The 66,423-nt window shown below is 41.7% G+C and overlaps 2 protein-coding genes across 2 annotated transcripts in view; both read left to right on the top strand.

The window, feature by feature from the left end:
- Positions 1 to 2,354, top strand: part of SYNPO2L (synaptopodin 2 like) — a 36,223-nt gene extending 33,869 nt beyond the window's left edge. The window contains exon 4 of the mRNA XM_086466944.1: positions 46 to 2,354. Within this exon, the coding sequence (XP_086323070.1) occupies positions 46 to 2,354 (2,309 nt within the window). The remainder of the gene's footprint in view (positions 1 to 45) is intronic.
- A 13,376-nt stretch (positions 2,355 to 15,730) lies between these two features.
- On the top strand, positions 15,731 to 30,004 carry MYOZ1 (myozenin 1). Its single transcript, XM_009955183.2, has 5 exons — positions 15,731 to 15,806; positions 17,448 to 17,629; positions 26,223 to 26,457; positions 28,774 to 28,933; positions 29,773 to 30,004. Exons 1-5 carry the CDS (start codon positions 15,731 to 15,733, stop codon positions 30,002 to 30,004), a joined length of 885 nt encoding a protein of 294 aa, XP_009953485.1.
- The last annotated feature ends 36,419 nt before the right edge of the window (positions 30,005 to 66,423 follow it).

The following is a 66,423-nucleotide window of genomic DNA, read 5'->3' as shown; positions in this document are numbered from 1 at the left end:
AGCCTTTTGCTGAGCTCTGAGCTTGCCTCTTTTTGTCTCTTGCAGAGCTCCACCGCCACGAGAGCATCCAAGAGAAGAATGTGAAAGAAGCCAAAACCAAGTGCAGAACCATTGCATCCCTACTGACAGATGCGCCCAACCCCCACTCCAAGGGGGTGCTGATGTTCAAGAAGCGCAGGCAGAGGGCTAAGAAGTATACATTGGTAAGTTTTGGGAGTGTCGACGAAGACCGCTCCTACGAGGAAGAAGACGGAGTTTTTCCAACTAGTGAGTCTGAATTTGATGAGGAAGGTTTCTCTGATGCCCGAAGCCTAACTAATCACTCAGACTGGGACAACACTTACCTGGACATTGAAAAATCCAAGTCTGACTCTGAGAGGAAGGAAGAGAAGCAAAAGGGTTTGAGTGAGGCCTCAGGTAAAGGAGCACGATTATTTGAGCAGCAGAGGGAACGGGCTGGGAAGTACACAGTTGAGAAAGTCACAGCACAGAAAAGCCCCCATCTTGCCCTAGCTGCCCAGCTGCAGCAGGACACAGTGAACGGAGGTATGCCTGTGCCACAGAAGGCAGACAGCATCCATCTGGAAGGTGTGCAAGTGCCCAGCAAGCAGCCAGCCACCCTCCCAGCTCAGCTCCTGGCTCCCCCTGGCCCCACTTCCTTCCTGCCTCCCCCAAGCACCCCCGACCCCTTCTCTGCAAGCTCAACGAGCATGTTCAACAGGTCTGCACGGCCTTTTACTCCCGGCTTTTCTGGTCAACGTCCAGCAACATCCTCTGTCATTTTCAGGCCATCTGCACCCAAAAAACCTAGTGAAAGTCTGGGTGGGCAAAGTACGGTGGTTCCCCCTTTCTCACCTCTGGCTGCAGGAACATCTGCCAATGCACCAGTGCCAACACACCGCGGTCCAGTCAGCTCCTCCACATCTCTGTATATTCCTGCACCAGGAAGGCCAACACCACCACTGGAGTCACAGCCAAGAGGGGGAGGAAGTACTCCAGAAACTAAGACTTCTGCCAGGACATCCACCACCTCTATCTTTCTGTCAACTCCTTCAAAGCCAGGAGGGGAGGTGGCCTCCACAGCATCCCAGCCACGAGTCCCTGGAACAGCCTCTTCTTCTTTGTATATTAGTCCAGGACCATCACAGCACACAATAAGCAGTTTCCCCATGCCAAAGCAGCCTTCTCCTGCTGCCTCACCAGCTATGCCACGACCTCCTTCTGAGCCGTTAACCTCCAGGGAGCAGAGGATTGCCGTGCCGGCTCCCCGCACAGGCATCCTGCAGGAGGCTCGCCGGCGGGGCAACAAGAAACCCATGTTCAGTAAGATTGAGGAGAAGAAGAAGAATTCACCCAATCCTGAGCTCCTGTCTCTGGTGCAGAACCTGGATGAGAAGCCAAAAGGTGACCACCCTGGGGCAGGCTTTGAGTCTGGGCCTGAGGAGGACTTCCTCAGCCTGGGTGCTGAGGCCTGCAACTTCATGCAGTCCTCTGGACGCAAGTTCAAGACCCCACCTCCAGTGGCTCCTAAGCCTCAGCAGCAAGATGCTGGACTGGTAAATGGGGCCCAGGACATGCCTCAGCTTAAAGGCAAGGGGGCAGAGCTCTTTGCCAAACGCCAGAGCCGCATGGACAAATTTGTGGTGGAGACAACACCGAAGCCAGAGTCCAAGCCCAGGACCCCCTCTCCTTCCCCTTCTCTACCCTCATCCTGGAAATATTCACCCAACATCCGGGCTCCCCCTCCAATAGCTTACAACCCAATGCATTCCCCTTTCTATCCCCTGGCAGCCAGCAAATCTCAGGCAAGCAAGGCAGAGAGCAAAGTGAAAAAGGCACCTGGCCAGAAATCAGGGATCAAGGTCATTGATTTAATGCGCCACCAGCCCTATCAATTAAAGTCAGCCATGTTCTGTTTTGGGGATCCCCCAAGCCCCAGCATTCAGGAGTCTCCTAGTCAGCAGGCTAGCTTGTCCTTCACAGCAGCCAAACAGGTACCTGTGAAAACAGCCAAGACCCAGGAGATTCGTCGCTTCTCCACTCCAGCTCCCATGCCATCCTCAAGCAGCCTGGCACCCACTGTGCTTGTGCCCCGCTCAGCCACCATGTTGGATGAGCCAGTGTGGAGAACAGAAATGGCCTCTTCTGCCCCTGCTACACCAGCACCCTTTCAGGTGGAGTTCAGCCAGTCCCCTAAGCCATACCAGAGCTCCCCAGAGCCTGGTCAGGCAGGCCAGGGGCCCTCCCCAAACCCAGCCTTGGCCTCTCGGTTTCAGGTGGCCAGGCCCAAATTTTCAGCAGCAAGAACGGGGATGCAAGCCAATGTGTGGAGACCAAGCTTTGGCCACCACTGAGGCAGGCCTCACTCCCACGCTGTCTGTGGCCCCGCAGAGATAGTGCTCGTTTTGTCTTTCATGTCAGCTCAGTACATTGGGATGAGTGACACAAAATGAAGAAAAGAGAAAAAAAAATTTACTCCCCTTCTGCACCACCCTCTCCCCCAGCCTCCCCTTGGTCTCAGATGGGCAGCTTTACGACAAGGCTTACTGGATGTGGCTACAGCAGGAGGAAGAATGTGGAGAGAGAGCACACGTGTGGTACACAGAGACTGGGAACTTGCGTGCAGCAGCAAAATCCACCTCTGGAGGAGGTGAATGGCAGGGGTGCCATGAAAGGACATGTAGGTGGTAGTGGTTTTCTTTTACTAAGGGCTTTGGAGTCACCCCTGAATGGAGGGAAATTGGAGGGCAAGAGCTTTCCAGGAAGAAAGAGTCAGGGGTGGGATTACAGCACAGAAGCCCTCGTTTCCTCATTAGACTGCTTTTCTCCAAGCCTGTCAGTCTGTACACATGCACCTGTGTGTGCACACACACATGCACACAGCAACACGCAGCAGGGAGTGAAAGTAGAGTGGGGTTTTGCCTTGGACACTTCTCCCAGACTCCCCTCCAGAGGAGCATGGGAAAGGGGGTGAGAGAGTAGAGTGAGCAGGGGTGTCTGCACACGCATGCGTGGGCAGTGTGCCCTGCACAGGAGGGTGGCCATGTGTGCCTGTTTCTCCAGTCACGAGGGCTGGTGGTAAAAGGGAGAGTCATCCTAGCTGGTGCTAAACATGGCTATCAGGTCTGGGAGCAGTTTGCCAAAGAGGAGCATTGAATGGACTTGGTGGGGCTATCACAAGCTGGAGGAACTGCAGAAGGAAGTATCCATTTTTAGGATACACAAAGTCAAAGGTAAGCTCAGGCTGTGGCCGATTGGTGCAAGGAAGGCCCTGCAGCAATAGTCCCACTGGAAGACAATACAGATGCTGTAAGTACAAAGGAGGACTGCGTGGAAGAAGGTACAGTTGTCTTTGAAAGGAGGCATGATGGGATATGCATTTGCACATCATCTTTTTGTTTAGTTTAGAACAGAAGTGTGGCTAGATTGGAAATGGGTCATGAAATAAAACTTGCTGAAAATTCTGTGATGAGCTGGAAAACAGAGCCCCTTTACAGATGCTCTCAGTATGGAAGTAGAGGACCGGGAAACAAAATCACAAACAGAATTTCATACTAAATGATTTAAGTATCCTTGGGGTCTATTTGGTAAAAATTGAAGTGCTCTGAGAGTCCCAGAGGATCTGCACTCACACACACATACAGAGCTTAGTTTGGTGGCAGTGATGGGGAAACAGGACTGGTTATTCCTCGAATGTCCCAGGCTAACCTCAGACTTTAATCCCTACACTAAAGGCATACAAAAGGAAAGCATTCCCTTAACAAGGAAGAATTCAGGATATTAGTAGAGACAGTGGATCTGAGTGTGCATGTCATCTGTGCTCTGGTTTGCGCACACCCCTACCATTTTCTTTCCACCTGTGCTCCCCCTTTTGCAGCAGCCAGATTTACAGTGTGATCCCACAAGTACACCAAGAAAGCATAGCTCCTGAAGCACTGGCTCCCAAACACAGCAGATGCTCCAGCTGCAAGGAAGGGTCTTGCCACCTCCTCCCGGGCAGCAGTTGCCCAGCCTTTTGCTAGACCCTCAGGAATGAGTACTGGAGGCAGGATGAGGGTTTTGTAGCCCTGCTTGAGACATGTGTCCATCTCATTAGACTTGCTTGTCTCTTTCAAGCAGAAGTTGTTCTTTGGACTGAGCACAAACTTTGGATGTACAAACTTGTAGGTTCTGGGGAGAAAAAAAGGAGTGCAAATGAGACTGATGCCAAGTCTGTAAGGAGTGCTGCTAATGTGGCTTCACACTAAGTCCAAGCCAACCTTCCTCCATGCAGCTGGATCTTAGAATGTGTAGCTCTTTTCACGAAAGCTGGGAGCTCTACTTTTTCTTGGATGCTCTAAAGTGCTTCTGTGTGAGCACCTAAAGATTTTGCATGTGTGCTCTCCCACAAAGAAAAAGAGGGCTGGAGAACCTAGCTAGTAGCTCTAGTCCCAGACAAGGTTGGGAGCGAAAGAATGAGAGAAAAGGAAAAGTAATATACAATCCTGCCTTTGAATCCTTTGTACTCTGGCTGGGCTTGTTCTGCAGGCCTGTGTTTGCAGTGCACATTCCTGGGGGCCCTGAAACATAGGATGAGCATACTGAGGAGGGAGGAGGACAGCACTATCAGCCATGGGAGAGGATGGAGAGAAGACCTTCGCAAATGCCTTCAGTTAATGAGCAAAGGGGTGGCTGAGCCAGAAGAGATGCTGCACCTGGTTGTATGACATAGAAGGAGCTGACCTGAACTGATGAGGTGATTGTATGTGTTCCTAGAAAGCCCCGGGGGACATGTCTTAGGGCAAGTTGTCACCACAGAGTTAATTCAGATCACCAGAACCTACTTAGCTCTGGTGAAGGTGTGCAGCCATGCTACAAAACCTAACTTGCACAATTGCCTTCTCACTCATCCTGTACCGCACTGCATTGCCAGCGTTTCTGGAAAAAAATCCTGTGTGTTGTAGCAAGCTGAGTCTCTGTGATTCTTCCAAAACATGGAAAGAGGAGTCTTCTGTTTTTCTAGGGAAGCTGTGGGAAGGAACTCAAGGACTAGCAGTCCTCCAAAAGCTTTGTCTCTAGTCTCATTGTGGAGTGCTGTTATTGGCTAGCGGTTTTAGCCACTAGCCTTAGACAGACAAGCTAGCCCAGGTTGAAAGCATTACTGAACTCATGTGTAGAGCATGGGTTGTGTGGACCAGAGAAAGGGTGCTCAAAATAATTCTGCAGTGAAGAAATAAACTCAGAAAATCTCAATCTTAATCAAGTGTCCCTTTCCATCAGGCCTCTAAAGGTAAGTGTTCTCAGGGCCTGAGTGTCTTGGCAAATTCATTTTGCCACTGGAAAAAGAGAGGTCTGGCCTTAGCATGTAAGGAAAATTGCATGTGATTAGCATTTCCGTGGTCCCACTCCAGATTTCTGGGAGACACTGATGCAAGCCAAGGAGTGATGGCCAAAAACTGTTGAATGTTAGATGTCAGGACCCAAGTGAGTGGAATAACTGCATCTGGCCCATCATTTTTGATAATGTAATGGGCAGGAGATGAAAACGATTAGGTCCGATTGGAGAATGAATATTAAACATAAGAGCAAGGAAAAGAACCAGAAGGCTGGGGATCCTGCATTTCACATCTAACATCCTTGGTTCAAAGCTATGTTTAAAAGCAAAGCCAAAGTAGTTTTATGGATCTCAGTCCCCCTTGATCTTTTCTGGATCCTATGCTGACATGGGACTTGATCTGCAGAACCAGAGGGTGTTGCAGATAAGGCCTACAGTGCTTGTGGCATATCGCAAATAAGGCCTGTGGCTGCAAGTAGGATGAGATGAGAAATAATACTAAGATACATCTGCTAAGATATAAGGAAGAAACCTGCCCTGCTGCTGGCTTCGAGCAGCTCTGCTAGTGTCTGCTCATGAAAATATTGTGGCTGGCCTGTTAGAAAGGTCACAGGTGAGGTTGTAAGGAATACTTTTGAACTGTATAAGCTTGTCTCGAGCCTCTCCAAATTTCTAATTCCTCAGGTGTTGAACAAGCACAAACATAAACAGTTTGACAACTTTTAGCTCTCACGTGCTAAGTTATAAGCTGCAGAGGTAGGCCAAACCCCAGTGTCCCCTTATTAAGCACTTGAAGATGTCTGCATGGGCTCTGATTTAAAACTGCCTATCATCCCTCCTCTCCAGCATGCTGCAGGTTACACATGGCAATTCTGGGGGGTTTATCTTTGCTTCAGAAGTATCAGTCCTTTCCCTCTGAATATAAGCGAACACTTGCCAGAGATAACCTCAAGGTCCTGCAGCAGCTGAGAGGAAGAATCTTGGAACAGACTGGTGTGATGAGGAGTCACTGCCCACCAGACATGAGCACAATGCAAGCCATGATTGTCCCTTGGAAAGAACATGCTCTGTTTCTGCTATAATATCCAGCGTCCTCTACCAGACCTTCTTCCTAGAAGAGACTCATCAATGCTCTGAAAATGTAAGCCCAGCAGCAGTGCTCTGTCTGGTGGAAGAAGTGACCCCAGAAGAAGAACAGAATTGGCATCTTTGTTTATGGAAATACTTTTTTTTCCTTTCCAGTTTTGCCTCTCCCCCCCCCCCCCCCCCCCCAATTTACAGTCACTTTCTATTTGTTTGTGCAGAAAAATAAACTTGTGATATGCACTTTAGATGTGGCATTTTGTCACCTTCTTTGCTTGGCGCCCAGGAGGAACTGCTATGTATACAGCACATGCAGTTAGCACTATCAACAAACTACTAAGGCCAAGAGAATATAAGGAGTCCAAAAAATGATGGGATGACTCAGCAATAAAAAAGTCCACCAAAGTTGGACTTAAAAACCCTATGATACATTAAAAAAGCCCCATGCAAGTAAAAACTTAAGTGAGATACAAAACTTTGGTACTACAGGCTATAAAACATTCACTTACTGACAGGGTGAAGAAATTCATGGGCCAGCTACAGCTGACCTGCCCCAGCCCTGCCCCTCAGCCTGCTCTATCCTAAACCCTACCCTCTGCTTGTAAATCCGGTATCCACAGAAGTTTGTCAGCCCTGGTAAATTCAAATATAAACTCACATTGAACAACTCAACTTATTTTGAATATTAACCAAGAGATCAGAAAAACAAATCAGTCAGGAAATCAAATATATCCCATTGTATCCTCAGGCTCCAAGCCTAATCCTAACTCTAAACCTAACCCAGTTCATGTTAAAGTCTACTCAATTTCTGGGTCCTAAGAGGTTCATTGTGCTCAGTTTAGGACAAGTTTAGCAGGTTGCCTTTCCCAGATACATGTCACTCACAGACAGCAATTCCTGAGCACTGTAGGAGATGCTGGGGTCAGCTGTAGGATTAGACTGCAGACTCTGGACACCTGTCCAAGTCTCATTTTTGAACATTTTTCAGATTAATTACAAGGGAGGATTCCTTATGCAGTGGTCTGGAGGTGGGTCTTGGGACTATCCAGCATCTTTCTGGTTGATTTGCGGACAGGAAACGCACAAAGGGGCAGTGATGTTTGCTGATGCCAAACCTGAGCTTCTGTCCAACCAGAAGCACAGCTCCCAAAGAAATAAGTCTACAGATTGCACAGGCTGTGGATTAGGACTGCATCTTGTTTTGCTTAATAAAGCTGACATAGTAGGATTATGAGCTACTCCAGATGGTTTGACACATTGCAGGACAGTTGTTGTGTCCAGGGCTCTGATTAAATTCCCTGTTAACCTCCACAACCTTCTCAAGTGAGAGTCATTACTTCTCACAGCAGATCATGTCAGAAGGAGCCAGACAAACAGACTTTCAAAGGTGGAACAGAAGCCAGCCCTGAGGTTACTGGCCCAAAGCAAAGCCGAAGGATTACTGAACAGCTATGCAGCAGGCTAGGGGTGAACTTGGACTTCAGCGTGCTACTCAGAGTAATTTAAAACCAGAAAATAGTAAGGCGCCTAGTGGGGATATCTACCCGCAATCAATCATACCCGATGGAAGGAGAAGTGTCCAGCAAAGAGCACAGCAGGACAAATAGGTAGCATTTAGGAAGAATAAGAGTATTCCCAGGCAGTATCGACCTATAGTTTCAATGGCCACTAGGTGTTGCCACTGCTCTTCTCTGAGTTACCTACGGTTTTGGCATTCGCCTCATGTGGTGTTAAGTCTGGAGGGTTTAAAATCTTAGGAAATCCTTTCTTCCTAATCTATCCTCTTTTGGCGTTCACATATGGTGTTGTTCAGTCCCACATACTGAGGAGATGTCTAGCCTCATACCAGGGAATTTTGGCAGTGAGAAGCTTGCTGCAGCTTGGAGTGGATTCCTGGATGGTTAACATGTGAGGCACGCAGGCAAACAGGCTGCCCAGCAAGTAACACACCATGGGCACACTAGCTATTTCAACACACACTCCAGCTCTGTGATCAAATCCCACGTATTTCTGTTCCAGTTCTACATCTCATCGTGCATGAAGCCCGCTTAGTGGCAGGAGGGAGCCTGGCATTAACTGTTTCTCCTATTGTAGTGCTACGAACTACTGACGAGTCTTCCTGACGTCTATGTAAAAGTGGAACAGATTAAGCATATATAAAATATTCTAAAATAGCAAATATTATGTATTTAAAAATAAAAATCAACCAGAAAAAAAAAAAGCGCCAAATCAGGAGTTTAGCAATTATTTTTCAGAACAGATCAAATCATGTTGAAATCTGCTGCTTCTGAATACCTTCAGCACAGATCAGTCCTAGGCTCCAGGGAAAAAGAGGAGTGGGGTCAGGTTTAATTCTCTGTCTTTGGAAAACTAAAATGGTGAAGGCTATTTGCCAGACTGACGCTGTTTGCCAGACTTCCAAAAGACCAAAATGTGCTCAGGAGACAGCTCTGCTGACAACACCTGTGTTAGGTACTGCTTATGTCCATCTAGCATGTGTAATAAGGCAGATCTCATCTACTGATCTTGAAATGATTTTACAGACATCAACAATTTGAAGCTAGGTGCACAAGAATGCAGTGCAAAAATAATTTAATATTGAAGATACAAGTCAGAGAAAGCAAACTTTCGTGCAGGCTGTTCCTAAGGCCACTCAAGCAAAGGGTATATTTGGAAAGAAAGAGGTGGTCACAGTGAGATACAGACAGTTCCTTGTATGATTAAAAACTCCTCCCTGAAGCACTGAAATGTCCTACAGGCAGCACATCTACTACCCAACTGACCTAAGTGGAAACTCCATGTACTCAAGCAAAGATTGAATTTAGCCACCAAACCCCACCACACTCCTGCCCCTAACCCAAAACTAAAACAGCTCATCAAGCAAGGCTTGTAATGATTTAAAACCTTAAGCACTGAGTAGTGGTGAGATAACAGTAAGAGCCCAGATTGGTACAGTATTCCCAGAAAAAAAAGCAACTGAGCTGCTGAACATGGCACCATGGCAGAGCACAAGTGAAATCTCTGCTAGACCCACCATTGACATTTCTAGATGAGTGAACTAGACATTTCTGTCTCTCAGGAGAAACTGTGCATAGAGAGGATAAAGGAGCAGGATTTAGTTCTCAGCCTGGTAACTGAAAATGGAGACATGTAATTTTATTTGGAGGAAGAGTAGGAGGTGAGAATCTCAGTCAAAGATGTGCTTTGATGCGTAAGTGTCAGACACAAGACTGCTTTATCCAAATCACCTTATAAATCCTGGTGTCATACTAATAGGATAAACACTCTCTTACATTCCTTCTTGGTTCAAGGCTGAGGCTCTGTGCAGTACACTCCAGCTGCACTCTTAGGTCCTCTGTCTCACACTGTATATGTATACATACACACGAGGATGAAAAAACCCTCTGGAGGATCAGGGTTGCAAGGACAGAACAGGACTTCATGTAGCACTGAATGAGGGCTACGGATCATCTTTCAAAATGGAGATGGCCAATGTCTCTTCAGAAATGGAGCCTGACGACAGCCACAGGCACAACAGCGCTGAAAAAACCTGGACAAGAGGCTGGTCTAAACCTTGTATTTTGCTACTGGAGTTTCTGGGGAGTCTGATGATTGGTCTAGGAACCTAAATACCCACCAGCATCTAGGGAATAAAGGAATCTCCCTATTTGATCATTTCAGCTTTCAGATACTATTTCTGAGCCCTGGATAAAGCAGGAAGAAATTCTTTACTTAGGAAGAAATTCTTTACTGTGAGTGTGGTAAGACACTGGAACAGGTTGCCCAGAGAAGCCATGGCTGCCCCTCCCTGGAAGTGTTCAAGTCAGGTTGGATGGGGCTTTGAGCAACCTGCTCTAGTGGAAGGTGTCCCTGCCCATGGCAGGGGGGTTGGAACTAGGTGATCTTTAAGGTCCCTTCCAACCCAAACCATTCTGTGATTCTATGATTCTATAATCCTTACTCCTAGGTTCCTTCATGCACCTGCTCAAGCTGTCTCATTTCCAGTTCCTCACCACCCTCCTACTTCTCACATGAGACCTTGACTTGGTGTACAAATGCTTTGTTTCTATCAGACCACAGTTCCCATCAGTCCTTGAAGCTGGACTTCAGGGTCCTTGGTCTTGCCCCTAACACTGCTTGCCTCCTGCCCTTTGGGCTGGGGATCTCCAGAGGAGTCTCGTCTCCTGGAGCTAGCTCACCCTGAATTGCTGTCAGTGCCTTGTTCCTGGTCTTAATTGCTGGCCAGTCATATCCTGATTGAGATCCTTGCACACCATGCTAGAAATGCCATCTCTTCATCTTCTTGCTATTGCTTTTCCCTAGTCTTTCTTGAGTTTTGTAAGAAGGCTCAAATCCCTTTCCTGCTCATCTCCAATTACCAGCTAGCCATAGGGCACTCTCCTCCCTTCCAGCCTGCTCAGCTTCTCTCTCCCTGCAGCTGCCTGCTGGAGCAGCTGTGAACCCCTGGGGTGGGAGAAGGCAGATGAGCAGCAGGTCATGCTCATGGCAGGGAAGAGCAACCACATACTTCCCTGCTACATCATCTTTTGGAGCTACACCATGCCTCAAAATCCAGCAGGTTTCCACATGGTATTCATCTGGCACAAACTGTTCCCCTAAGGTGTAATTTGTGCTCAGGAAGGCACAGGAGATGACTGGAGAAATAATACAGCAGCTATAAACTGGTCTGAAAACAGCTGCTGGAAGCAAGTAGAGAGAAGACAGAGTTTAGCATCACTAGCGACTGCAGGAAGGTGCCATATAGTGGTAGCTGCATTTCTCAGCTTCTCATCCCATAATAAAAATCACATTCATTTTTCAGATGATTATTAAAACAGAGCTAGAAATTTCTTAAAATTGAGAGGTAACTGTGCCTATGCCTTTGGGAAAGGAGAGGCAAAGAGCTGCTGATTTTAATCAATACAGCAGCACATTGTGTCTGTTCTCACTATGCCCCCCTGCTACATGCTGTCACCTTGTGGGCCATAGCTCCCTTGATAAATAGGTTTTAGAATGCAGGGAACTTGAATAGGAGAGCAGCAACTCAAAGAGCACAACTGTACTTCACTGCAGGCACTGAGCACTCTGAGAAAATACCCAGCTTGGTGCTAACCCAACCCAAGAGAAAGAAATGTAGTGTAAAAACACTCCTCTTTGTACAACCTGCAGTGAGCAGGGCTTGGCCAACACATACAGACCTGCTCCCCTGTGGCCACCTGCACTTATGCAGAGTGGGTGTGAAGTGTGGACAGATGGTCAGTTGTGAGAGTAGTATTTGACACCCTCCAGCTTTGTGCAGGCGTGAAGCTCTGTGATGGTGCCCAGAGCAGGCAGTGGGTGTTTACAGTTCAATTGTGTTATCCCCTACACCTGCTTTACACTGGCACAGCTCTGAGGAGTTACTCCCAGATCACCAGTATGGGAGTCCAGGGCCGTGCTCAGGGCTGTCCGCCCTCCGCCCCCTCAAATCATTCTGGTGATATCTGCTGGGCTCAGTGAAGGACACAGCACTCTTGCACAGTGGAAAGCTTAAAGCATGGTATTACAGTAGATATGAATGAGGGAGAGCAAGAGCTGTGCTATAGGCATAATGTGAGGAATGCATAGTGGTTATATTGATGCAAGCAAGAGGAAAATGGGAAACTTTAGGCCAGGAGATTGCCACACATGCCCTGACTCCAAGTGGGGTATAAATGTTGATGATTGCCCATAGGTATGTTACAGCACTCTTATACAGGATCTTCAAAACAGTACTGGGGGTTTACGCTTTGTAGTTTCAACTTGCTTATCACACTGGAAAGTTTTATATGCATTTGGTGCAGGCAAAAACAACTGCAAAATCTAGGAAAAAGAGAAAGTGACTGCCTCCTGATGTTCCTTTATATTGACTTTGCTTGCAATTCTCTATGAGGATGATTTTGCTACTACAATCAGAGCTGTGTTTTGTTTTGTTTTTTTTTTCTCCCACTAGACTCTAGGTTTATTCAGTGGAAAACTTGATTTTGATTCAATGTGAAATAGCAAGACAATGGTTTCTGTAGGATTTCTGCTTTACATAGAAGCTGAAAAGTATGTGCATATTTGATTAATCCAGTAAAATGAGATACATTCCCTCCATCCTAGAACAAGAACCCAAATGGGTACAGGCGAAAAACCAGGGAGAGTCACCTCATCATGAACCAGAGCTAAAGAAGGGGAGCCATGTGCATATACAAAGCTGCAGGCAATCAACCCTATTTCTGTCATGAATCAGGAAATTAGTTTTCTTGCTATTTGATTCTGCTGGATTTCCGATACACATTACATGGCTACTTATCACAGAATCATAGAATCATTCAGGTTGAAAAAGACCTTCCTAGAACTCTGTAAATAGCTTTCTAGACTTTGTGGTTTTCCTACTACTTCTTGCTTCATGCATAAAATTATTTCTCTTCTGTGCTTTCTGATATATTATTCGAACACCCGGCATTTTGCGAATTATGTATGAAAGCCTAGAGAACACTGGGCTGAATGATGGAGTAAGGAGGGGGCAGGAGGAGTGTAAGCAAGACTCAAGAGAGCTTTGGAGGCATTACTGACAAACAGAATAATGAAAAGGTTTTATGAATTGCATTAAAATGCAATAGGAGGAGAAAGGGGAATGGCATGTTTATTTGAACAGAGAGGAGGATGAAGTGAGACACCTATGGAGTGCCTGATCTTCCTGGGAACCGAGGTAGTGGCTGCAGAAGACCTGAGGAGCAACCTTTTCCTTTCCCCTCTCGTCGGTACTGGCAGTGGTGCTATCTGAGACTCTGCCCCCCAGGCCTTTGGCTATTAATAACCGCAGGATGCCTGTGCGAGCAGCCTTCAGGAGTCAAATTCACAGCACTTCGCATCAGCACTTTGCACAGGGCAGAGCTTGCCTGCACCCAGGCACCCTGGGTGAGCAGGGCTTCTGGACAAGCCTGCCCAGCAGCACCCAGAGACAGGCTGGGAGGAAGCAGCCCACTGCCCAGCTCTCAGGAAGGCACATGAACTGGTCCGAGCCTGGCACTGAAAGCCTGAGGTGAGTTGAATGGGCAGCAAAATAGTTTAAAGCAGGTGCTGGAGAGGGTAAAGACTAGTTTGGTTTGCAGCAAAACCAGGGAAATGACTGCTGCAAAGACCGATGCAGAAAAAGACAGAGGAATTGAACTAAGGGGTAGAGCTCAGGGGAAAAAAAGGATAATTGTGGCCCTGGCTTTATGTATGGGATAGGAGGGAGAATGGGGACTGAGGCTCCAGCAGCCTCACCACAGTGTGGTGGCTCAAAGAGCAGTAGTCCCAGTGTAGTGCTGGGTGCTGTGCATAGTGAAAGACTGCTGCTCCTTTCCTTATGCTAGACCAATTGCATGTAGCAGGTTTTCCACTCCCCAGTCCTGCTGGATTAGTAAAGGAGGACAGCAGAATGAGACAGACTTGCCCTCACTGCTCCTTGGGAATGGGTGTGCTAGAGGAGCATGGTTCCCCACCAGGGCCAGCCCTTTCTGCCTTGGCCCAGGGAGTCCAGGTTTGGGACATACAGATGATTTCTCTCTGTTTTGCCAGTTTTACAACCCATCAGACAGGCTATAACCTCCCATCCCCCCTGCCTCCTGGCAGCATTGCCCCTTTCCTGTCAAGAAGGGCCTGCTTCTTTTATATAGCCAAGCAGATGTCCGGCTGCTTGAGAAGAATGTGCAGCGCATGCTTTATGGCTGCACCTGCTCACGCTTGCTTTGGGAATACACCAGGATGGGCTCTTTTATGATGTGAACTATACAGGCAGCATCTCAGTAAAAAGAAAAGCTTGTAAATCTGAAAGAAAAACTAATCAAAGACAGTATCTGCCAATGTGATTGGAGCTGGTTTGCTGAGGCTGAGCTTCTTTTAGCAGCTATCATCACCTCATCACATGAAAATCACGTTGCAAAAGGAGCAATGGTAGAACAAAACTGCAAAATATATAGGAGATAAAAATGTCTTGATCACAACAAGGGCAGTGTACAAACTCCTAGAGATGACTGTTTGCTTGCTAGTTTTAAAATACAACTCATAGTTCAATGCCTTCAGTTCTGAAATTTTTATAGAATCATAGAATACTAAGTTGGAAGGGACCTCAAGGATCACCTAGTCCAACCTTTCAAGGTAAAAATATAGTTTAAATTATATGGCCCAGCACCCTGTCAAGCTGAGTCTTAAAACTGTCCAATGTGCAAAAAAGCACAAGGACAGAGATGGTTAGTTATTGCTACTGCTGAAGCCAATGGGTCTTTGCTCATTTTTCTTTGTATTGTATTAGGTGAGGATCTGTTGCCCTATATGCTGTTGTTCAGACATGGGCAGTGTTGAAGTGAAGGCAAGACATTTGCCTTACTTATGTGTGATAATCCCCAAGAAGGACTTTGAGAAGCTCCCTGAAGTGGAAATGCTGAGATTTCTCCTAATTTTCCCTGACTTTGTAGTACCAACCTCTCATGCTATCTGGGGACAGAGATGCGGAACACTGTACTAGAAGAAATCTCCCTCTTCCCCTCCTCCCCACTCCAAAATGATAAGATCAATACATAAGATACAGGTGCAAGTGACTTCAAATAAATTGGGTGAACAACTTTTCCTTTAACAAGTTTGTCTGTGCCTTCTTCCTCCAGCCCTTCTGTAACAAAACAGTAGCAGTCATAAACCACAGAATTACTTAGGGTTTATTTGGTTTTTTTTGTTTTGTTTTTTTTTTTTTTCCAGAACTAGTGGTTGTCTGAATACCTATTCTAATTCTAATAGGACTATTTATCCAAACCAAACTTGCACATTATTCAAAATGCTCACAAATAACTCACGGACAGACCTAAAATCTTTATACAAAAATATGTGTTACCATCTAATGATAAATGCATGGTATTATAATACAGTATGATAGAGCAAATTTTCAAATTGACATCCTGTTACTGCAGCACAAGATGATAACAGAGTACCACTGTGGCACACGTGGGTGCTGGGAGACTGCCATGTTGCAATTAAAATGCCTGGTTCGGATGACAATGCTATGTGGCACCTTGGCAATGCTTCTGCCGTGATCTGCTGCCATACCTTGTGTCATAATGCTAAGTCTTCAGAGAACACCACAATGGCCTGCTGATGAGATTCTGTGTGGGATTATACCATTCACTAGCTCCTTCATATGGAAGGGATAGAAAAGAAGCTGTGTGTGAAATGAAGGCTGTGTATCTCTTTAACTGTAGATGGCAACTAAAAGAGAGGCAAGAAATACCTTTCCACTGTTTCATTCTCCATTTCCCTGTGTGTTTAGAGCAAAGCAGAGAACCCTTTGTAGGAATGCCCCTTGCAGGGACTCCTGCTCCTGTGAAAAGGAAAAAGTCCACTAAACTCATTGGGAAGCTGACACACGAAGGTAAGCTATGCAAAACTGCACACATGAGAATTGTTTGGATTTCAATCTGAATTTCAGCCTTTAAAATTTCACACCCTGTCTGACTGAACTCCCAGAGCAAAATGTGCAGTGAACATACCAGGAGGCAAAGCCACAAATATTACTAAAGCTCAGCCTTCAACCACATTACATTTTCTAATTTACTGTTCAAAAGCATTGCACACATGCTTAGGTCAAATGTTGACCTGAATTACACTTTGCAAACCCATATTCTCCTGCAGCGTTAATTTGGATGTACATCAGTGTGAATGGAAAGAGAACATGACCTTTTAAGTGTATTGATATTGCAGTGCCTAGTTATATTCTATGTTGTTCTCTCTATTATAACTTTTGTTATAACTTGTTTTTCATCTAAGTGAGAGTATTACTTTGACTCCAGCACTCATTAGCTAAAAAAGTCAAAGTCTCTTAGAGGGGGTAATGCAGCAGGAAGAATCTAACTTGGGACACATTTCTTTCTACAGAATACCCGTGTATTGTGTAGGGTGACTTTTAATTAACTGTGATATCCTTATCTTTACTTCACTTTTGACAGCACGGGGAAGGTTTTTAGAAGTTTTGAAAAGAAACAATTCAGTGCTGCCCCTTTCTTCAGGCCCCAAAAAGAGCTGTAGAAACTTCATTGCTAGGGTGCAGTTATATATTTTTCTCTTTGTCCCTAATCCTTTAATCAAGTAAACAAGTAAGTAAAAATCCAATTTTCAGTTGAAGAGCATTTTCTGCTCTGCTATAAAATAGTGCTATATAAAATTGGCTTGATAAAATAAAACAATAATTTCTTCAGAGAATGTCTAATAAAATTAATGGGCATATACCAATTTTATATCAGTTTAAGTATGGAGATTCATTCTCTGTTGTAAATGAGATACAGAGGTGGATGAGTGGTCTTGCTCAATACAGAAAACAGAAAGCCTAGGAAAAGTTGCTTGTTTCTGAATTAAAAGCTTTAACTGCATTTCTGCAAGATTTTTACATATTGAAAATGTTTGAATCCATTGCTTTGATGGTGAATTGGTTGTACCAAATTAAATGGAAAAGGATTTATCAAGTAACCGGCATATTTAGACTTGAAGAGGACTTCAACTTCTTTTACCTTTAAAAATCCTCCTTAGAACAAACAAACAAAAAGATACAATAACATTGAATCTTGCCATGTTTTCAAGATAATGTTTAAAAACAAGTACATGAGAGTTGCCTTTATTATATGTCAGCCCAATCCGAAGAACTGACTGCCACTCACCTAATTCCAGAGGAGTGGAGGCAAGTGTAGGGCAGTAATCAGAGAAGGCAGTGGTGCATTTTGAGACAGTACTACAGAATCCTGCTGCAGTGACTGAGCTGCTTCAGATGTGGGAAACATGCATCTAGCTCCACCCTTATGCAACTCCTCTGTGCAGATTTGCCTTGATTGCAATCCAGAGTAAATTCCACCCATCTATATCCAAAGTGTCATCAATGTAAAATTTCCATGCATAGGTTATTTCCTACTACTTAATTTAGAAGTTAATTTGGCTGCTTTGAAGTCACTACTGATACTGGGAAGCAATGGACAAGAGACTTGGACCAGTGTACTTCTAAAATGTCCCATTTCATGTTTTGTAGTCATGCCACAAGAGGTGTCCAAGCTGAACTTGGGGAAGAAGATCAGCATCCCCAGAGATGTGATGCTAGAAGAGCTTTCCCTCCTCACTAACAAAGGATCCAAGATGTTCAAATTACGTCAGCTACGGGTGGAGAAGTTCATTTATGAGAATAACCCTGATGCCTTCACTGACAATTCTGTGGTAGGTTGGAGATTAAAACTAAAAAGCTGCTCCATACACTCAGGGGAAGCAGGAATGGAGTGTGCCCAAGCTCTCCTCTGTCTGTATGTGCATGGGCTGGGGCAGGGGGATATCTACTAGCAAAGAAATGCAGCAAAAAGCAAAAATTATATAAACTCACAAGTTTTATTTCCTTTTGGCAGCAGCATTAGTTTCCTTTGGCAAATACTTGGTATCACGCATGCAGAAGCACGAGAAAATTCAGTACTGAGTGATGAGGGAGGACTGAATGTTTGGCAGGTGTTCAGAGCTGCACAGGGCAGGACTAATTGGTTTTGTACTCATTTCATTTCTCCTTTGCAAGATGGAAATGATCCACCCAGGTCTGACTTCAGCTCCAGTAGGTGCGGTTCTATTTTTAGCCTAGGATACATTTTTATACTTCCTGCTGGGCAGAGTTCTCTGCTCATGTCTCCATACATGAAAATTCGGACAGAAACCTCTAACCTGACACTGCAGTATCTTCAGTTTATTTCCTAGACTCTATGTTTGTTTTCTTCTAAAATATTTTCCTATCAGATATGGTGCGTAAATTCAGATATCTTTTTTTTTTTCCCTTTCCCATGAGTTGGTGCTGTTATTTAATCTTTTGACTTCTCTCTACAGTTAGTTGATGATGTAAAGTCTTCTGAAGATACTTAAACTTTGACAAATGAAACTCTCCTTTCACATGATTGTCAGCAGTTCATAAAACAAACAGAAAATGTTTCAGGTTCCTATGCATTTGGATGTAGCATCTCATCTTCTGATGATCTTTAAAATTTATTTGGTGTCATTTTATTCCTTTATGGCATCTGTTTTCCAGCCCAAGGAAACTCAAGGAAAATAATAAAAGTCAAGCTAAAGAAAATGTTCTGCCGAACAAAAACACACTATTTTTTAGCCCTGTGATGTTTTCAAAAGCAGCAATAAGTAAGTCTTTGCAGTTCACTTCTAAAAATGACAATTTGGGAAGCAGGATGTGGTAAGTTGCAGGCAAAAAAAAAGTCATTAAAATTACTACAATAGGTCGGATCACAGGTTAGGGATGACAGACCAGAGGTACAGCACACAAATCCAGTGTTGTTAGACTTTGGGCAGTTTCCTCATCTTTTTTTGTGCTTTAGGTAGCTCATCTCTTCAGTGAGCTATCTCCTAGAAAGGATTTGAGAATGAATGGTGTGTTGAACTTTAGACTCTTCAGAAGAAAATCCTAGAGAAATGCAAGCTGGTTTTATAAATGCTCAGCAATCTCAGAGCTCCTAGAACATATGAGGGCCAAGTTCATGTCAGAATCTGCTGCAGTGAGGAGGAGTGAGAGAATAATAAGGTGAGAGAATAAAAAGGCTGAAGTCAAAACTTTCAGAAATTTGAGGGAGTCAAGGGTGTCCAGTCAGAGAAATACAAAGCAAATGAGTTGTGACAAACTGACCCAAAACTGGACATACACAGAGTCCCTTCAAGACTGACATTACAAAGGCTGATGACAATCGCCTCGTTTCTGTTAGCTGCTTTTCCTGCTTTGTTTATTCATCTGTGCCTGACTTTCACTGCATATCCTTCCTGTAGTGAATCTCTCCCTCTATTCTGTAAGAATACCCCTGCTCCCAAGCTCTTTTGAGCAAGACTGTAAGCTACTGTGCTGTGGACAAATGTATTTGGGGGTTAGACAAGACCCTAACAAGCCTAGGATTTTCTTTATGGCTTTGCTATATGAGAACAATGGCATAGTCTCCAAACAGCAGCTGGTACTCTGCTTTAAAATCCTCCATAAATCACTTTCAGGGCTATCTTTTCTCCACATCCACGATACAGGTAACAAATCTCCACTGGTCAGTGCAGGAAGACTTTGGTTTGCTCTAAAGCCCTCGCTCAGGGTCCGCTTAGCAGGATCACAAACATAATTGCTGCCATTTGCTGGCTGCCCTGTGCATTCTGTGTGCAAGGACTCTGCCAGGCTGCATCCACTGCCTCCGTGGATAACCATTCTCATCACCACCGCCAGCATGAGTTAACACCTTTGCTGGCAGTCAGAGCAGTGAGAAGAAAAGCTGAGCGATTGCAGCAACTGAGCCATCCTCTCGGAGAGCTGGTTGCTCTTGGGCAGGTAAAGGCAACAGATCTGTGGCCTCGCTGCTATCTTCCAAACCATCAGGACAACGCCTGACCTTAGCAGCAAAGAACTTTCATCAACAAGCCCTTTTGATTGCAGTGTTCGATTAGCTTTCTGTTCTTTTCCTTTCTTGCTCCTGGCTCTGCTCAAAGGCGGATGCAGGAAAGAAGGGTTAAACAAAAGGGAACTGTGGGAGGAAGATAATGTCAGAGTAAAGAATTCCTACTGCTATTTCCAGTTACTTCCCCTCCCAGTTAATTTTTATGTCCTTTGCTCCCCATTCCAAAGAAGTCGTCGTGCCTTTAAGGCTGTGGGACAGTGAAGGGACTTAAAGCTGGGGGTATGTTTTCCACTTTTATGTCATAGATTTCTTAACTGTCCTAGAATATTCTCACGGCACACTTAGCAAAGCAGGGCAAGAAAGGTCTGGAATGGAGTACAGATTGTTTCTTTCCCCTCCAAAAAATTTTAACAGTAAGGTAATGCAATATAAAAACACACAAAGAGAAAGGTTATTAAAAATAAATCCAAACCATATAAGGGGTCCCAGAATAGCCTGTGCTGTAGCCATAAACCTTCCACACAAGGGAGATCATCTCAGCAGTCACATGTCATCTATCTACCCTCCTGCTTCTCTCCTCCTCCATCTCCAGCCAACCAACCACACTGGACAATCAGATCAGTCTCCTTACTTTTAGCAGAGAAAACATACATACTGTGTGTGCATGAACATCAGACAGCTCCATGCAAAACTGAAAACCTGCCACTCTATCACTGCTGCGGCTCCACCCATCCAGTTAAAGGCAAAAAGTAGACAAACACACAGCAAAAAGTCTGACCATTCCCAACACGAGCAAAATGAAATTGACTACCCACTCTAGAGCTGTTTTCAATACTGTGACCCTCTTCTCTTGCAAATATACAGTAGTAGGGAGGGCTGAGTTTGATGCTTTTATCACACTGATATCCTGCCAAACAGGGAGAGTTCATGTGACATCTTCCTTGTTTGGTGCTGTGCTGGAGAAGCTGGACTCTGCTGAGCCCTGTCTAGTAAATCAGAAGAAGGATTTCTTCTCCTCACCCCGGGCTGTGCCACCCTGGAACTATGGTTCTCTCCATATCTCAGAGGATATTATCAACCTCACTGTAGAGCTGCAAGATGCAATTTACTACTGACTAAAGACCATGAGGAAATCCTGTTTTGCTATGTGCTCTATTACTGTAGCATCTGACCAACTATAGCATGAAGGAAATTACTACATTTATTTTTTGTGGTGAAACTGAACCATGGGGTAGATTAACATATAACCCAAAATCATGGAAAGGGACTCAGTCTTATCTCTGGGTCTCATAAACCTCACTTCACTGTTCAGCAATTAATAGATCAGCAGTTCACAGACCTTTTCTCCACTTCGTGATGCTAAATTTGTTTGGCCTCACTCACATCAAGATCATGTGAAACTATGTTTCTTAGCCTTACAGCCCCACTCATTATTGCCCTAATTCCTCTCAAGGTCCCACCTCCACTTCGGGAACCTCTGTGTAAGACCTTCTTGCTATCATCAAGTGGGCTCTGAAAAAAAACCCCATAATTATGCTTTTTGGGTGTTGCTGTATGCTGTTTTCGTTCCAGTGAGGATCCTTAAAAACAGGCTTTCTGCTAGTCAAATCCTGTGGCCTGATTTGGGTTATGTGCAGGAGACAGTTTATAGAAAGACTTGATTTGCCTCTTTTTTTTCCCCCTTCTTTCTGCTTCACCTACCAGATCTTAAATTAAAACCGTTAGGAAGGTGGAATAACTAATATCTGAGTAGACCATTATCACCAGCAGGATATCAAAAAAACCCAGACCCACAAAAAAACCCACACCTTGATACTTTTCTCATACTTGCCCACAAGGTAAAATAAATGCAGTTTCCATACCTTGGCAATGCCTGTATGAAAACAAGGTGAACCTGTGTTAGCAAGTGATTTCTGCTGGACTTCAGGTCAAGAGGTCTCTTCAGATAAGCCAAGACATAAATTGTTAAACAAAACATAGCAAGTGAAAAAAGGTTAAAGAATTGGATTACTGATCTTCTGGATAATGGCAAGCTGAACAAGAACTCGGAGGAGTAAACAGAGGTGTCAAGAAGAAAATGGGAGCAGTTATGGTACAACACCAAACGTGGTGCTTCACAGCAGACACAAGCACACAACCAACCTGCCTCAGAGACCTTACATGTTAAATAGCCAGCCATGATGCAGTGTGTGAAGGAAAGCATAAGGACAGAGGAACAGAGATGTTACCACGCTTGGTTTAATGCACAAGTGTGCACTGATGGCTCTGTTTGCCCCTTCATGTACTTAGAAGAATGCCAATCAGGATCACTGGAGGTAGGGTTAAAGGGAAAATGTTAGGAAAAGCATTCTTTCTAGCAAGTCACTGTTCTGCAGGGAGTATTAAACCTCTTGAACAAACATGAAAGTATAACCGCAAGCTGAGATATGAGACTCTCAGGTTATGACTTAAGTGGAGCAAGCCAGCTGAGATGTAACTTTTCAAACAAAATGAGCCTTGCTGTGCTGGAGTTGGATTGGTGGACCTAGAGGTCCCAAATAGATCCAAAGCTGTATAAGAGTGAACATGAAGTCTGATGCCTTCTTACTCAAGAAGTGACTCGTGTGGAAACAGCAAAATGACAGAGAGGAAGAGACTTTTATTTTCCACAGCAGTTCATTGGAGCACTGTGAGAAAACTTTGCACTGGACTTCTGAAACTCAATTTCTTTTATCCACAAAGAAAATGTGGCAAGGATGATATAAAATATACAAATAAGATATAAATAATTTTGGGAAGTATTAGATAAAAATTCCCATTATTTAGATGGGTAAATTCAGGCATAGAGGTGAAAAATAATTTGCCTAAGATTAAACAGCAAGTCAGAAGTAGACCTGGAAACAGAAAACCAGGAGCTCAACCTGCCATGCCTCTTGGGGGAGCATGTGTTAAAAAAAATAGCTTAAGATACTTTAACAGCTGAGGTTACTTTTTATTTTCATCCTTTTTTTTTTAAAGTGAATCATAGGTTTAAGGCTATGCCACTCCAAATTAAGGACCGAGGCACACACTTTGATAAAAACAGCAGGCAGTCTATGAGACTCTCGAAGTGTCTGAATTTTAAATCTCCCATCTCACCATTAAGGAGTAGGACACAGTCCTGTGAGAGGACACAGTCACAGTAACTTCAGAAGTGTTAGTAACCACATAGGCATCAAACCTTTGGGAAGCTCTTTATCAGTGAGGTGGAAATAGAAACACATTTGGTGGCCTCAATCATTTTCTTTAGGGCACAGCAAGGAGCTGACTGGGAGCACACAGTGTCTCCTCCTGGGGACTGCCTGCAGTGATGTCAGGCCCTTGAGATACTTAGAGATCTCAGCTCCATTAGCTGGATCATCTTTCATTATCTATTTTTCATAAGCCACATGCAGTAGCTCTAGAGAACTCACAATTCATCCATCTAGGCACTCAGCCTGCAGGAGCAGTCTCTTGCCAGCCACTGAGGACTTCAAAGACATAAGCACAATTTGTTTAGCCAACCCAGGGGACTATACATCATATGAACTTGCCACAATTGTTCTCTTGTTAGAGTGAATTTAGGGACACCCCGGGACTGCTAACATCCACTACCTTCAGCAATGCATAGACAGGGCAGACCCTGCCACAGAGGAACTGTGTGATCTGGCCCCAGAGCCAACATGAGAAGGTTACCAGCCTTCTCAGTTGACACTCCTGGGCTTCTCTCCTGGGACTTCCCCCGCAAGGTCAATCAACCCTAACTGAGAAGCTGATTTTGTGATGTGAATATGCATATATGTAAAAGTTCCACATGCTGTTAGCAATGGCCCAAGACATGCATTCCTCTCAAGTGTAAGCTGTATTTCACTCCAAACAACCTCACCAGAGTACTGGAGACAAAGCTGTCTGGAGCTACCCAGCTTTGACTATGTCAAGACTCCTGCTTGAGGCTGCCGTTCCTGAGCTCCACTCTCTAGGAATGAGCTCATTGCAATCCACTGAGATTCAACATTTCAAAAAGATGAATTTGCCTTTGCCTTCTGTTAATTTGAGCTAAGACAATCTATCGTGCTGGCCAAAACTAAACAAAATTATATTTTTATTCTATCAGGTGAATAGACTGGGGTATTGCATGGAAAATGGATCTTTCCTATCTGAATGGAGATGTCTGCTGAACATAGAATGTTTTCCCAGTGGGTCCATGAAGAATCATGAACTAGCCTAAGACCAATCAAAATAATTTCATTTACAGCTAAATAAGATTTAGGTATGGCTTTCCTGAGGCAGGCCTTGTGTTTCAAAGAAACTTTGCTCCTGCTTAGTGATAATACTGCAATTTAAAATAACACCAGATGACAATGATGCCCCTTCCTGGTCACATCAAATACTGCTGTGCACAAAATCAAACCAGCTGTTTTTACTGTAGCTCATGTTATGCTGATGTTTTGTGACTTTTTTTTTTTTTTCTTTTTTTTTTTTTCAGGAGGGTGTAAGTAACTAGAAGAAAAGAGAAATAAGCATTTAATTCTCAGGAAGGGCACACAGCATGGGTGAAACCTGAAGGAAAACAGATGCAAATCCTGTTTTGAAATTACTGAGCAAATAAGTAGAAGCATTAACCTTGCATACATGTTAACATTTTGAGAATAACCTCATTCTGACCCTTAAGCCCTCAAAATACCCTTTTTTCAGTTTGCCTTTTTACAGCTACATAGCTCCCACGCATAACTGAACAGATTGCCCTGCTAGCTCCTGCGTACAGATTAATGCTCACAGTCCTCTCCCCTCTCAGTGCTTCCTGACATTCAGGGGAGCATTATATCCTCTGTTCCTAAAAAGGGAATTCCCTACAGCTAGGAGAAAGACAGACAGTCCCTAAAGGCCCTGGGGGCACCAGCTCTGCCACTTCAGCCTGCAGCTGGCTGCCTGCCTGGGTTGCAGCCTGGTGACCTGCTGTGAAACCCTGGACACTGTTGCTGGAGACACAGGGAGCGGAGGGTTAGAGAATTCTGCCTTGAGCCTTGTGGGGTTTTCACTTCTCATCTATTTTTAGCTGACCGAACAGCTGGCCTTGGAAGCCTGTTTACAGCCTGGAAAGCTTCTTTTTGCTAAACTGTATTTGGTGTAAGAGCTCTGAGAAAGCCTTAACCATTTGAGAGTCAGCCCTGAGGTTGGCACTCTTGTCTGCCATTGACTGCCTGAGATGGATTCATATAAGCAGAATTGCACCATGAGGAACCACAGGTTCATCCACTTCAGCTGTATTTGTTAGATCTTTGTGCATCTATAGCCAATCCCCTAGTCCAACAAGAAAGACCATATGTGATATATAACCCAGGTTACTTGGATTATACAGCTGTGTGGGCTGTAATACACAAGAGATACTTTTTTATATCTGATAGAAGTCAATTGGTCAATTGGTCAATTATGACCAATACACAGAACATTTTTCAGAACATATTATATTAGTTTCTGTTTCACACAAGTATTCATCAAAATTGCTGTGTGCAAATATAGGACCTTGTGCTGGCATCACAGGCTGTATAAACCCTGCACAGACTGTTTCTTTCCCTATGTTCCGCAGGGATTGTACCTTCTAGCCTGGACTGGGGAGAATGGATGGCCTGGAAAATAAGACCAGCTTGGTTTTACTGATGGATACAGCTTGCTTTCTTGCCTTGTTGAGGGTTAGATCTGGTTTGTTAATGCACATATTGCTGTAAAAAAAAACTTCTCCTTTTTGTCATCTTCCTTTTGTGGTCTCCAGGAAGTTTTTAATCTTTTCCCAGTCTGCTATCTCTTCAGTCTTTCTCAACGTGTAAATACCCCTCCCCATGCAGACCTTCACAAATATGGGAAACAGGCAGTCACCTTCCAGGCTTTTATGTTGTCACAGGTACGCTGTTCTGGTGCCCTATAACACTTAGCTCCCACACTGCAATTAAGCTGACTTTGCTGGGCTATCTTGTCATGAGAACACTTCTTCGACATGAAAACACTATTTCTTGTCCATCTTGCTTTCTCACAGGTTAGCCATGTATCTCTGTCTGGACCTTTAACTGCTCTGGCAAAAGCTGTATTTCTTTTCTTCCTGTATTTCATACTGATCACTGTTAGGGACAATACACAGATCCCACTCTTCTCTCCCTGATCTTGTAAAATGACTATGAGATGTCCATTAAAAGGTGTGTTTCCATTGCCCTTGCTAGTGTTCTACAACTGCACCTATACTGAATATAGAAAATTACTCACACAAAGTTCTGCCACCAGTTTTGTAACTGAGACACAAAACTAGTCAGATCATGGAGACTCTGGAGTTCGCATTCTGGGACCCAAGCCTGCAAATGCGAATGGACCATGTCCTGTAACAGGGACTCCTACTCTCTTTTCTCCTGCCCTAGGATCACTTTCAGAAGTTCATCCCACCAGGAGGGCATTACGGAGAAGATGCTCATGGCTATGCCCACGGGCGGATGGTAGGAGGAGTGACAGCTGGGCAGCATGGCTCCAGTAAGCAGCAGTATCCCACTGGTCCTCCTAGGCCTGGAAGCAAAGGAGACCCCAGGGACAGCAAAGGGGAGCGTGCGGGGGAATCAGCTGGAAGTGGTGGAGAAGGAGGCGATGGTACTGAGAAAGGCAAGTATCTCTGAAAGAACAAGAAACAGCTAAAGGTATCAGAGCTCATGCCAACCTTACTCTTATGGACAAGTAAATTAATTTGACTAAATCCTGAATTCTTCCAAATTAAGTTCCATTGCAAAGTCTAGAAAAGTTGAACTGCCTTTAGCTCGATAGTTTTGTTTGCATGCTTCTGTGTTGCTCAGTCATAGGAAAGAAGCAGAAATACCTTCCTTGGCTGGACCAAAGAAATGATGGGAAACAACTACTGAGCTCCTAACGTTGATACAGCAGTATGCCAGTATGGCATACCCTTTCCTTTCAAGGGTTTCACACTGACCACTATTGGAGACAGTAGTATCAGCTCTTTAGCTCAGAAGTCTGACCTGACACATCAGTCTCAAGTGTATCAGCCCTGATTTCAAGTCAAAGCTTTCACCTAAACAATAGCATTTTTGGATGATCTTCAGAAAAGAACAGTAATATTTCCAAAAGTTATCTGGTAATCACTACTGGTCTACTCAAGCAGTATCTTTATAAGTAAAAGTGTTTTTCATTTAATTTAGTCTTTGCTTAATTTTATCCTCTAAACTCAAGTTTGGCCAGAAACCTCTAGAACCAAAACCCTTATATGAGAATCAGCAGGTGAAATTGTTATTTTAACAATCCCTATGGGATTTTACAACAAAAAGCAAATTTGCTTGGGAACCAGGAACCGCTGTTTTAAGTGACCAAATGAGTGACTTGTAAAATCCAAGGTTTTTCATTTACATTCTGGAAGAATGTGCATCTTATATGAAAATCAGCTTTTACATTTCTGGGTATCCCTGTGATGAAGGAATCTGTGTAGACTCTGTCTTCTTATAGGAGATTTTTCTCCATTGTTACCCTATTTCTCTGTGCAGGGAGAAGGAGGATTAATATCATCCCATAGCTTTTACTGCAGAGCTGGATCCCAACTGCTTTTATTTTTCAATCCTAGCAATCAATTTACTTCTAAATTACTTAGTTTAAGTCCTCCACACAGAAAGAATGGGGTAGTTTGTTTTATTTTTTTTAATGAAAATAAGACTCTTGCACATGTCTGCAATTCTCTGAAACCAGGAAAGCCCAGGATTTGGCAAGGTTTGAAGAAAATAAGTAAGATGAGAAAATAAGCAAGACTAATAAGGAAGGTGTACTAAAGAAGAAAGTTTCAGATAAGAGTAATAGTGTTCATTCTTTGCCACTTATTCCATAAGGATTTGTGTTTTCTACACAAACTGTAGCACCATGAAAGCACCGGAATGTTTAACTCTATTAACCTATTATTCCTGTCTGCCCTAATCAAGCTAAGTACAAGTAATTGCTCAGGAGTTTTAAGGTTTATGAAGGATGAGAATCTTAAAAGTGTGCTACACATCAATTTGTAACCAATGCTCTCAATAGCAAGGTGGTATTATACACAACTGGAAGAAAAAAGAAAAAAAAGAGGCAAACAGAATGCAAACCCTTGTCTAAGTTCATCTCCTTAATGGAGCAGCCAGAAGCTAACCTAAAATTTCTGGCAATCAAGTATCTGACTTAACAGCAAAGTGCAGCTCTACCATTGACAGGATTTTAACTTCCAGAAAGATACCTCATCATATTTTCAAACTGCTTTTAGTGATCCTGAGGTGTTTGAGCCAGCCTCTAACATCCTGGTTCAGTAGAGGGAAAATATTAATGTCTGTTCATGTAACCACAAAGAAAATGCCAACTTATAAAAATACTGAGACAAGGAAGACATTAATAAAGATGGCTGTGGATTGCTAAGACCCTGAAATATGACAGTTAGAGGTTTTTGGTCAGTTAGAGCCAAATTCAAAGTTTGAGACAAGTCCTGGAGTTTACAGTCAGGGCTTTGTTTGTTGCAGCTGATGGTGAGGTTTATGTGGAGGGGTTATGTCTGCTATAAGTAGACAGAGAAGCGAGAAGTTACGAAATTAGATAGCATTTTGATTGTATAAAGCTTCCCCCGCGGTAATGAAAGAGATGATGGGGTAAGGACATTGGTTCTTGGGTTCTTGGGGTAAGAGGTTTCTATTTGAGAAGAATGAAAATATATGCTCTAGTGCAAATTCCTGGATGAGTGGCTCTTAAGACTGTGGTACACCTGCTTTTGTGGATAAGGACTGAAGTGGCATATGACAGTCTGTTTTAAGAGATATCTAACCATAAAATCTTGGACTTGATCTAGGAGTTACAGAATCTGGAAACAAAGCTGGTGTCTCAACTTCAATAGCAGAATAGAGAAAGGCAATGTATTTAGAGTGTCATCTAACTAGAGCGTTTTTTACCTTTCTCTATTTACAGATGGAAAGTCAGGAGGCAAAAAAATCACTATATTTAAAACTTACATCTCTCCCTGGGAACGAGCAATGGGTATCAGCCCCGAGGACAAAAGCCATTTCACCATTGACTTACTGTCACATAGTCCCAAAGCTGATTTCCCCCATTACAAGTCTTTTAACCGGTAAGTCTTCTTGGATATTCAATTCAGTTTATTTAGCATGAGAAAACACAGTAACCCTGGCCATAGCCCTCCTGTCTTGTGCAACATAAATAAGTTTTAATTGCATGTCATTTTGCTTAGCATAGTCTCCTGTGGATGAAACGTTTGGAGGCCTACAAAGAGAAGATACATTAAGAGCTAGAGATTTTAATTCACCTTACAGGCAGAAAACCTATGCAGCTGGATAAGAAGAATTTAATCCTATTTCCCTTTCTTTCTCACCCCATTTGACCAGGGAGATTTAGCTTGCCACTGTTTATTACCACAGCCATTTAAAGTTCAAGAGTTCAGGAAAAATATTTAGAATCAGAAGCCATATACTTCACAGTACTTCAGATAAGAACCAGGATCTTCCTGCTGTTTCTGATAAGAACTGAAAATTTTACAAATATTTCTATGGCGGCAACAATTTTCTGTTAACCTCTCCATATAACTTTGCCACCCACTTCCATAGCCTCAGGACATCAGTACCCAGTACAAATCCAAATTCCACTCATTTCTGCAATCACAGCCTCTGCCTCCTACATGTACAGGGTACCAACAGGTGTCAAAGGTGTATGGTTTGATGGAGATTGATGTGACAGGGGTGAAGGAAGTGCACAGGAGTGTGTGTGTGCGGGTGTTTTTAAATCTTTTTGAGTTCACAGGCAAAGGATACATATATGTTCTTGGGAAGGATTTTTTGGCCAGTCAACTGCAACAGTGGTTAAATTTACAATCTCTGTAACTTTGATTATTTATTTTCTAAGTCCTGTTTACCTATGCTCTGTTCGCTAACTCCATGTATTCCCCTATGCCAGGACTGCCATGCCTTATGGGGGTTATGAGAAAGCAGCCAAACGGATGACCTTCAAAGTGCCTCAGTTTGATATTTGCCCTTTGCTTCCAGAATCTCTCCTGATATATAATCAAAATTTCAGCAACAGACCCTCCTTCAACAGAACCCCAATACCTTGGATGCCTTCAGGAGACTCCTCTGAGTACCATACTGAAGTCAATGTGCCAAGGAGTGGTGAAACAGAAGAGCTGTAAATCCCCACTGCCAAGGCCTTCCTTTTTTCTCAGCCCTTTCTATTTGCAAGTTGATAGTAAGGACCTGAAAATTGCAACTCTAGTTCTGTCAGCCCTTCCTTTCTCTTGCCCTTAGCCCAGACAAGTTCCTCGCAGGTACTAAACTTATCTTCACTGTGGTGTTAATCCATACCAGAAATAGTTTGAAGCAAAGGAGCTTTTTATTCACCAGGGCATAAAAGAGCAAATCTAGGAAGCGTTTTTCTGTTTAGCAATGCTAAATGCTGCCTGTCTGCTCCATAATTGTTTTGTCATATATTAACAAGTAATAAAACACCAAGAGGAAAAAAATCCTTTGTGTTTTCTCTTTAAAAAATACTGCTGAATTCATTTAGGGATTAGCAATAACAAAAGTTTCAATCTCACAACTAGACCGTTAGCATGGGAAGAAAGATCAGGAAGTGATGGGGATGGTCATAAAATAGGTATACATCAAGGTGTCTTGGATAAATACACTGCAAAACTGATGGTGAAGAATGACGACTTCGAGAGGAAATGAAACAGGTAATCACAACAGCATCAGAGATAAAACAGCAAGCCAGCCTTTATGTTAAATAAATAAAGTGTAACAGTCTGTGTAACGGACAGACAGAAGTATTTCACTGTCACCTAAGATTCCCCAATTCTCCAGAGTATAAAATAGGTAATAGCTTAAGCAGTGGGTTTTTTTCACACAGAGAGACCAAGAAGGCAATAAGTCAGAAAGGAATAGATGACTTGCCCATAGTTACAGAGTAAGAAAGAAAAAGCTTTAATTACGACAGAAATAATTTGACACCCACCACAGTGCATTACTTATCCAAATACACAGCATCAAAGTCTATTCCATTTCTTGTAACAATTTTATTGATGTCATACATATAGGAAGAAAGGCAGATAATGTTGAAAACTAATGAAGAACTTTATTTTTCTACATGAAATAACTCCTGTTTCATGAACATTTGCACTCTGACACATAACATACAAGACTCCTGTTTCACTATGATACCCTACCTCAGCCTGCATGGAGACTGGTTTGGAATTCTCTGTCCTGGTGCCTTCTTTAGATCAACATTTCCTGTTACGAACAGGGCTAAAACAGCTTATTTACAGGGGCACTTTCCACGGAAGCACTTTTAATTTAGGAAGTTTCACACCTTGTCTAGAAATCCCTGCAACCATAGATTTTATTTTTATTCTGTTTTCATAGTTATGAGGTTGGCTTTATTACACACCTTTAAAAGGGTACTGCCAGGGCTACCCTGCAATCTCTTAAAAATTGTGCTAATAATAAGCTGCAGAAGTAGTGATTGAGTAGTTTCCTAACCTTTCTGCTGAAATGACTAAAGAACATACAATAAATGTCCTATTAAATGATTAAGGAGTATCCATACATAACTCAGTTCTGTGACTAAACTCGAAAACATTAAGGTGGTACTTTGATCTTCCGAAGAACATTTTAACAAAAATGGAAAAGGTTGTCTTTTTTGACATGTTGCCACAAAGTTTTTGAAGTTTGAGTTGAAAACAAATCCTCAGAAAAATGGTTTTGGTTTTTTTTGGATAAAATGGATCCATGAATCAGTTGAAAAGACATTTCCTGCATTGATTTCCTTTTTTAATGCCTACATAAATACATGCAAATTTCACTGGTGAAAGACATTTAAATGGGAAATTCTCACATTCTGCTAAACTGTTAGTTTATTCTGTATTTGATCTCTGTCTGGAGATAAGGTTGCTGTGGGTTTTCCAACATTTTTAATCAATGTAGCTTTTTCAATTGCACTGTAATTAAGGGGGAGGGATTTCTTTCCCAGTTCAAAAAGTATTCTAACTATATTGCAAGAATCCAGGCTACAAAGACAATGCCAGAAGTTCAGAAACACAGAGGAAATTTCAGAGAAAACTACATGACACCAAGCAAAGCATTTTCCCTCCAAATATGCCATTTATTGCCTCCTCTTTTCCAACATGGATTTTAGACTCTTGCAATACAGAATTACATGATTTTTTTAAAGTGATGATGCTTTCATGGTAAATATGTCCAAAGCAGCAGAAACAAGACAGGGTACCTGGATGTCACGGTCTGTTTTCAGTAGCAAGTGTTCCAGATCATGGGCCAGTTCAACAGGCCAAGGTGCAAAGAGGGCTGGCTGCTCTGAGGAGGTGCAAGCCCCAGGCAAGCCCAGCACAGGCAGTGCCCTCATCAAACAGCACACAAGCCCATCAGATGTGAGCACGGCAGGCAGAGCCAAGTGCTGGTGACAGGGTCCATCAATCATCCCAGACATGGTGAGGGGATGAATCAGGCACATGGGACATCCAGGGAGTCTGGTCAGGAGCAAAAGTAGACAGGGCTGGACACAAGCTACACTTGTCCCAAAAATCAGGGTTCTTTTACCCGGTGTGCAAAGAGACAAAACCCACACACAATCGAGATATTTGTTTAATTCCAATTCTGTGCAGAAAAGGGTGCTAGGTGGCAACTCCACAAAGCTAGCACGCCTTTTGAGAAACAAGCCCGGTCTTTTATACAAAAGGACAACAAAAGAAGAAACTTGAGCAAAGCAAACCATGCCACTCCCAATTTTACATATGAAAATAGACTTTTAACATTCTTTTATCTTGATATTCTTATTGTCTTTGAGATTAGCCTGGTGCCACCAACCTTTGATGCTCCCATCCCTCCATTCAAGCCCACCTAGTTGTGAAACCTGAAACCTGGAATGTTTGTGACTGTTAACGCTTTTTCTCTTGACAACACACTGTGGATCCAACGTCAATCTAGGAGACAGGCTAGCTCCAGCGCAAGTCTCAGGTCCACCCGGGAGACAAGAGTACAGGCCAGCACCCCTACAACATAGCTCAGACAAGGACCCCAGGCCCAGGACTGAGCTTAAATTGGGTTTCTCGGCCATAAAGTGGGGTAAAGGTCCCAGGTGAGCCCGGTGAGGGCAAATAAGGGCTGTTGGTGCACACAGGGCAACGATACCAAAATGTCTGGGAATTCCAGTATAATCACAACAATCATTTCAGTTCTACTGGAGCATAGAAAAAATGACTAAATAAAATAGTCCTTAAACATGCAGGGAAAGGTAAGAAATACTGTGCAGAAATAGCACAGTGCTCTCTGGTGGTGTACTTTCAAGTTCTGATGTACAAGGAAGGCAGCATCATCCAGCAAGTAGGTCAAAGGACTGGGTATACACCCAAAGCTCTCCCTGGTTCATAATATACTGTTGGACAAGAGTTTTCATCTCTGTGCTCCATTATCCCAAACCCTAAATGGGGATAAAAAGTTGCAATGTGCTTGGCATTAGTATTGTGTCACTGAACATTATTAATAATATTGCTATAATTCATACTTGTAAGCTAAGAGGATCCTTCAGTTTTGGTAAATTTGCTTAATGAGGCATATAGCTCTTCTTTTGCCAGTACACTTTCAATTTCAAATCCTGTAAAGCAGGATTTATGTGCTTTTGTTTGTAGTACAAAATGAGAAATACAACACTACATGTTGTAGAACAATTCAGACAGCTATTGTCTTGCTGTTTACACAGCTTAAGGTACATGCTAGTTTAGTCATTATTCAAAGTAACATTAAAAGTGAGAAAAATCAGTAATCCAAATTCTGTCTCAAAAATAATTAATTTCAACGAGGCTTGCAGCTACTGTAATCAGGGCAGAAGTTTGTCCAAAATGATCAAATGTTTAAGAGGAAGTAAGTAACTGCTCCTGCTCTTTGTTTTCCTTGGGCTATGATGTAGACTCAGGGGAATTGCCTATGTCAGAGAATTATTTATATTGAGAATAAGAGGATTTTATAAGATTTAATTACAGTGGATTTCCCCCACATACTAAGAACTACAGAATGGAAACACAGTCATCTGCTTTTAAGCAGGATCATCGTAGTTAGAGACAAAAAAGAATTAACAAATTATTGAGCCTAACCTCTTGTAAAGGCAGGCTACAGTCTCCTCACAGAGGATGCACTGGATAGTAAGCTTATACTCCATGGAACAGCAGCCAAAAATCCATTTCATAGAGAGGGGCTGGCCCATGACAAACAGATTGGATAGAATTTTGTGACATTCACAACAAAAAGGTTTTATGTTTCTAGTTTTTTACAGTGTTATTTTTAGGAATATTATTTTACAGTTTCCAAGTGTTGTTTCTTCCGCGTAAGGCAACTTGTATGAGAAGGAATCCAAGCCACATAGAAAATGCACGGAAAATAGAGCCCACATTTTAACAGAAACGAAAGGTGTTTATCAAAATCTCAGCAATACTATCCATAAATATGGACTTCTATGTTTTAAAATCTTGCCAGAAGTTATAGCTGATGGCATAAATATTTGGCAGCTAGTAGCACAGTTGGTATGTTTGTTTGTGTTGCGCAGAAAATCTTCCATTTGACTGCAATGCATTCCCTAATCAAAGGGTTTGCATCTCATAACTGTCTCTTTCATGTGAGCAGCTTGCCATTAGTGATGATGATGATATAATTCATACAACTAACATCTGGGAATTACATTTGATGTTGTTATTGACAGAACATTTAGAGGAGATGGCTTTGTCATTAGGCTTAGTGACTCTCTGAAATAAAATCTGGAACAGTTTCAGGCTGTTCGGAGAACATGGGCTTTGTCTTGTTTGGCTTTTTAAAAATCACATTGAATACATACTAGGAAATCCATAATATGTATTTATAAAATGTATTAATAATTCATATTCATAAAATGAAATCCATAGTATGTATTCATAAAATGTATTCACTTATACAAGATACAGACAGCCAAGAGCCTGAACACAATCATTCTGTTATGTAGCAAAGAGGTCTGTGTGTGGCCATCCCTCCATGGGAAGCGCTGGCTTGTGGCATAAGGCTTGAACGTTCAATACACCAAGGTTTTTCTTCCGGCTAGCTTGTCTGCAAGTATATGTTCTCGTCTACAGAAGACTGCCACAGGTGCGATCATCTGGCAAATGCTTTCCTTCCAAAGGAATGCCCCTTAGCACAACAAGCTGCTGTTAGCACTTCCGTGGCAATTTATGGGGTCCACCACTGCCCATCTGCAGTGTGTATGCTAATTTTTCCCAAATGAGTATTAGAAAAGTTTGCAAGCCAGCCTGCTGGCTCACAGCACATTAATACATTTATATGCAATCTCATCTATGCCCAAATCCTCAAATTGCAGGTTACAAACTAGTTTAGACAAGCTGCCAATTCTGTCTTGGAGTTGTGCCTGACCAGGACCACAGATAATCAAGCAGAATTTGCAGACACATGCAGAAGCAAGATTGCACACCTTTTGTGGAGCCCTACAACTTTTGTGAACTGCTGATATGTGTCACTTGAGACACTATTAATTATATTCACAGCATCATGTATCTACTAGTAAAAGACTCTTCAGCTAATGTAATCAATTAGCAGTGCCTTTATGCTGTACCTCTTGCTCTCTATGTATTTTAACACACAATAAGTGTCACCTTCTCTCTGATGATAAACTTCTGCTTGCAGTACAGCTTACACGACGCTTTAATGAGTGCAAATACTTGCTCAGAAATACATTGTGTTAGTTAACACATGCAGTGAAAGGAAGAGAACTACATAAACCACTGTGAAGCAATGCTCTTAAACGCAGCCTAAATTCCAGACAGCTTAATAAACAAAATCTCAAATATAAACTCTTCCTTTATTTTGCAACTATACTTTTTAGAAGCCTTTATATAAAAACTTTTAATGCACATTTTCCAACTTTTTTTGAAGAAAACCTACAGGCTTTTTTTTTTTTTAACCTTTTGATTAACAATAAAAAAAACCCAAAATGTTTGTGCAAAGAGGTTTAATTTTAAAAGTCTGTTTTTCATGTAAAGAAAATTCCATCTGATGTGTCAGTTGTCCCCGAAAGTACAAATAAATCTGCAGGCACGGACCACCACCCTTTAAAAAGTAGGAAGAAGTTATAAGTATAGCTCTAGCCAGAGTTACAATGAACATTTGTCTTTCAAAAATCCACAGTGAACAAATAAATGCATAAATAAGGTGAGATTAATTTATGGTTATAAGTTCTTCTTCTAATGCCAAACCAAAATAACTATTCTTCTTTGTTCTTCTAACAAGGCTTACCGGGGACACTTATTTTTGGGAAAATTGGACAAGGAAGGCACAACCATACTGCAAAAGGCTGACAACGGTCTCAACACTTCCCAGGCTCACACATGAGCCAAGGGCAGCACTGCTGTTTTTCTCCAGGTCCCTGCATTTGTAGCTGTGGAGAAAAAAAACATACAAAGAGGGCACTAACAGCAGTGAAAAAGGCTACCCACTAAGCAACGCTTTACTTGTGCTCCAAAACATCCCTCTACACGACAGAGTAAATAAGGACTCTGCAAATTTCCCCTTCTTACTGGGGAAGTTCCTGCCTTAAGCAACAATCTCATTATACATCGTTCACTGCAGGGAAAACAAAGCGGCTCCCGGAAGGAGGAACAAACAAACAAGAAACTTTCTGCTTGCCAGCCTAAGGACAACCTATGGGCCTTATGACACAGGACCTCCTCTGCTCACAGATGCTAAACAAATTCAATTACACTGAAGAGTGCTTCAGTCGAACTCCACAGTGCGTGGCCCAGATGAGTAATTACTTCCATATTCTATTATAAAAACAGCCATATTTTAATGGGCCTGAAGCTAGCATGGATTCAGAGCTTCATTATATTTACTATCTCTAAATGTTTGTCTTAATTATATTTGGTCCCTAAGAGAGGCTGGAGGCCTTCCTCCTTTGCTCGCTCTCCCAGTATGACTAGCCTATTTCCCAAAGTAAAAAACTGAAATGGGATGGGAAGTCACAAGTAAACTAGCATTCTTCCAAATGTACAAACTTTTCTCTTTTTTGGTATTATTTTAGTGGTGTTAGAAATGCCATTATTAATAGCAGTGCCACAAACAGTATTGCAGACATCCGAATACACAAACAGTATGCTTTAAGTGTTTGCTCTGCGCAGAACAAAAGGTAGTCCTGGTCCTCCCAGCATACTCTATGCATCTAGTATGCAACTGATAGTATACCTGAATTATCAGAATTATAGTAGTCCTGGCATACAGAAATACATCTTTTAGATACAGAACATTATGCTTCAACTCATTCACTTCTTATATATAAAAATGGGCCTCAACAACTGGATTAAAATAACTTTCTCCAGAACTTACAGAGCTGGTGGCACTCCTCTAAGGATTGTTAAAGACTTATCTCTCAGATGTTTGGAACATTAAAATACAAGGGCAGAAAAGAAAGTGTATTAGCCCTCATGTCTTCATGTTTCACTTTGAGTAATTAATTACAGTTTATCCAGGGTGCTAGCACTGAGATACCAACTGCTCATGGAAATGGCAGTCACCCCAGTCATCTTCAGACTCTATATGCACGATCCTGAACTCATAGGAAAAGACCCATTTTATTTTAGTGAGCTTGAAATGTGTTTCTCGGATATCACCAAAAATACTACTATGCCAGAGTTAATATTATTACCAGCACTCTGCACTAGTGATAGGAAAATCACATACTGCAATGTGCAGCCAATGCAGTTCAGGGAATGTGAGCTTAATTTTATGCATTGCCTAGTATTCAGAAAGTGAGCTTAATTTTATGCATTGTCTATTCAGAAAGTATTCAGAAAGTAAAAATACTAATTTCTAAAAGATCTTATTCAAATTTTCCCAGATGCTGAGATGGTCTAATACATCCCTGAAGTACTAGAACGGATGATGTTGAACATATGATGGTTCAGCTCTAACCCGTGGGAATACCCAGCTCTCACACGGAACTGCAAGTACACTTTTTTACACATGAATGTGTTGGGCTGTTGTTCCCTTTGTCTCCAGTCACATCCCACGCTATCACAGCCCATACTTTGCAATTGTTAGAAATTACACACACACTCTGCAAGCACACCTATTTCTTTTCTGGTAATAGAAAGGTATTTCTAGCCAGACAGCTCTATCGAGCAAGTTCTGCTGCAACGGCTTAAGGCGCTGAACCTGCGGCAAGCTGCTCCGAGCGAAACGAGCCTCGGCCCTGCGAGCAGCGAGCGCCCTCCGAGGCCGGGCCCGCCCCGGCAACTCCCGACTCCTCGGCACCGCCACCTCCGCAGAGTAAGGCGTTTTACTAGGATTCAGTCACGCCCCCCGCACCTGAAATTATTCCTAGCTATGCCTTGGCGTCGGGCCGGCCCCGGCGACAGCTCTAGGGGCTGCCTCCCAACGAGGTGGGTGTTAGTGAAACACACGGGAGACCTCTCGCTCCTTCTGGGACGAGATACCAGGTGAAGCCGCCTGCCCCCCGAAGCGCCCCGACCCGCGGGAGGGCTACCCTGGACTGAGGGAATGAGACATGGCGGCTGCCAAACTGGACCAAACCGAACTTCACCGGACCAGAGCGGTCCGGACTCCCTCAGACCTCTCGCGAGAGGAGGCGCACCCCGCCGCCGGCGCGGCCCACGGCTCTCGCGGGACGATGGCGCCTCTCGCGAGAGGCGGCTGCCGCGGCTCCCCGTAGCTATAGCAGCGGGGGATAAGGGCGGCTGGGGGGAGGGGCTGCTGCGCGCCGCGGCCGGACCTGACGCCGGCAGGTAGGGACTCACCGCACCGTCGCCCTGGGGAGGGGCTGGGGCCCGCCGCCACCTGTCCCTGCTGCGGGGGCCCGCCGCGACTGTCCAGAGCCGTCCTGATCCTTGCGGCGCCGGGCGGCAGCCGCGCTGTGGCTCAGGCGGCGGGACGGGAGGGATCGCTCCCCTCAGCGGCACGGGCAGGCTGGGTCAGTGGCCGGGACAGCTTGTACCGCGGTGCCGGCAGCGGCCGGGTCCCTGCGATGTGCGGCGGGAACCCCGGATCCACCGCTCCCGGGAGACTTGGGGTTTCTTTCATCCTGTCCCGTCCCGTCCCGTCCCCTCAGGGAAGAAACCCAGCCCCCCAGCCGTTAGCTGGTTGCTTGTTCCGTGTATGTGGAGACCCGCCGGTGACTCTCCGGGCTTTGTAAAGAGCTGCAGCCCCGTGTGCCCGCACGGCCTGGCCTCTGGTGGTGGCAGGGCAGGCAGCCCACCCACCCGTGGGTGGGCGGCGGTCAGCGGGGCTTCTGTGGCGAGGCCCGGCGGTGCCCCCAGGGCCTGCCCGCCGGCCTGGCTGTGCGGGAGGGGCCCCCTCTGCCTGCAGCGGCCGGTCAGCTGGCGGCGAGGGAAGGAGTGGCGGGTACGGGGGAAAGAGGGTACCGGCGGGTAAAAAGGTCTTTTATCAGCAGGGATCTTTGCAATTAATACGACTGGCATTGCATTATGTTGGTTAATAACTTAGACGTGATCAACTGCCATTAAAAGTTAAACTTGCATAGTAGCTGTTGGTTAGAAGAAGCTGCTCAGTTACAGCATTATGTTTACTATGTTGGTCCAAGGTAGGCAAAAGCATGTGCTTTCTTTTTTTCATTTAAAAATAAGCAGAAGCTGTTTGCGTTTCCAGGGTCTGATTTCGCTTGAAATCTTTCCTTCAGTAGGAGGATTGTGAGTGAGGATTCGTGAGGATTATAGCCATAAATAGAAACCATAACAATATGCACCTTCTGCTTTCAAAAAGTTTCAGACGCAATGGCTTTCTGGTCTTTCAGCTGAGTGAAGTTGTTGTGGGTATTGTTGTGGGTATTGTAGTGGCTGCTTATGCATGTGAAAAGAATTGAAGGAGCTTTTCAGATTTCAGAACAAATTCTGACTGTTATAATCCTGGAAAAATATGCATGCAAAATGGGACGAAAAATAGTTGTGTAATTTCTCATGCAGTTTGAAAGAAAGAAATATGTACTGAAAACAAACCTCTCTAAGCTTGTCCTACTCTTCAGACTTGAAAATCTGACTGAAATGTTTTGTGCTGCAAAATACTTGACATTGAATAGCAGTTTTGGAAAACAGTAGCAACAATAGGAATTGCAACAATAGCAACATAGTCTTGTGTTCGTTTCCAGAGGGAAAGTAAGTACTGCTGTGCTGAGAGCTAAATTGGTGAGGTAATACATAACTTGAACATGACAGCTTTTAGAAATAACTACCAAAAATGTATTATGGGCTAAAAAAACCCTGAATGAGCCTGTCGAAATCTGTTCTCATTTAGAAAGTGATAGAAATAATGATAATTTCACTAGACAGGATAATCTTTAAATTCTATTCCAGCACCTAATCAAGAGCCTATCTAATCAAGTGTGCTGCATATCATACAGACTGAGTTAAATAGGAGCCTTTTTTTTTTTTTTTCTCACCTGGGGCATGCCAGCCAGGAAGCCTTTTGCCACTGTTCTTGGGGTGGGGTAAAGGGTAAGGAAGTGCTTGATTTGTCCAGTACAGACAAACTTATTTACAGTTACCCCAGAAAATTTAGAAATTTTGCTTTGTTTATGCTAGTGACAACTGTAAAAGCATTCAATTTCATTTTTTTCGATCATTGCAGGTAAAAATTATGTCAGTTCTCTCTGTTCTGGGTTAACAGTCTATTTTGAGGCTGTAGTCACGAGTTCATTAAAAAGGATAATGGGAATTTAAATCCTTCTTTATCCAGTCCTGGTGATGTTATTGGGCATTAAGCTGCCTTATGCGAATTTTCATGAAGAGTACATAGAAGTGAAAGTGTGTTTATTTCCCAGTTTGTGGAACTTCAAAAATCTTGTTACCTAGAGCGGAAAGAATAGCATCAGAGCTCTTGGGTATCACATTATTGTAGTTATAGTAGGTTCTATCCACACTAATCAGAATTTAGCCTCCATTGTGTTTGAGTGGTCTATAAACATACCTATATAAAGAACAGTTGCGGCTGTCCTGAGTAACTTTTGGTGCAACTATGCAAAATGCAGATACAAAAAGGAAACTGAGGTAGGAGGATGAAAGAAAAATAAAAAGTCACAGCTATTCTTTTTTAAAAATCTGCTTACTTTACTGTTCAGAACCAATCGAAGTGTAAGTCTTGCAATAAATGTGCCTATTGGCACCTGTAAAACTTACTAGTCTTCTCATTTTTCTCACACAACCTTCTGAAATTTAAATCCCGTGCACATCCTTCATTTTCCTAACATATTATCCACCCACATTTACTCAGTCTATTTTAATTTGTTCTCTGAAATACTCGACTTCTTGCCTTTGTCTAAACTTTGCCTTCTAATTTCTGTCTTTTCTATCAATAGTGGCTGCAGTCACCATTCCAAAGTTGTTGTGTACTTCTGTCACTGAAGGTCATTCCCTGGCATAGATATGCAGTGTTTGATGGCAGAGAGGAGCGGCAAGAAATCTTGTTATAGACTGTCAGGGAATTTTTATTGTCTTGAACAGATCTCTCTATTGTTCCTGTTAACTGCAAGTCAAGTAATAGGCAGGTTTTAGTCTTTAAGATTTTGCTTTCATCTGTAGGCAGCCCCTTGGCTAGGCTTGCACCCTGTGCGTGAGACTGCTAGGAGGAACCATCTCCTACCTGTAGCTTGGACACTTTTTAAGACAAGTGACACAATATATGGGTCTGTTATCATGTCTCTTGACATGCAAGTGTAGCATGCAGTTTATTCCTCCTTTTCTCTCTATTATGTCACTTGATGCGTGGGGTTTCCTGTTCTGTAACCTCAAAGTGAAAAGGTTTGGGTGGATCTCACCAGCCATTGTCTATGGACACGGGACTAGTTTTTGGCCAAATTAGAGTATCACTTTCTACCTACTCGGATCTTATAGCAATAGACTACATGCCAGCTCAGTCATTCAGCTTGCTGAACTGGCGTGCAGTCATTCAGTTGGGAAGTTAACCTGTTGTGACTTTCCTAAAATGTTCTTTCTCTGGAGTTGTTGATATAGGAAGGGAAAACTTCAGTATGTTGTCAAGACCTTATTAAAAACCAAGGAACCTGCAAGGAAGGCAGGAGGCTCGTAAGTTATTTTTTCCACACTTTCCAAGGCTTGTGATCTGTTATGTATTCTGGTGTAGTCTTAAATGTTAGAAATAACGTTTCATGTTCATAGAGTGTAAAACTTCTGGTAGATTTTGTTGTCTAGTGCCCTAAATATGTGAAGTAAAGGTGATCTTAAAGGTGCTTTATTAAAACTTGGTGTCTCTATTCACTTCTGTAGCAGTTATGGTTTGGTAAAATGCAGAACTGTGGTACCTGCACAGCCTTTGCTGTGATTGTTGCCAAACTACTAAGAGGCAAAGGAAGAGGCTAGACTTACGGTTTTGAGGCTTAAAACCATTTTTGATCAAATCGTGAAAGCATGTGGAAAGTTATGTGTTGTTGTGGACTAATCCGTATGTTTTCTATCCAACATATTTATGAAGAATATTGTAAAAACATGACTTCTCCAGTATCATTCGTAGTAACTTGTAAATAAATCCGTTTCTGAATTAAACCCACCTGCAGGAAATACAATGCCACAAGTATTGTTTAAACACTTTTGGCTACAAATACATCATAACAAAATGGATATTAGATTTTATATTCTTTTTATAGAGCACTGTGACTATTTTCTTCAAAACCTTCAGCCTTATGAAATGCATCTTTGAACAAGATATCCAAAGAAGTCTTTAAGCAGCACTGTCAAATTTCAGTTTTAAAACCTGCATATTGGTGTCTCTTCTTTCTTTAGTAATAAAATCCTGAAAGCTTTGTACTGCTACAGAGGTAACTATAATTGGCTATCTGAGAGGCGGAAGTAATCTTTATCCACAGAATGATGTGCTACGTTACTAGTGGTGTAATTTTTCACTGTTCTCTGGCACTCTGCCAAGGTCCTGGTCTGGAGATGGTGCCCAAGGAGGAAGACATTACTTCTGTCTCTGTTCAATTTTTTGTTACTTTGCTGGGGTGAAATTGTTTTCAGGAATGCAAATTGTAATAGTGACTTTTGAGTTTGATGGGAACTGGACTAGACTGAGCCTGACAAATCAATTTGCAAAGGCCAGAGCTGTCAGATGATAATAGCTTGCCTTCATTACTGACCGGTTTAGATTTGAACCAATGACCTAGAGGTGAAAAGCTCAGTATTGTATTGCCAATCCTCTGATCTATCCATATGTTCTCTTGTTTAAAGTCCCTGTAGTCCTCTTAAACAGAACATGCAGTAAATATTGAGCATCGTTTGCACTTGTAAATACTAGAACAGTGTCCATTCCAATTGTCTCCTGTGCGTGCGAGGACACTGAAGTTAAATATAGCAACAATTTCTTACACTCTCTGGCTTTTCATGAGAAACACTCATACAAATCCAACCATATGGCAAAACCCAGCATTATCTTAAAACCATTAACAAAGAACCTATTGCTACTATTAACAGGAAAATGAATCCACAGCTCTAAGTAGCACACTGGGAGTTATTAATAACCTCAGGCTGCTGTTAAGAAAATGAACTTAAATGAAATATCATTAGGAGCTGAGTCATCCCACCAACACTTCTGCATGTTGTATCCAGGTTTGTATTTATCTATGGAAGCCTTTTCAGAGTATATTATGGTTATTACACGTCTACTTTATTCTTCATTGAGTATCTTCATTGTGCTCAATGCTGATAGGAGCAAATAATCCATTTTCCCATTCATTCTGAAGTAAGGTGTTTCTAGGCAACCCACTTAACAGGAGGAGGTTAAGAAATGTAGATACTTGTCCAAGTTACTCTCAGTTTGTAAGGCTATTAAAACAAGTTACTATCTGCAGGTCATAGTTTCTGTGAGCTGCAGAAATAAAAAAAAATTACATTTGTAAGTATTTGGATTGTCTTTTTGTCTCCTTATCCCTTCTCCTGCAGTCCTTAATCCCATTCTCCTCCATAACAATGGACAGTGCTGTGAATAGTCTGTACTGATTGACCTGCTGCCAAATCAAATATTTAAGAGGTGAATTTTCCTACTTGCCCCTAACTAAAAGTGCAAATTGGGTCTCTTTCCTCTGCCTGACCATCAATTTTCATGTAATCTGTAGGAACATAATTATTTTTGAGACCTCTGTTTCTTTATTTCAAAATGTTGGGAATTGGCCAACTGATTGTAAAGGTGTTGGAAGAAAACTGATTTTGGTCAGATGCTTCTGCAGGCAATAAAAATAATTTACTGCCTAGTTACTAATGAAATGAGGCTTATGATCATGCTGTCTGAGGTATCCTTGATCCCATTTGTTTTCTCCCACTTTTTCAGTTAGAGCATCCCACTTAGAGCAGTATCTTCCTTTTTTTTGCATAGTATTTCTAGTATACAGGATGTGATCTTTATCTCTTTTGTCATTTTTTTTCCAGCTCCTTTGATTGCACTGCACTCATTTCCCAGGGCTTCTGTCTGAATCCTTGGCGTTTTTTTAAGAATTGGAGAAATCAGGTTTTCAAAACTTGTAGATATAAGTTGCGAATGTTTCCTTCTTTTGAACATCTCTCCAAGCCTGAAACAATGCCATTATATTTGCAGATAAGACTTTATTGAATTGTGGTTGGCTGTAAAAGTGTGACAGGACATGAACCCTGGTGATCTTTTGCTTAATTATTTTGCAGTAAACCCTGGCTTGTTACATTCCACCATCATTGATTAATTGGTTAATAATGCTAAAGGCAGAAGCAGGTAGGATGAACTGTAATAAATAATAATCTCATATTAGTGTCTTGTCTAGAATTCTTTTTATGGTACAGTTTGGTTCACCAAAACTTATATGGAAGTACATGCTGTATCGGGGGGCTGACACACACACACGACAGACGATGATGGACACGATGCAGTTTGCGTATGAGAAGCCTGCAGGGAATCAAAGGGAAATTAGCTTCCCCCCCGCCATCTGCATGAAACTTGTTTTAGCATTTTACACTCTTGAGTAAAGACCAGCTAGCTTGTTCATTTCTAACACTTGGTAAAATGTAAATCAATGTTTGTACTAGATAATGTTTGGTGCATGTAATTCTTACGTTTTTATTTGAAAAAATGGCATGCCATTTATTATATTTTGACTTTTGAAAATAATGAATGGACTAAAAATATGTAAGAGTGATTCAGACATGGGAGACTGTTTGAAGAGGAGGAATCTTCTGTAAGTACTTCCACAAAATGTTAAAATGGATATATTCAGGCAAATAGTTAATCAGTAAATGTGTCAAAAAGCAGAGGATAGCAAAAGACTTTCTGATCCTCCAGCTGGTATTCCCAGTAAAATGAACTTATAAATGGATCAATAAACAACAGCTAATGCATCTCAGCACATCGTTACATGAGCTGTACTGTGACATGGAAACAGGTTAATGTCCTCACTAGGTCTGCATGTTATTCAAGAAAATAGGTCATGGTGGGGGAAAGGGAGGGAATTTTTTTTTTTTTTTTAAAAAAAAGAAGAAAAAAAAAGTGTTGATTATATACTCTACCTGTTCCCTAAAACTTTTCAATTATACTGTACCTAAGGCATGCTAATAGACAGCAAAGCTTCGTAAAACTTGTGAGTAGTAAACTTCAGTGTTCTCTGTGATATCTTTTATGAGCATTGTTACGCACAACAAATCTATGTATTCCTTGTATTGTAATAGATGGTATCTGAGGAGTTTATGTAAATATGTTTGAAGTATGTTAAAAAAAAGCGTTGCCAACAAAAACTTTAGGATCTTTTGGTTATGGTTACTTCATAGATTTAAAATATAGATTTATTTCTTTTTCTCGAAGAGAACCAGGAAAGAATGCTACAGTGTGAGCTTGGTAGTGCTGCAGAATGAAAAACAGTTTTCATTGAAAGTGCTGTTTCTAAGGTGCACCTAATTTGTTTAAATTCTCAAAGCTAGACAACTTCCGCAAATTTTTCAGGGAAGCTTTATAAAACATTGTTTTAGACATTTCTCTTAAAATGCATTGTTTCAGGAGAGGATGGGCAAGGAGAAAATGTAACTTTCCTGTAGCAAAAAGTTATTTATATTATCTTTTCCTTTTAGATAGCAGGGTTTAAGACTGTAGGTTTGATATGGAAATAGCCATCTTTTGAGAAGAAATACCTTCTGTTGTGCAAATGTATTTTCTTAAAGGGCTCTTCATTTTTGAGAGAGATAGAAAGGTAGTTTAATTAACTTATTAATGTATTTCATCGATCAGTCCATTTACTGTTCTTAGTAATTATAGCAGTCATATTCAACTTATAATTATCACATAAATGAAGCTATTTGCCACTGCTCCGTTGTGTTTTTCTCTGCTCAGTTTTTGCTTGTGATACGTTCTCCTCTGCCTCTTTGTCTGGTATCACAGCTGCAGCCTGGAGAGGTACCAGGGCAATTCCACTGTATTTGATTCTTGCTCTGGTAGGAACTGGCAGTGTTCACAGACAGAAGATGATAGAGTCTGATCATCTCTACTACAACAGAGAGCTGCTCAGGCTTAAGGATAGAGTGTGACATTTTCAAGACGAAGTAGCTTTTTCTGACTGTGTAGCTCTGGGAACGTTTCTAGGCAAAGCAGCATTACTAGCAAGATCTTATTTTTCAGGATTATTCTGCAAAGCTATTGGGAGAGAAAAAGTGGAAAACGTATGACTGTTGCAGTGTCATGCCCAACTGAATTGCTTAATTCTGCTGTGAAAAATACTACTTCAAGTATCAATTACAAAATTATATTGCTTTTTTCGTCTGATAAGGAGTGTATGTACTGTTTGTACAGGAGTCAGGATTGATATGTAATTTATTGATAAACTTTAACCTTTGAGATATTTTATCTCATGTATGGATAGTAAATATAAAAATTATAAAATTGTTTGGACAAGAATCCAAAGTCTCAAATAAGATTTCTAATTAATCCTAAACTCTTTAAATATCCTTGGATTTTTTTTTAATTTGGATTTTTGTTTTTAATGTCAGAAAACATTAAACACTAATTTGGTTTAGTATTTTTTACTTCAAATCTAGCTTTCTCTGGTAGATCTGAAAATGGTTACACTAGCTGTAGTGCTTCTTTTGTTATGTCTCTACCCTCCCACCCGCTTTGTTTTGATGGTATCAATAAAAAAAGTGCAACAATATTCCAGGTTGTTCCTAGGCTCTGGTTCCTCTTCTTATTCCAGCTTCTCTGGAATTCATTTGACATGAATGCTAAATGCTGGGGCCCGTATTGTTATCCAAAGATGTGAATGAATTATGATACTCATCTTGTTTGTAATTGTGAATGGCCTTGAGTATTAATAACACTGAAATTTTGATAATTACTTCGATAAAACAATGGAAATGCTGTTCTTGAGATGAACTCTTAGAATTTTCAGTGGCAATTCCTTGTTTTCTACATAGTAAAATTTCACTGCTTCTGTGGGATGCTGGCCTATTGAGCTGATATGGGAGTGCCAGTAGGTGTCTGTTTTATATAGGGCATAATAATGTCCTCATTTGGTTTGTGAAAATCACTCATAAATAAACAGTAGGAACTTCCCTCAGGAAGCATGTGAAGTGTGTTATGGATTTATAGACATAAACCAAGAAAGGTTCCAACTGGTTGTAAGGAAGTGTTTTGTTTTCAGCATGAGACTGAAGAATTAGAGGCACCAGCTCAGGAAGAAAAGGAGTATAGAGGAATTGCTGTCCAACTGTCCTTAGAAGTGGCTGAGACCATGGACAGATTAACTCCTGCCTTGAAGAATATTTCTGTGAATATTTAGGACAGATCAAGCCATTTTCCTAGGAGGACTTAAACTATGAAATTGTGTTATAAATTTTAATAAATTATGGAGGAACTTGACTAAGCAAATATTTTTTTTTTGTACAAGAAACAGAGGATTCTGACACATATTTCAAAATAATCAGAACAAATTCTGGCTGTTGGTAGGATATAGCATAACTTAGATATAATGCATACATGAAGAATTAGAGCAAGGAAGCCAGCACACTCTTTCTCCTAATAAAACTGAGGCAAAACTTCAGACCTCCCAGATGAGTTTAGCATGGCTTTTTAGCAGGAAGTCACCAAGGCACTGTATAATGTGCCTGTTGCTGAGCTTGTTGCTTCAACTGAACTTCCGGGTTTTCTTTTTTTTTTTTTTTTTTTTTTTTTTTTTTTGTTGTTGCTGATATAAACAAAGACAGAAAAAGGCCAATAATAAATTTTAATTGCAAGCAGCTTTTAAGCAGACTGAACTGCATAAGTATTTTTAAAAGAATAGCATTATCAGTTACTTTTCAGCCATTTAGAAGAAAGAAAAGATACATTTAGATTGAAAAAAAACCTCAAGAATTTTTTTGAGACTGTATAAAAAATAATTTTGTCTTCAGACTCAGAGTTACGTCATGAGAAAGGAAAAATTATAGAAACTATCATGATTTATACCTCTAGTATAATCAGTGTGGTTTTATGAAGCGGTTAATACCTGTTTAAAGTGACAGTGGGGAGGAAGAAATCTTATTTCTCTATCTAGTAATAATATTTTCTTGATGAAACTGGTCCTAGACTTAACTGAAGTCGGATTTGGTTTAAATACCCATTTTACATTTCAGTGTTATCTGCTGGGGTTAGAGGAACACCAAATAGTTGATTTTCACTTACATATTTTTAAGGAGAGCTCCAGGTTCAGGGTCTGAATGCTGCAGCAGAGCAGCTGGTGCTGCGTAGTGGTGTTCTGCATGGCCGCTCCAGCCTGCCAAATTACTTTGGTATGAGGTAGGTGCTGGTGATGCTTTCTAGTGTGAATGCTGAGGTGAGATCCAGCTGCTTGTTTTGGACTGCGCACAGTAACAACTGAAAAGCAGTTCAAGAAATTGCTTGCCCCTCACTTTCCACCACAATGATCATATATCTATCCTCCCTCATGATCACTGTAGGCAACAAATAGAATTTTAGCAGATTAAATTAATGTTTGAATTTTGCTTCCTCTGCCCATTCCCATTATTTAGGTGTGTAATCATGCAGTTTTAATTCTGCCAACGTTCTTTGTTCTTAAAAAAAAAAAAAAAACAGCAAAAAACCCAACAGCTACTGCATACAGAGGAAAGTGGTGTCAAATGAAATGGTCTTCCATTCCTCCATTTTTTATGAGTATTAGCCTGTTCAGTTAGTGTAGGTTTTTGAGTTTGTTTTTCTTTGTCAGAGTGGGGAGAAGTTGCCTTAGCTGCTTACCAAAGGAATTTCTGTTGACTAATAATATTACCACATTAATGAGAAGTGATGGCGATTTTGAGTCTGTTAAGGACTGGAGAAGGCCAACTCTGGACTGCTGTAAAGAGGTTGTGGAAAAACTCTTGATTTTCAGGAGAGTGATAAACCCTTAGTCCCTTTTAATGAGAGCCAGGATTTTTACCTTATCATCCATAGGTGCCCTAGCTCAAGACAGCATGAAGGCTTTTGGTTACTAGTTCTGTCTTTAATAGTGTTGTCCTTAACCTTTCGTCTCACCAGCAGTTTACCTCTTCAGAAGGAAAAATAGTAGCACAATGTACTCCTTGAACAAAAAGTATGTTTGCAACAGCAGCCCGTATGTAGGGCTTTCCATTCTCTACAGAGGATCTATCTTCTGTCCATGCACTTTGGCCCAACCATTCTTTGTGGTTTTCTAGTCAACTTTCACAGAGGATTTTATTACTGATCTTGTAAAAACATACTACTGCTAATGGAACGCAACACTGTCATGGTTTGGGCCCAGACAACAACAAAGCACCAGGCAGCCCCTCGCTCACTCCTTCCCGGTGGGTTGGGGAGGAGAATCGGAAGAAAAAGATAAAACCTCATGGGCTGAGATAAGGACAGTTTAATAGAACAACACAAGGAGAGAAGAAACAACAGGAATAACAATAATACTAATGAAATAATATATAAAGCAAATGATGCAATGCAGGGCCTCACCACCTGCACCCTGGCTCTGCTGTCCCCAGCCGCATGTGCTCCCCCCTTACATTCTGAGCATGACATCGGTATGGTATGGACTATCCCCTCAGGCAGTTCAGCTGGGCTGTCCTGGCTGTGCCACCTCCCTCTCTCTTGTGAAAATTAACCCTATCCTAGCCGATCCCAGGACATACACACCAGTGTAGACAAAGCCAATCTCTTGGATTCTGGCTTTTGAAACCTGGACACTTGTAAATTCCAGTATTAGTAGGAACCTCCTGGAAAATCTAATGGTCAAACAGGTGTATGCATCGATTTTTTTTCACCTCTCTGGGCTTTACGAAATAAATGACATACCTGCAAAGTCTAATTACTTCATCGTTCCTTCAAGTGCTCAGCACTATTTGCAGGCTATAATTATTCAAATTACTTTAGAGAGAGAAAACGATATTTTTCTGCCTTGGTAGCATTCACTTAAATGTCTTGATTTCTGAGTTTGGGGGCAGAGAAGGAAACATTGTATGTGTTTGCCTGACATCTGCATGTTCCTTGGGAAACACAATGCCAAATCCAGTGCTGCCTTCTAAGCTTGGACTTAATGTCACAACTTCTTTATCTTCTTGCCCTGTTGGCAGATTGAGATCTTTGAAATCATGGTTTTGAAGATTGGAAGTTGCAATAAGAAAACTATATTACTGCCAAAAATCCGTTTGACATTTTTATAAAGCAATGTATCTTCCTAGAGGAAATACTGGCATCTTTGTGTACCTTCAAGGAAAAAATTGCTCTGGAGATTGTTTAGTCATCAGGGAGATTTTTCCTCTCTTGGACTAGGATTTTATCAATGCATGCTGGTACTGCAGAAATTATTTGGAATTTAGACTAGGATAATGTAGAGCAGCATTTGTCTTCTTTTTAATGATGTCTGTTCTCCTGCTTCCACAACTAGAGTAACCTCTCTCTTGCAGACAGAAGTTTATCCCGGGAGAGAATTTCTGTGACTTTGGTGGCTGTTGCTGCCTTAGGCAGCAACCCGAGATTGGAAATACATTTTTATACCTAGAATCAGTCCCATTTTCTTATGCTGTTTAAATTTCAGCCCTGTGAGTCTTTTATTCCCGTTGAATGAAAGTAACAGGAAAATATGTTTGCTGGTACCTTCAGATTTCTGGATGCAGCCAGGATGTCAGCATTGAAAGCTTTGTGTTATGAATGACATAGGTTTTATGTGTTGCTTGACTGCATATTTAGTTATGTTTTGATCAGAACTAGAGCTCTGCCTAGTAGAAAAGATAATTGGGTAGAATTGCTAGGCAAAGTATTAGAATGTGGTTTTGAAAGGGTGTTAATTTACAAGATGTACTAATAAAAAGCAACAATATCTATTATGTAAGTAATGGGAAATAAATTGATGTGCCTTGCGTATTTACACTTTATGCAAGATCTGCCTCTTCTATAAAGTCCAGTGGCATTGCTCGCTTACTCAGTTCTTTCAGATCCTTTGCAGTAAGGAGAAGAAAAATACAGAGGCAAATAGAGAAGAACTTGAGTCTGATGTTTTTGTTTCAAACATCTGTGAGCCTTAATGCTGATTTGGCTGACTACATTTGGTCTTCTTGGCTGTCTTAGTGAAAAACATGAGAGCTACCATGCTCAGTTAGAACAAGAATCTGCTTAGCACAGTTTCCTGTTCTGGTGGTAGTTGGTAAAGGGGTGCTCTGTTTGGCATTCTCCTCCAGCTCACGCATTTTACATTTCTGAATCTTTTTAACTTTTGCCACCCCATTATTTTCATTGGTTGCTCCCCAGAATCGCTTGGTTTTTCAGCTTTATGGGGTTCTTTCCTTCTCTTTGCCCTCAATTTTATGGCAGGGTTGTAAGTGGTTGTTCTTTTAGTTTAGGCTTATACCTGTTGCTACCAGGGTTCATGTATTTGGACTTAATATCATACCTCCTTTATTGTCTTTTTGTGTTGGTAGACTGGTAGTTGACGACGGGGAGAACAGTTAATACAGGAAGGAGCTTTGCGTGGTGCCCCTCTCTGGTTGCCTCATTTAAAATTTGTTCTTCAAGTCGACTTTTTCTTATTCTTTGTCCCCAACAATCAATCAGTAATTAGTTGTCTTTGGGTTTATGGTTTTTTATTTGTTCGGTGTTGGTTTTTTTTAATGTGGTCTTTTTGTTTGGTGTGAGGTTTGTTGGGTTTTTTTTTTATCATTTGTTTTGGCTTTGGTTTTTTAGGAAGTGCTTTTGGCTAGGGTTACATAGTTTCTATTGGTCAAGCAGTGTCAAATGTTGCCTAAAGAAAATCTGTAGAGAAAGACTATGGAAAAACAAGGCACATCTAAGATGTGTCTTCCCTAAGATGTGTTTTTTATCTTTCCAACTGTCAGTAGATTTAGGGGTATCCTGAACTGGATCTAGATAATAATCTGTAATTGCCTCTCATTGACCTGTTCTCCATTAATAAATGTGGTCTTTTTGAACCAAATTGTATTTTGACATAGACAACATTCTGTAGTAGGGAATTCCACAAATTATGTGATGTATAGTAAATTTTTATCTCTATATTTGTTTTTAAACCTGTTACCTCATAATTTCTTTGCTTTACAGTTTATAGTGTTGCAAAATAACGCAGATTCACTTGTGATATCAAGACCTCTACTACAGTCCCCTTGTTCCCTTCCTAACTATCTGCTCTTCTTGTCTTCTTTTGCTATACCTTTGCGGTTCTACCTTAATATTTCAGGAATGTGGTGGCAGGAATTATATATGAGTCAAGCTTTAGAAGCACAATGGATTTATGCATGTAATACCTGTTAATTTTGTGCACTCCAGGAATATCTTGGTGAAGTCTGTGTACAGGACCGTGTGGTCTATAGTCCTTGATACACACAAATTTTTTAGCACTTTTATCCAAAGTGTTTGTCTGCAGCTTTGCTTTTTGTCAGGGAGGTTAGCCCTTGCTGGAAGCGTATTTGTGTCTAATGATCCCATTGTGTTCTGTGGAATTACTCAGCTTTCTAGGTTGCTTGTGGAAGGTGTTTTTAGTGAGACAGTATGTTGTCTAACTTCTGCCTTTGGCCTGGCTCTAGATTAATTCTTGCTGTGCCCAGTTAAGCAGGGATTACAAACATCTGTGCAGAATTAATAACATTGGCAAAAGTAGTATGTACTCAGTAAAATATAAGCACATTTTTAAATGGAACTATGGACATGATCTAATTTTTTAAAATGTAATCAGTTTAATCTTTGCAAAGCTGTTGACCCATCAACGTAAATACAAAGGAGAGCAGGCTCGTGGGCTCAGTTTATTGGTAAATACTTAAGAAAGGAATACACACAACTTTTTTGCTCCAATAATGTCTTTAGGTTTAGCTTATCCATTCAAATAGTAACCGTTGGTGCGTTGATGCTATGGAAAAGATTACAGCACTTAAAATTTTAGAGGAATGAGAACCAGGCCACTACAGCGTTAGTTTCCACTGGGTATTTATTACATCAGCCTCCATTCCAGCCTTCCTTGTCAAATTGTATGTAGCTATTACCCAGGCTGTAATGTGTTGGAATTGGGGTCAGCTGCTTTATATGGCACCACTCCCTTGCTTGTTGTGATGGATGTCCAGAAACAAGGCTTCCTCTGACACGCAGGGGGCTAAGGATTTATTTCTTGTCTTTGCCACGTAAGCAGGCAGTATTCCTTTTACTATTTAAAATTTCAAATTAATCTAGGTGAACTTAGTTCTCAGCATGTTTTTCACCTTTTCTTTTTTACCAGAATTCTGTTTTGAATCTTTCAGTCCAGAGATTTCAACAAATTTACTTTGGCATGGTATCAGCAGTAGCCAGAATGGATGGGTACAGAGGCTTGGCTTGTCAGATGATGTTAGCGTAGAACTGGGAATAGAATTTGGGTGTTCTGTCTGTTCCAGTGCTGTCACATCCCCAGTTCAGTGAGAAGAGGAACCAGATCTTGTGCTGTCTGTCTTCTTACAGGAATAGTTCTAAAATCTGTTACCTTCTACTTGGGGAGGTGGATGACTTCTTGGAGGATGTTCAAAGTAGCATAATGAAACTACATAATAATGAATTCTTATGACTGAGACAATTTTGCTGATGCAACTTGCGTGCATATCTATACACAAGAGAGAGAAATTTAATTTAATTCAGAAGCTTACCTGCATAGTTCAGCCTTTCTCTGGACATAGATTAATCAGCAGTAATTATTTCTTGTTACAGGTTCTGGCCATATAGACAGGATGCAACTGAGCTTGCAGCTAAAACTAAGCATAAACAAGCATTGTGAATACAGACTGTACTAGCCATTCACATTCTGTTAGAGAACGGCTAAACTAAATATGTATTTGGATTTAATTCCAGTGGAGTTAATAATGGATCAGATAGAGCTAGATACGAGAGAGCTCTTATTTCTTTCCAAGTTTAAAAGTAATATTGGGAGCCTGCATCAATGTCATTTTTTGTGTTGATGGAAATAGTTGTGACATATGAAGCAGAAGTGCAAATCATGTCTGCAAGGTGATGTGCCTCTTACCACGTTTATTTTCCCAAACACATTAATTTCTTGAGCTCTGAGTTGACATCATTATGTTACGGGAGCTGTAGTAGTTAATCTACTTCACGTAAAACAAAATCAAACACGGTTGTTTTTTAATGTCTCTTTCAAAATATACTGAATGCCAGCCCACTTCAAATTGGCCACTAAAATGCTGTCTAATAGTCATTAATATTCAATATTGCAAAAAGGATCAATAAAAAGAACAGTAACATTTGTTACATTCACTTGTAACATTTGTAACATAGTTTCCAGGATATTAATCTTTTTTTAAAGTGTGCTTATAGCAAAAAGCAAACAAACAAACCCCCAAAATCCCACCAGTTGAAGCCTGAATATTTGTCCTTGTAAATTACTTTGCCTCATCAGGAAAAATGTGGTAAGCTGTAAATTAGTGACTGAGCAGTTGCCACGTGATTGTCAGTATCTTGTTAAGTCATGATAAGTCAGCATTTTAGCCTCCTCCCTTTGTGGTGAACAAAGCCGAGTATATCTGAAATGGTACTTTTATTTCTTTTTTTTTTTTTTCAAAAACATTAGTATTTGTCTATTAACTAGATAAAGTCAGATACTCCCCAAAAGCAAGTATTAATTACCATCTTACCCTCCGCAAGTAGTATTTTCATTCTTTTTCTTGTAATGTTAAACTTGTTAGATTTTGCTCTGGTATTTGTAAAGTATTGTCATAAAATGATACATGCCAGATGAATTTTGGGTAATCTTAGGAGAACTAATTTTAGAGTTACTTTTGCCTCCTAACTATTCATTTTTATTAATTTACAATTGTATTACAGTATCCTGCTTCTGTTGGTCTCTGGTATTTACGGCAAGATGACATTTTTCAATGAAGGGAAGGGCTAGAGGGCTATGAGTACGCTTAGCATATGCGGAAGATAATGAACAGTTTTCAGTTTTATATAATCGTTGTATAATTCTTGTGAAAAGGAAATAAATAATTTGGGTGCATGGTGAATACCCTACCATACACTTAAGAAAACTTAGGTATTAGTTATCTGACAAAACTCAGCAGAGCTGCACTACAGCTGCTGATGACTTTAAACTTTTTTCTTCCCGTTCTTTGTTGCTATTTAAAAACAATTAAATCAAACATTTACATCTTAAACTGCCACATATGCATGTACTATAATAAGAGTCTATTATTACGTAGTTTAATTTTGGGCAATGACAACAAGTACCTAACATTTCTAAATGTAATGGTGCAACAGCGTAGGGATGTACAGAAGGGTCGCTGGTTGTGCGCACTCTGCTATCACAGCAAATACACTGGGAGAGCCACAGTATCTGCAGGGTCGTCTGTGTCAGGCTTAATCCTGTTTTTTATCTGCAATCCCTTATTCAGTATATGTGCATGTGAACAAAGTATGCGGGACGCCCCCCATCCAGCCCAGCTCTGTCTGCCCAGCGTGGGGTACAGAGACACATTTCGTAATTGACAGAGAAGGGATGCTAATACGCTGCAAAACGATCTGCTAATTGGGCTTCCCTCGCTGGTGTGATTGCAAGCCTGAGTTGCATAGCTCCGGTTCTGTTTGTGTTGCTGTCTTACTGCAGATCTCGTCCGTATTGCCATTGAACTAGAAATGGCCACCCCGTTTAGCAGTGCCCCTTCCTTCTCCTGGGGCCTTGTCTTGACCTTTCCTGGAGGGCTGCAGAGCCTACAGGCAGCACTGGAGCACCGCTGCCTGCTGAGCTGCCCTCATCACAGTGTGCTTCTAGCTGCCAGTATGTCCATGGCTCTGTAATGTGGGGGTTTTGATAGGCAGCATAGGTTTGTAAGATGTACTTGAAGTAAGTACTATGAAAATATCCTCAAAACATTAGCAGAAGAGGAGTATAAGTAAGCAGCAGTTAGCACAAGAACGAAATAAAAAGCATAGAGGACTTATAAGACGGATGGCAAATCTGAAACAAGCCTTTTGCATAGTGCTTAGTACTTGAGTGGGTTATTTATTAGGCTGGACCTGATGAAATTAATCCTTTGACATGTTTTAAAAAAAAAAAGTGACAGAAGCTATCTCAGTACCACTAGCTGCTATTTGAGATGCTGGAAGACTTGAAGATGAAAAGGAGAGGTGGGGGGAAAGGAGCCAGGAAATTATAGACCATTCCTTTCATCTTCCACATTTTGAACAAGTTCTTGCGCTAAGTATAAGCCCCTGGGAGACAACAAGAACATGAGTCACAACCACCACAAATTTAGGAAGAGTAAACAGTCATGCCAGTTTAATTTTCTTCTGTAACATGACAATAAGGCCTGTGAATTGACAAGAAAAGTGTGAATGTTATTTTCATGTTAGTGAGTTCTTTGGCACTGTTTCATGCGATAATCTTACAAACAAGTGAAGAAATGTGGCCTGAAAGAAACTGTTGTATAGGAGCAAGACTCATTGGATGACTGTGCCTAGTGGGTGGTTATTAATGATTGTCTGTCAAAATGAAATGGTTGTATTGAATGTGGATCCACCACGGTCTGTTGGGTCTGTACTCATTCTGCTTCACTTCAATCTTTTCATTAATGACCTTGATGACAGAACATAGAATGTGCTTACAAAATTGATTCACTAAAAATGGCCCCAAAACTTGCAGGGAATGTATATACACAGGACACAAGTTTGAGAGCAAAAAATTACTTTGAGAAAATTGAGAAAATCTTAAGAGATAAATAGGGACAGATTGAAATTCTACACTGAACAGAAATCATTAAATACACAAATACAGGGTAGGGAACAAGTAATTAGATGATAATTCTCCGGAATTCCTGATGTTGTAAAAGGGCAAATGTTGTATCAGAAGGGATAAAAATATAAGTATAGGCTGTAAAACAGAACAATCTTTTTTTTTTTTTTATCTGTGGTTAAGTCCATCAGTTGAAGTGTTGCATCTGGTTAGGGCTGATGCCCCAAGAAAATACAGCTCAGCTGAACAGAGGCTGGGAGAAGAGTAATTAAATAATTTGAGGTCTAGAATAATGGGGCTTAATAGGAAAGACTGAAATAGTTTGAACGAGGGAGAGGCGGGAGCATGGAAGCCTGAAAAAGAGAACTGGAAGGTGTAATTTTGTGTGTGTGTATGTAGTAGGCTATTTCAAGAAGGTAGGAAGTCATCAAGTATAAGGCTCATCCAGGAGAGGCAGGGCAAGACAAGTGATCTTAAATTGTTGCAAAAAATGCGGATTAGGTCTTAGACCAGGAACAAAGCACCATTTCCTGAAATAACTGACTGTTTTTACTCAGAAGGTATTTTCTTTATTTAGCTGTATTTTGAATTACAACATTATTTTAAGACTGATGAACAGTATGTATAGACTTTTTGGAATGTTACTGATTAAAAAATTAACAGTTTGTACATGAAGACAGTTTGCTCTGAGACAGTATCCACTAGACAAAATGATGCAGCCAGCCTCCATGTTGCCAGTTCTTCCACTTCTAATGTCCTCTAACTCAGTAGCCTTCATCTTGGTTTTGTTGGTACCTCACTCCATAAACACTGAGTATACCACACAAGATTTTCAGCTCGCCTTTCCTATTGGTAGGCCCTTGACAGGCCTGTCAGTAATCAACTTTTATTTCTTTCTTATTTTCATAATGACTTCAGTTGCCAGTCCAGCACTTTGAGGGCTCAACATATTATTATCATAAGAAAATAAGGACTGTACTCTTGGTAATTGTTTTGTTTATAACATCTTTTCCAATTTCCATTGTGTATTTCTCCACTGAGAAATGAGTGCAAGCCTCAGTTAGCTGAGGCTGTACCATGTGTAGTTAGCATACTTTGAGTGAGTCTCTATTTGCATTGTTATACCCCAGAACACACATCTTTAATCATCACAGTTGGAAATTACCTTGCTTAGCAATTTTAGTTTCTGTTTTCTCAAAGTGAAATAAGTGATTTCATGAGTCAAAGCCAACAGCCTGTGTACAGTGTAGCCAGCCAAACTTGAATTCTGCACCTGACAGTAGAATTTGTCACAGCTTCAAGCACTTTTTAATGGGGGTTTTATTTAAGAAATCTGAAGGAAATTCTGTCATTTTAGTATTCTTTCTTTCTAATAATTTATGGTGAGCTGCTTCCAATTTACATTTTTGCCTTCCACCCCCCCCCACCCCCTTCCTTCCTTTCTTTCTTTCTTTCTTACTTCTTTGCCTTTTTGAGATGTTTGTGTGAGGGAATCTGGAAGTCCTGACAGCTGGACGAGGGCAGCCTTTAAATGCAGGTGTGGAAACTTTAGGGGTCCAACATCCTGCAATGAAACATTCTGGAGTGCTTAAGAGGTGGAAGTTTTTTGATTATCACAGAAAGGATCAGGGCGATTTGAATGCTATGTTTGTTATTGGTTTGGATATGAGGGGATGATTTGAACTCCTTTCTTTTCTGCTAGATCACTTGTTGCTCTTATTACTTTGCTTCTCCATCCCACAGTGACTTTGGGCTAGATGCTGTAAATCCTAATGTTTTTCCTTCATCAAATACCTTGCTTTCCTAGCTGGATGGTCATGTTCATATTATCTGCAAGGGAAGTTATTGCTGACATTGATTATTTAAATGTTGATCTTAGCTTTCAAATTTCCACACAAATACATGTGGGAGAACTCACAGGTTTGTGCTTATTCAGGCTCTGGTCATATTTAAATGGTATTCTTTTTAACCATCAGAGCCAGAAATTCTTGCTTTTAAATTGAAAACTCAGAGCTAGCTGTATGAATCTAGCAGGTGATACAGATATTTGGAATAAATAGGAGGATCCTTACTGTAGTAGAATGAGAAGTAACACAGTTTATTGCTGATGAATACTCAGTGATAAAATAATCTTTGAAAAATATGCCAAAAATGCTAAGTCTCTGAGGGAATGCCAATAGCGCGTGCCCCTGGAATTGGAAGGATGAGACTACTATGTGGGAGGAATGTATAATAAAGACATAGCATAGTACAGAAGTTGCAAGATGTTGCAACCTCATCAACCACCTCTAAGCAGTACTGATGCTTCTGGGTGTACGAGGCAAAGCCAGTATTTGGTGCAATTCAAATCATCTAGTTGAGAATGCCGCGGGTTTGGGAGTGCTGCGATGCTGCCAAGCAGAACGCTGAGCTTATGCCAGCTCTCCAGGTTAGGGCAATAGAGCTGCTTTTCCTCTGCGTGGCTGGGTAGCAATGAAATCTACAGCAGCAGAGGGCTGTTGGTGAGTGGATAATTTCATGTTGTATCTTACCTATTGTTTTTGAAAGCCATAGGTAGATCAGAAAACTCATGGATTTATTTTTTCTTGAAGAGCTGGAATGTGGATACCTTAAATAATTAATTTTTTCTTGGAATTGGACTTCTACCTTGCTTATCTGCACTTGAAAATCCACTGAGGAAGCACAGATGACCAGTCTTATTGTTTATGGTGCATCATGTTGCACTTTCTGTGCTTGACTTAATGAAGATAATCGTTAACTTACTCTTGACCCACAAAAGTTACTTTTGCCTTGCTTTATTTGGTAAAGAAAGGATGCCTTTCACCGTGGAATGCTGAATTAGGCTGTTGGATGTCCTTTTAAAGTACATAGTTATTTGTCTGTCTTCTTATAGAATTACAACATTAAGATACTTAATAGGAGCTTTATTTCTAAGCGTAAGTTAAAGAATGGTGTTATGAAGAGACTCTGTTAGCAGAATTACGATCCAAACTTGCAATTTAGTGATGTCTCAAAGTCTGAAGTTTGAGTAGTAGGTTTCAGTTCTGAAGGAAGTGGAGGTAGGTCCATGCTTAACACAACACTGGGTGCTGGTGCACTTCCAAAATGGGATGTGGCTCATCTTACAATAAAGATTGTTGTTGTTTGAAAATATCATAGGTGACTGATGTGAAAAATGAAGGCAAACAAGTCAGTCAGTCCTTCTAGTCCTTTCTGCTTTCTTGAGCACAGACCACCATGCTAAACTGTACTACCCTGTCACCCTTCAGAAGTATTTCAGTGCAAGGTTTTTTATGTGCCTAAACATGGACTATGAGATGGATATGCCCACTTTACAGTGAACATGGAGTTTGAACTGTCTCCTTGCAATAGAAGTAAATGAAGTTTGTCTTATGTTAGAAACGTAGTAGCTAAGTACTCCTAAATGACACCAAATTTATTTAGGCTACTAAAAGGACACTGAATTTATTTAGGCTACTGAGATTTGGAAAAAAAAAAATCCAGTGGTCTTTACATAAAATAAGGTTTAGAAGTGATTTTTGTTGTGATTTCACTGTGCAAAACAGAACTGAGCTGTAATTTTAAGTCTTGAATATTCAACGTTGTCGGTGGGTAGCTATGTTGGATGGTAATGCGTGTAAGTATGTTGGTTTAATTTAATAGTTGGTTCTAGGGGAAGGCAACAGGAAGGCAACACAATAGTCTGGATAAGCAATAGCGCTGCAGACATGCTACAGACAATAGTCGATCTGTCAGCTGTTAAGAGCCGACTTCCAGGCTCCAACTGAAGTTGCATAGAGAGACTCCCGTCTCTGTAAGGGTGGGAGCTCAGTGATCAAAAGAGTACCAGACAGGATGGATAACAAGCAACGGAGGGATTTTTTTTTTTAATGTGACATTTTAAAATCGTTAAAAAAGTGTATTTGACTGTATTTAAATTCCAATGTAATACTATCAATAATTAAGATAATCTGTTCTAAATATACTTTAAAATAAAATCCCACTGCTTGTTTGCCACTGCTGGCAAATTTTAGCAAATGAGATGCTGAATTGAAACTAGCACTAATGAACTGACAACGTAGCTTTTGACAATAAGTGGTTTTCTTAATTATAGTGTAGATATAACTGTTTTGATTGTTCCAGACTGTTTCTCAGCTTAGAATGAAAGATGAAAATGCAAGAAACTTTATCTTTTAATGTTTGAGTAATAGCCTAGAGAGCTGAGAGGATGAGATCCCCTAGTTCTAAAAGTCTTGTACCATTGGTGCTTACCATCAATATCAATTTAATTCAGATTACTCTAAAACCTTTTTTTTAAAAGTAGTTAAATAAAATAATGTCAAATAACTTCTGTCCACTTGCAGTTTGAGATTAGTATGAATGTCAAATTCTATTTTAGAAAACATGCCATATCACATTCACCATTTTCTGAAAGATAGTCCTGATTATTTGGTTTACTAATCTTAGGTAACTAACCTCAGTGAAGCAGAAACACAGCTCTTGCAAATACTCAGAAAATGAGGAGGGAAAAAAAAGGGTGTAAACATGAAGAAAATGTTTTTAGACATATGAATGCCTACAAATGTCAGGAAAAAAAAGTAATAATCTTTATAGGGGAAAATGAGAGTTGAATGCAATTCAAGTATTTTAATAAATGTATCTTTCAAGGTATCTTCCTTATTACCGAAGAAAGAAGCAAAATTTTGTGTATGAGGCTACGATGTATTGTGTTAAAGCATAACTCAGCCTGTTCCTATATGCAAACCAGAATGCTGTCTCTCATCGTCTGTTCTGAATGCTGTGCTTCCAAAGGCCAACCCTGTTTTTGATGAGTGCTGGTGTAGTTGGTGGTGGAACCCATTCACAGAAACAAATAGAAAGGGGGACTTTTGCAGAATCAAATCATTGTTTGGAAATATATGTAGAAGGTTAACTAAAACCTTTATGAGATTAGACAATGAGTGACACTTTGTTATGATTTCGTCTTTGGTATCTAAAAGTAAGAACTGTCACTGAATGCATAGATGAGAATTGGGAAAGTAAGTACCATTTATCACTGTTTTACAGATGAGGAATTGGAGCAGAGAGAGATGGATCAATTTGCATTAAGTTGTCCAGAAAGTTGGAGGACATGGCGATTAGTCCTGGTAGTCAGCCTAGGCTGGTGGCTCTATGCTAACAGTAGTGAAAGAAAGAAAAAAGTGGCTGCATAGCTGCAGCTTGAGAATTCCCAGCAACCTCCTTGAGGTTTAAGTGAGGCTGATGCGTTTTCATGACTGGCCATACGGCAAATACAATGTTCTCAGTATGCATTAGATCTAAATAGGAAGGATGACGCAGTATAGGAACTGCCATGTTTCTGTTCAAATTTGCTTCTTGAATAGGAAACTTTAGTGCTTGTATCTTCCATTTAATCCTCTCTTCCACATTTAATGTTATTTGCCCAGCTGAGTGGAAGCAATGCAGATACTGATTTAAGGGTCTCTCCAGCACATTTCTTTTGTAGAGGATCACTGAGCAGGGTAAGAGGACAATTGATTTTGATTAGGAAAGAGGATAGTGATAACGGTTTGATTTGTCCCAGTAGAGGATAGTGATAACGGTTTGATGTGTCCCAGTTACATGTTGAGTGTGTCTCATTTGCCAGGCATTGATTGTACAAACAAAACGTTTATCGGTTTTGTGCCACGTTAAGTTGGTTGGTTTCTTCTGGCAGGAGTACAGTGTCTGACATTAAAGGTGGTGTTGTTCTGTACGTGCCCCTGGGAACAGGCAAGCCTCCCTTTGCTGATGGGCAAACTGGCACTGAGTTTTTGGGGTAAAAGAGGAAAGTTGTGGCCTTCAGGTGCTTAAGAACTGCTGCTGTTTGGGTTTGTGGATGGCCTGTGTGGCAGAGGTACATCCTGGTGTGGCTGCTTCTTAGAAAGGGCTGTGGAAAGAAGGGGACAAGATTTGAAGCATGCTGCTGAAATCCACCAGGAGAGCGGTTTGCTCACCCAAAATATTCACATGAGCAGCACCCCGAGGTACCTTTTTCCGGGGAGGAGGGCAGCCAGCGTCCGACAGCGCTGGAGCCAAGGCCCTGGTGGCGCGGCCGAATGGTCTCCTCGCGTTTCCCGCGCGCGGAGGAGAGGCGTCGAACGGCCTCGGGCAGCACGCGCGTGGCCCTGTGCTTCCAGCCTCCGCCCGCGGGGGAAGCTGACGGACTCTGGGCGCTACTGCCCGCTCCTGGCTGGCCACCTTCCCCGGCGGCTGCGCAGGCAGCGGCCTCGCCGCCCCGGCCCCGCCGCTGCCCCTTTAAGGCCCGACCTGCCCGGGGATCAGGTGCGCGGCCGGAGCGGTGACGTCATGGTACTGGAGGCGGGGCCCTGGCTCCGGCTCCGGCTCCAGCTCCCGCGCTGCCCGCGCCGCGGGACAGGGCAGCGGCGGCTGCGCACGTGCGTGCGGGGCGGCGGCGCTGCCGGGGGGGCCCGGCCTGCGGGTGAGTGTGCCGCGGGAGCGGGGCGGGCCGGGCGCGGCGGGCCGGCAGGGCGCGTCAGGTGCCGCGGGACGCTGGTGCCGGGGCGGGGGGCGGCGGCGGCTTTCCAGTGCCGGTCCGCTGCAGCAGGTGTCGGCTTGTTTTGCGTCGGACTGGCTGCGGTGTAAGCCGGTGAAAGGTTTTCTCCTCCAGCAAACTAGACTGGAAAAATGTGCCGTGTGCAGGCTGTTCAGTTATTTGGATACATAATTTTTAGCTTTTTTTTTTTTTTTTTTTTTTTTTTTTTTTTGTGTAGGCACACATAACGTTACACGTTGCGTTTGTATTTACTTTTTTGAACGGTTGCTGAGATAGTAAATGAACACCAGGTACTACCTCGGTCGTTTCTGTTTCTCATGGTGATGAATTGTGCTGCGTACCTACTGTCCTTGATAGAAGGTGCTATGTTAAATTTAATACGTGATACTCGGGTCAATCAAGGCAGTTCAAAACCCCAGAGCGTGGAGCAGAGGAGGGGTGTGAGGTGTCTCACAGCTGCTCTCCCTCCCTTGCCAGTGGGAAGGTCACAGCCCAGCTGTGTGGAGAAGAGTAGTGACCGTGCCTTCTGCCAGGTGGGTGGGAATGTGCAAACCCATACGGAATTTACACCACTTAAACCTTCCTATGCACGGGAGTTGCCTTTGCTAGTTCTGATGAAGAAAGGCCAAGTGTTTGATTTTATGGCTTTGGTTGTGGGTTTGGAATTTGGTTTGGGTTTTGTTTTTTTAAGGGTAGAGGAGACATTGAAACTTTTCTTTGAACATTCATTTAATCTCCATGATAAGTAGACTTTTATATGTGCAGTTCTAATTTTTGGTCTAATGTGTTCACATCTCACCAGGTAAGTTAAAATTGGCAGGAATAAATGATGGAAAAAAAATCCCTGCTCAAGGGAATTATCACATGAAGATAAAGGTGGTAGGGGGGCCTCAGTCATTTTCTGGGTAGCAGAAGGATGTGACAAAGTAAAGCAAGGCTTTATCAGGCTTGACTCTTGACTAGAGGAAGGTCTCTTTGGTATTCTTATCCTAAAAACATAGGCCAAGACTTCCTTTGAAGTCTTGAATTGGAAAGGCCCATCTCTACCATATAGAATTTCTGCATTAGATTCCAGAGCAGATTTAGTCTATCAATCTACAGAGCAGGATTCTGGAGTAACTCCTCATTAAAATAAAGAAAAATACTTTTATGTGTGTTCATATGTATTTGTTATGGTACATGCTCTTCTTAGTTTTGAATGCACACCTATGAATCTGTCTTTTTGCAGGTTTCTTTCATCTATTGCCTTGGTAGTGTTTCAGTCTAATCAGTATGCAGTGGATGATGTTTTTGCTCTCTAAATTTAGCTGCTGATGTTCATACACTACTTGGTATTCTGTATTGCTGTTCGTAGTGGGCATCCTGCATGGATAGCTGGGCTGCCATGGCCTTTGTCCTGGAATATGCATTGTCCCAGTTGACTTAGAGTAACCGTGGGCTTTTTACAGGGGTGAAGTGTGTTAATCTAGCATGGGTTAAGACCAATGGAGTCTTTATGTTTAGGTATATTAATGTGTACTTGTCCTTTGTGCATGCCTCACCTGGGACAGAGGAACCTTGGAGTGAATGTCAGATTACTATAGTGTTTATTTAGTACTGGTTTTTCGCATACTTATGCAGAGAGTATCTGTCTTCTGTCAGAAGCAGATCTGTAGTCCAAAGGGGTCATGCAGCTTTAGGATGCCAGGCTAAGGTGAACAAGAAATCCAGGACATAGTAGGATTAGGTTACAAGGTGAAATCTGGTCAATTACTTTTCTACCTGAAAATCTCTTTAACTGCTAAGTGTATTTTTTCATTACAACACCTATTACTGTGATGGATGTGACTTTCCATAGATTTTTGGCGAGTGGCTCATAGTTTCCTCTGGAAGTCATCAGCTATTTCTTACCTTCCTAGTTGGTTTTAGCATCTTAAACCAATTTCATTTCGTTGTCTGTGGAACAAACAATAACCCTCATAATGTGCGATTGTATATACCATTGAAAAAGTCACTGGATTTTAAACATCTGCAACAGCTTTTGTAGGTGCATGCAGTTTTAAGAAACAGTGGCTGTTCTAATGAAATTATTAGGAAACTTTTCAAGGTGGAAAGATAACTTAAGAAATGCTGTTACTTCCCATCTTCTTTCTAACGGCAGATTTTCATAGAGGATTTACTTCTGTGAATTCTGAATTAAAATTTGTTTTAAAATACGGATTTTTTTTTGTTGTTGTTGTTAATTACCACCCCCCCACTCCCCCCCCCCGCCTTTGCCCCAGTGATTGGGGTGATTCCTGGAATCACTAGTGTTATTGACTTTTGTTTTCAGCACTTCAGTGTTGTGGTATGGATTTAAATGCTCTTGGGAGTTCTGTGCTATACATCCTGACTGCATGTCAGCCTGCCAAGGTTCATTTGTAGGACAAACACTAAAAGACATAATGGAAAATAATTGGTGCAGGAAATTTAAAATGGTGTAAGATAAAGTTTGATGAGTCTCATTACCTCCTCTATAACTGTGGCTTTGTGATCTTGGTTTTTCTGTTGTTAAATTGAGCGATACAAAAGTAAACGGGTAAAGCTGAGGAACTACAATGTCGAAGGGGACATAAATATGGTAGGTATGGAGAACTTTCTTGTGAGTTTACTTTCATTTTGATTTCACAGTGGTATAAGTTAGTTTCCAAAGTGAATCTTCCAGCTCCAACCTCTTACCTCCTTTTCTTTCATGTCAGATAAGAGCCTGAAAAGCATCAGTTTTATTTGATGCAGGCAGATGAAGC

Source organism: Leptosomus discolor, chromosome 6 (assembly GCF_034619465.1).
Source record: "Leptosomus discolor isolate bLepDis1 chromosome 6, bLepDis1.hap2, whole genome shotgun sequence".
In the NCBI taxonomy this organism is placed as follows: domain Eukaryota; kingdom Metazoa; phylum Chordata; class Aves; order Leptosomiformes; family Leptosomidae; genus Leptosomus; species Leptosomus discolor.
The sequence above is the reverse complement of the archived record's forward strand: the minus strand, read 5'-3'. Positions and strand labels throughout refer to the sequence as shown.

Coding starts and splice junctions, on each gene's coding strand:
- MYOZ1 (XM_009955183.2), top strand. CDS start 15,731: ATGCCCCTTGCAGGGACTCCTGCTCCTGTGAAAAGGAAAAAGTCCACT. Junction 15,807..17,447: donor TGGGAAGCTGACACACGAAG/GTAAGCTATGCA, acceptor CATGTTTTGTAG/TCATGCCACAAGAGGTGTCC. Junction 28,934..29,772: donor CATTACAAGTCTTTTAACCG/GTAAGTCTTCTT, acceptor CCCCTATGCCAG/GACTGCCATGCCTTATGGGG.